Source organism: Mycena indigotica, assembly GCF_014461135.1.
Source record: "Mycena indigotica strain 171206Taipei chromosome Unknown Mind.scaff0008, whole genome shotgun sequence".
NCBI classification, from domain to species: domain Eukaryota; kingdom Fungi; phylum Basidiomycota; class Agaricomycetes; order Agaricales; family Mycenaceae; genus Mycena; species Mycena indigotica.
The window spans coordinates 4,948,204-5,020,292 of NW_023503007.1; the positions used below are offsets into that span (position 1 = coordinate 4,948,204).

At 50.5% G+C, this 72,089-nt stretch overlaps 1 protein-coding gene across 1 annotated transcript; it reads left to right on the top strand.

The window, feature by feature from the left end:
• Nucleotides 1-9,048: 9,048 nt before the first annotated feature.
• MIND_00988700 (SWIM-type domain-containing protein) lies at nt 9,049-11,266 on the top strand (the record flags this gene model as incomplete). Its single annotated transcript, XM_037366492.1, has 4 exons — nt 9,049-9,379; nt 9,426-9,613; nt 9,659-10,392; nt 10,441-11,266. The coding sequence occupies 4 exons, from the start codon at nt 9,049-9,051 to the stop codon at nt 11,264-11,266; spliced, it is 2,079 nt and encodes a 692-aa protein (XP_037217904.1).
• Nucleotides 11,267-72,089: the final 60,823 nt, after the last annotated feature.

Sequence of the window (72,089 nt, forward strand, 5' to 3'; positions counted from 1 at the left end):
CAGCAAAAAAGGCTTCTCATACGTGCTAATGGAGCTTGCAGAAGGGTTGGCCATCTCAAAACTCAAGCCAGGGTTCATGATCAAGGGACTGAAGGCACAAGTGGACAACCTAAAAGCGTGTCTCAAGAAGTCACAGCTTGTCCATGGTGATCTGCGCCCTCAGAATATCATCTGTAATCCCTCCACTGGGCTCATCAAGATCGTTGATTTTGATTGGGCAGGGATTCAAGGCACAGCCCGTTTCCCCCCGTCGGTCAACCACATAGTTTTTCAAAAACCAAAGCCTCGACCCATGGCTTTCATCACCACAGAGAATGATGATGCACAGTTGGACTGGTTGGTGAAATCCTACGGGGACGCGGACCACAAACGAAGGCTTGATCATGATCATGAGTCTGATGATATGGGCTCCCATGGCCATGGCCATGATGTGAAAGATCCAGAGAGTTCGGTTTCAAATGCAAAGCGAATTAGATTGACATAATCAATGTGCATGGACTACATAGCTAGCTATAACAACTACATTTTAACTTGTGAGGATGGGAGAGCATGTTTGCTATAGGCAATTATAAGATCAGCGCAGCAGCCTCAGAGCACAGATATCTTTGTGTCTTTGGGCAGTCAGCCCTTTGACTGCTTTTTGTTTGAGCTCGAAGGTAGCTATCTGTTCTGCTACACCAGATCTAGAGCTGCCATCGCACGGCCATGGAACACGCCATGGCAGGCAATGATATCAACGCTGTAATGAGCATATACATACTGTTACGCGCGGCAAAGGTCCGCTTCATGAGGCCGGTGGCGTTGGCGGCAAGATGAGCTATTAAATCAAGTTATAATTATAATTAGTCTACTGGGGAAAAAGAGTTTGAAGGCCATCACAGGATTTGTCAGAGTCCAACGATCAAGCTCTGACAAAGCATTTGATGGTATGTACATGTACATGGACGGCTAATGGACGAGGTAAGCGCACCACAGGGAGCACGCCATGGCCAGTAGCTATAGTAATCACAAAACACATTATGCTGCCTCCAGCCAAGAATTATAATTAATGACACGGCCAGCATCAGCGGGCACACGGAACTGCCCCAACCACCCTATTACTTCTCAAAGCGGACCAGTTCTGCTGAAGTGATCGACGCCCTACGCTGCGTAAGCAACAGACCGTTGGGCCCCCCTACAAAAGACGTCCGGTCCACGTCCACACTCTTGGACTTCAACAACCAAGCTCGGACAGGTGACACTTGTCCATTACGCGTCCTTAAGTGCGCGCCACACCTATTGTCTATCTTCCTTCCAACGACAGCCGACTTCTCAATGATGGCGAAGTGGGACATTGTCCGATGGGGTAGTTGTCAATGTTCCTGCAAGCCTGATATATTGTTGAAGAAATGCATTGATTCAGCGTCTTGCATGACCTATCGGCCAGCCAGAGTGAGTGTCGCATGGCAAGTCTCTACATGGCGCGTGTTCATGGAAAGGTCCATTCTCCCGTCCACGGCACGTCCACAACCTCGTCCACGTCACACCTTATTCGGGGACATGGACGACGTCCCACGATCGACGTCCAAATGGATGTCCATATGGACGTGGACATCAGTAACCCCGACGCTCTTGGACTGGAAGGTTTGGTATCGGCACATGCTGGAAGGGACCAGGTCAACGGGGGTGATGATCATGAAGAATATGTGCTACGGAAGATGAAATCAATTAGCATTTCCGCAGAGCCTAGCAGGGAAAACATACTGGGAGCGGGAGGGTAACGAGAGATGGATGGCGTCGAAGGATACATCGGAGTCTCCAACTTGTCGTCACATCAACACGGACCAGCGATGTTGGAGCCACACGGGAGGCATTTGGTGGAAGAAATGCTGCATTGGGAGATGTTAGTTGCTTTCTGGGACCAGAACTGCTTTATACCTCGACCTCCAACGGCTCGCGTTTCATGTATCGCCCCACATAGTATCAGAGGAATACACAAGGAATTCAGGTGGCGATGGCATCGATTGTGGTGGGAGCTAAATGGATGGCTGGCTGACACACAGGGAGTCCCACGGTGATCAGAGACCCATTGTCCGAAGACGCGGTGCCTAGCGTGTAGGAGACGCCTCGTTCGTTTAGATGTTGAGTGTGCAGGCTCCGGGGACACTTCGAATTCTCCACCTTTTCGACATGGCACGACGTGATTTGATTTGCGTTATTGGGTTTTTTTGTGAAGAGCTGCAAGTATGTTGGCCAAGGATATCTGGAGTGAGTTTGTCGCGATCGGGGAGTGCACGAGTCAGGCCTGGGAAAAAGACAACAGCGATTGCATGAAATTCATGAGGAATGGGCTGGCTAGGCTCTTCGATACAGCCTCAGATCGTTCACTCTTTCCACCTGATTGGGCATGTGGACCTTCACGCCAGTCAGTGGCAGAAAGCAGTGGTGATCAAGAGGAGAATCTCAAACCAACCATGTGACTCTCAAATCGGTCACTTCTGATCAACGACAATGACCACAACAGATCTAGCTATAGACGATGACTGGCCACACGATCCAATGCATTGTATATATGCCAACAGTTCAATACTCAATGATACTTATTTTAGATTTATAGCGGGACGAGAACTTCTACTAGAGACTGCTTCAGCTTTAAGCAGAACTCAATACACGGCGGACACGATGCTAATTTTCTCCGACATATTTGCCATTGCCTTTTTTCAGTCTGAACTTCCACAAGCTCATAAAATCTCTATGATGTCAACTCATCCACTTACACTTCAAGCTGAAGACAAAGTCGTCTTGCGAAAGGCCTTGAAGCTGCAAACCTGGCTGCCCAAACTTCGGCCACCTATGCCGATTATGAAGCCCAGCATCGCAAGCACGTCAGGTCTGTCAATGGAAGTATTCAAAAATACTTGGTTGGGACTCGAAGACGCGCAGAACTCGGAGTGTGGTGCGTGTAAACAAAGTCCCCCCACTAATAATACGACGGGGAATAGGTATTTCATGTCTTTTGGACTATTTAGGCACCAGACAAGTCTTGTGAAGATGAAATGGGTGTCCTTGGGGGAGCGCAGAGAACTTGGAATACGCGCTACAGCTTTTATTCCCAAGGGCACGATGCTTTTTGAAATCTCTGGCACCAAGTCGACCACTTCGCTCCTCAACCTGACATTTAACCACACCTCCACCTCGTTATCCGAAATGAACCACTGCACAGGAAAAAAGACAGAAAAGCGCATTCTTGATGGCTTGGTCCGGTTTGTCAACCACAGCTGTGTGAAGCATAATGTCGTGGTGAGCAACGGTAAACATGTCTAGCGTATCTTCTTATCCTTTATAGTACTGGGAAATGCCGGGTGCTCCTCTTGGTGTCACAGTACGCGCCCTTCATGATATTTGTGCCGGGGAAGAGATACTGGTTGACTATGGAGGGGACTACTTTGATGCGGAGGACTGTCTTTGCTGTCGCGGTTTGCCTTCTCCACCCCAATTTCAGCGAACAAAAAAGGAGCGTCAGCAGAGAGCTCAGATCATCCAGAGGTTGAAGAGGCTGCGAGGCCAAAAGGCGGGGTGGGATGGGAAGAAGAAGAGCGGAGATCAGAGCGACATTGAAAAATTGCAGGCTTGGTTGGAGCAAGATGATGAAAGATGGGGAGCCAAACGAAACAAAACCATAACATGAATTACTGCATATGACAAGTTTGATGAATCAATTGCCAAACTACTGTTTAGAGCGTTTACCGTTATTCGGTGTGTTCAGTCGTATACCAGTTTTGCCGAAGCGGTCAATGCTGTTGCCAAGCCGCATACGACTGGAGGAAAGACCGCCGGTCCCCGTCTGCGCCCATGGAAGACTGCACGTGAGCAGTCACTTCGTGACACGACGTGTTATCAACAAACCACCACCATCAGGTCAGTTAGTCGTTTCCTCCCCTGGCCACAGCGCCGTCAGCTGCCTTGAAGACTCAGCCATGGGACTCTGGCTAGTCTGGCAGTGTCGCTGTGGCCAAACGCCGTCTGTTCCCGCATTGCACAGCGCTAACCTAGCTCACAGAGCCATGCTGTGGACCGTTTCCTCACGCCGGGTACGATTCACCAAACTGCCCGCCATTTACTGACACAGCATAGACGCGCAGTGGTGCCACTTTCGCCTCCTTCTTCCAAGAGGCCAACTTCTCCATCGCGACCCCCCTCCTCGCCGCTCTCTCTGTGGAATCGGATGGCCAAAGGGATGAAGAAGAGGGCGACGACCAACGACCAACAAACCCCGACCCTTATTCACCAGACGTGGACGAGACGCCCCCTCCGCTGAAGAAACTGAGGTTGGACCCCGCTCAGCAGCAGCCAAAGCTGACTGGCTCCCACCAGCGCCGCCGCAGAAAACGGGAGACGGAGATTATTGAGAACGGACACCACCCGCGGTCGGCCACGGCAGCGAAATTCGTCCACCCTGCCCAACGTATTGAGGCCGATATCTCAGCAAGCTCCCTCCCTGCAGCCCACGGCGCCTATTCGGCCAAACGCGAAAGCTCAGACGAGCTATCCGGCAAGAAATCGAGGAAAACCAAGGAGCAACTGCTCCAGCAGGGATTCCAGCTCATCCCCTGGGACGGAATGTGCGTCTTTCTTGTTTTTTTTTGCCACTTCTAATACCTTATAGGGATCCGCGTCCCTTAGTTGACTCCGCTGGTCGAATCTTCGCCGTTCTGTCTGGTCAACCTAGAAGCAGCAGCTATGCCACCTCCGCCAACTCGGTGTATGAGGCTGTGGCTCGGGCAGCCCGGCGAGCAGCGATTTCCGTCCCCACCGCTGGCCACAGGCGAGGACTCTTCGCCGCGGTCACTGTCGGAATATCTTATGGCCAAGGCCAAACCGTTCCCGCCTGGTTGGACGACAAGCACCCCGAAATTTCAGAAGATTTACTGCACGATCCCCATGTGGCTAGGATGGTGGCCTTCGGCGACGGTATGTTTAGAGACGGGCTCATTCACATTCTGATGCCATTTTCAGCCGCGTTTTCTCTCTGGGCTCCTAGATTGTATGCATATTATCAAGATAATAGCAAGCTACTCCATGAACAACTGCCTTTCCCTACGAAAAGCCTTCCCGAAGTCGGTCTTCTCCAGCGTGGCCTTCAACCTGGGCACGAATGTCTGGACGTTTCGCCACCGAGATATTCTCAACCTGGCCTTTGGCTGGTGCGCCATATATACGCGCTGGGTCGCTTTGACCCGAAGAAGGGCGGACACCTCGTTCTCTGGGACCTCAAACTGATCATTGAATTTCCAGCAGGCTCGTTAATCCTCATTCCCTCGGCCACTGTCTCTCACTCTAATATCCCGGTACAAGAAGGAGATGTTCGAGCTTCCTTCACACAATTTACAGCTGGAGGCCTCTTTAGATTTGTCCAGAATGGCTTTCGAACCGAGAAGCAATTGTTGAAGCAAGACCCAGCAGCTTACTCCGCTATGCTTTCGGCCAAGGGAGCGAGATGGGAAATGGGCCTAGGACTATGGAGTAATGTAGACGAACTGTTAGTTGCTGTACCAGAGCCAGAGAGAGGATAGAATTTCGACAGGGTGAATTAATATCCTTAACGGCTAGAGTACTCCGACCTTTATATCCTTAACGGACGTGAGGCTATCTGCCACCGTTTTGCTTACTGTGCTAGAAGTCCATAGTAGAGAGAACTAGGCTTAGGTACACAGATGCTATAGCATGTAATGCATCCATCCCAAGCCATTTCTCTGCGGCGGCAGCCACCAGAGGTATCAAGAGTTCGGTTCTTGATCATTCATCCATTGAAGACATGGCACTTGGGTCTAAGATGTCATGGAGTGCTTGGTTGAGTTGGAAACTTGACAAAGTGAATCTAATGTACTTAGAGAGCTATAAAATCCAACTGGCAGACCTGTCCGAGTAGTTTCATCTTTTATGAACAAGCGATTTGGTTAGAAGTGGAATCGTTTGGACACATGGGTCCCACCGGGTTATCAAACCACATAACAGTAGTGTTAGCTTGTGGTTTTCACAAATTGTTCATAGACATGACCGGCGTACCTTTAGGCTGTTTATTGGCCTCCAAACGTGTTCTCTGCGAAGATCGACCGTGACGACATTGTGATGGCCATCCCGCTCATATCTCTACACCAAGTCATATATCGGGCTTAAAACTTGGCATGAATATGTATTGACCTGCCCCACACTTCCCGCCAAAGGCGCAGAGTAATCGGTCGTCGTGATCCAACAAATGAATGTCATCACCCAAAGAAGGAAGGTGGCGCGCAACAAGTCCTACTGTTTCGTCCGCAATCGGCGCCAGTACGGCTGCGATATCGGTGAATCGTATGAGCGCACAGCCGGTTACGGTCTGGATTTCTTCTCGAGACGCAGGACCTTCGACAGCTTTACCTTGCGAGTCCACAGCATGCGCGTCGGCAGTTCCAGATCGGCTCCAAACCATACCAAGTTGAGTCTCCACTTCCAGAACGAGGGCCATGCTTCAACTGCCTCTAGCTCTGGCACGCACTTATGTTGGGCAATGAGACCCATGAGCTCCCACACTATCGCATACTCTGTCTGTCGGGCGGCCCAGATGGCGTTCGGAATTTTCGAGTCAGCATCAAAGCCTGGTTCGTTTCTCTTCGAGCGGAGCGGTTGCTCGGGCATGTTTGAGGAGTTCAAGTAGGATTGAAACCATGGCCACACTGAAGTCCAGGGAGTCCCCGAAATTTTTTGGCGCCGAAGTTCTCAGTCGGCTGTATTCTGCATAGAATAAATGAAGGCGAGTATTGAACGGGGAATTCTAGGAAACAGCAGCTGAATTATGGCACTTCTATAGCTGTCCAATCGTATTTCTTACCCAGAGTGGCTCAGACATGAACGAAAAACTCAAGAAAGTCACTCGTCACACCATCAAATTACATAATTTGATTGGAAGACTCAACCACAAAAACTTTGAATCAGTAATTCATTGTCTGTAAGTCCATCGAATGCACCATCCACAACACCTTCATCCTCCTTGACACGCCAAACTTGAATGCTTTTGGTTATATAATTAAGGTGAGTTCGTGAACTTGCTCGAAGAATGGGATACCTTACCAAGATTTGAAGCTGCAGGCTGCAACCATGACGATTCCGGCCTGCTAAATGTACCAAATGCTTTTGGTAAAGGTGAGCTCATGCATCATGAACTTGCGCAACTGAAAAAATGGGATAGCTTACCAAGATTTGAAGCTGGCAACTGCACGCCTCTGCGGCAATAACTGCCCGAATTAGCCGACACAAATAAACAACGGCTAGCCCTACCGGAAGGTGAGGCACCTTGGATGGGGATGGGATCCTGGAGCCCGACATGGCTGGCGGTCAAGAAGAGAGTAAATGTGGTTGTGGCATCTTGGTGATTCTGACGCCATACTCATCGCTCGCAGGCCCATCTCGTCTCCGTCACTGCCCACCACACCCCGAGAAACCGCAACAGCATTGGTGAGGAAGAGCAGAAGACGCGGCATGGCATTTCCCAGAGGTTCCGCCTAGCCAGTCCGAACACAGACAAGGACGCCAGCTTTGCGACAACTAGCAGAAGCCTTGGCCACGACCCAGCATGTGCATGACAGGAGCCTAGGGCTGGTGGTTGGTGGGGAACTTGGGCGAGCAGATGACTGGCTTAGTCAGAGTCTTCCAGTTAGACTCTGACAAATCACTGATCATAATGACGCTGTGCCGTCACAGCGCCAGGACTTTCACCCCAACACAAGGCGGACGACAACCTAGGAAGAGAGGACGGCGGATGCGGCGGGGATCCGCGTGTCCGTACCACCGACTTCGATGTCCGGCAACTAAACAGCTCTACTCGCACTTGCGCTTAGAACCATTTGCTGGTTTGAACATCCAACTCGACGAGCCCTTCAATCAGCGCGTGGCTTGAAGTCTACAGCTCTCCCGCCTTCATGACGCCCCACGTGATGAGGTCGCGCGTTCGAACCTTACCTATTTTTTTTATTTATTTCATTTTCTTTGGCTTCCGGCGCACCGTGGGAGCTACCCTGACCACCAAACATCGTATTACTTTGTGTAGTGGTAGAGTTGTAGAGATGTGACCTCTGTTCTCGTGAAGCCCCGTGTTCGATTCCTGGCTTTTTATCTTTTTCAATTCTCCGACGCCATCACGTGCCCATCACAGCGCGACCTGTCACACTCCCGTTACGGTTGTTTATTCTACACGACATGGACTCCTCAGACACCGAGAACATTCCCCCAGCCCTGTCACGCTGTACAGGGACAAATTGCTCGTATGCTCCAGAGCCGGGCAGACAGAAATGTGCCCGGTGTCTAGAGCAAAACCGACAGGCATCAAAGAAGCGCCGGGAACTTGCGAAGAAGCAGAAGAAGGCCGACGGCCCGTCACCGCGGAAGAAGCAGAAGACCGACGGCCCGCAAGCTGGCACTGCCCACATCCACGTGCATGAATCTGACACCGAGTCAGAGCCCGAGGACATGGACTCAGCGACGGAAGGAGACCAGACAAGTTACGAGGTACTATGCTGACATTCTAACCTTAAACAAGACTGATGTGAAGATACAGGAGTTTGGAACTCTACAAGCCTTGTTCTCAGGTCTTCGGCAACGCGTCAAAGAAGTTCCCCGCGACCTTCATTTCAAGGCAAAGGTGTCACTCACTGAAGATGCCGAATCAGACCCCCCGCGAACGCGTCAAGGCAGCGGCAATGGATGCTTGGAAAGCATCAGGCTTCCGTTTTACGTGCGTCCCCACGTCTTGTTAAGATCTTCACTCACGGTCGGACAGTGTCCATCGACATAAGCAATTGAAAACTGGCCACTCAACAATCTACTGGTGTTCACAAGATCGAGGACGGAAGAAACAGTCGAAGCCAACAACCAAACCAGATGCCAAGCATCGCGAAACCCCTGGGATGAACAGATACCCTTGCAAAAGTCGGCTCGCAATTGCATGCCATCGGGGGCGGGAACGCGGACGGCCGGCTCAATCTATACATCAACTTCAAGCATGCCATCCGACACATGGCTTACCGTGATACTTCGATGCCAGCTGACGCCATCGAGTTCATTCACAACACCCAGGATGGTGTATCACCATCTGATCTCGCCGACACGGTGACTGAACTCTTCAAAAATGTGTCGCGCGCGCAAGCGCTGAACATCTGGCGCGAGAAGATGGAGAAGTACTACAAGAGAGACGAGAATCAACTCAAATCGGCGGCCATATTACTGCGAGAATTCGGCGACGACGTCGATATTTTTGAGCCAGTAGGAGTTCCAGCGGATGTCGAGGTTCTGGCGTGGGGAATGAAGAAGATTGCCGGGCCTCTGCGCGCGGAATCGTTGAGGAGACGGCGATGGATGCAACATGTATGTGTATCAATTCAACTGCACCAAATCCGACTATTGATAATTTGTAGATAACACAAATTCTCGAAATCTCGAGTTGTATGCCATTATGGGCGAGCTGGACAATGCCGGCTTTCCGTTGGCTTACTGTCTGATGTCAACGGCGACGTCAATCAGTCCAGACAAGCGCAAGAAAACGCTCACCGCCTTCCTGTCATGCGCAAAGGCCCGTTATGGCCTCCAACCGAAATTTGCTCACGTCGACAAGGACATGGGCGAAATAAGTGCACTGAGAGCAATTTAGCCACATGCCAAGATCTCCATCTGCTGGTGGCATGTCGACGATGCGGTCGGAAAGCGCCTGAAATCATCAAAGCTCTCGACGACACGGTATAAGCCCGCCAAAGCGCGTGAAGAGTTTAGCTTCATCGCCCTTGATTTCATTCCCACTAGCAAGGCTGACAAGGATGAGTATGAAGGCGGGAAACCAGACGATTTGTCTGACGATGAAGACGACACACCGCCTGACCTAACACACAACCCATCCCGACTCACCTTCAAGTTGCCAGCACCCCAGCCCTCTCTGCCGCGGCGTACAGATGCCCATGGCATTCCCATAATCCGCCTCCCTCCGGGTCCCTTTGTCGAGATATATGGCCAGAGCGACTCAGATAGCGATGACGACTTTGAAGACTCAGAAGACGAAGTTGCCGATGAGCTTGAGGTGGTCGGCCAGAAGCGGAAGAGAACGTCAAAGCGTCCGTTCTGCCCAATAGAGCTCCAGTCCCGAGTCCTTCAGATGATGAAGGAACATTCACATGTCCACGCGCTAATCCCTGGCTACTGCCATCCCAGCGCCGACGGCATACGCTACTGGGCTGTGAAGCAGATGTACGATCTTTGTGTCGCCAATGACTTGCGAGAGGTCTGGGCTTACCTCTGGGGGAACTGGTACAGGAAAGGGCGATGGGAGCTATGGGTCCGTTCCGCGCATCCCACCATTCCACGACTCCGAACGACTATGATCTGCGAGAGCCAGTCAGTGTATTTCTCGTCAAGTTCTGCATGATACTGACATTTCTATAGCTGGCGCAAACTTAAGCAAGATTATCTTCATGAATATCATTCTCCCCGACTGGATTTACTAGTATGGATCATCTTGACGAAGCTTTGCAAGACATACACCACAAAACTCACCAAATTCCTCACCCCTAGCTGCCGGACACGCATGTCCGAGCTTCCGTCATGGCGCGACACCTTCCGCAAGACATGGCGAAGCCTCGAGAAACGCGACATCTCTGACCGAGTCCATGACACCTACCGGCCCGACGTCAATCGCTGGGTGTGCTCGTGCCCAGCATTTCTCGTCAGCCGGTTCCTTCTCTGCAAACACCTTGTCCAACGCGTTCAAGTGGTCCCAGCCACATTTTTCCGCGAGGTGAAGCGGCGCCATACGGTACCATTCTGGCAACACCCGGCCTTGATTTCATTGCACGACGGCAACGATGGGCCTGCTCTCCAGGCTCTCGGCGCCGATCTTCCGCAAGATCTTGACGTTCCAGAAGACGAGGACGAGGATGATGATCAAGAGCCGGCGGTCTACATCGAGACAGCGGCCGATAGGGAGTTTGACGCGTCAGCGGCAACATTCGAGGCCGAGTTTGACAGAGAAATTCAGCGGGTGGAAGAGTTCTTGGCAGGCCTGAAGTACCAGAAGCAGTTCCGGGACCGCCGTATGCTAGATGCGCTGCAGAAGAAGGGCAGTGGCTTCTTCCGATTGGCGCAGGCTTGTCTTGTCAAAGAGAGAAAAGCCCAGAGCACATCTGGACAAGCAGCGCAGACATGGGACCCTCAGCTAGCAGATGCGATGTATTATCGGCCCCGACCACGCGTCGCAGAGCGTGAAACATAGTTCATTCACCAGAAATACATGTATTTGTCACGAAATAATATTTACTGCCGGCCGGGCTCGAACGGGGCCCCGGCCGGCGCATCACGTGGGGCGTCATGAAGGCGGGAGAGCTGACGGTGTCGCGTGGCTTCGCGTCGCTATGTGAAGCTTAGCGATGAATATTTTGAGCTCTGGTCCCCGAATGAGTCGGTGAAAGAGTTTCTAGCTGGGCTACCGCACCCTATAAACCGTCTCCGTATGGAAACTAACGACGATTCGACAGCTCCTGGGGACGCTTTGACTACATTCATCATCCACAGTATCTCGGTTCCAACCCTCCTTTCATCCCCTATATCCGTCGCGCTTATACTATCAAGAAAAACGACTACTTATAATTATACATCGTATATGCCCCACTCATGGATTTCTGGGAGAAGTCGACGAATCACCTAGGACGGCTTACCGCCAAGGGTATTCAACTTCTCCAGCAAGTCGTGAAAGCAATGCAAGGCACAATTCAAGCGTTGCTCCGAGTCAAGAAATCTACTACAACGAAGGAGGCTTTTTTCATGCGTTCTACCACCTACAACGGATATGTTGGAGAATTTGTCCCGTATTCGGTGGTGGGACGACGTCTTGGATGATTTTACGACTGTCCAAAGGCATTTACGACTTGCCAATGCTTGGATCAATTGGGTCAATAAGGAACTTTCAACCGAATCAAGTCATCAATTATTGGTTTTTCGAGCGCGATGGGTGAATGGAATGCCTGCTGAACGTATCCGCCGGCTGCTTCTAGCAGGAATCCCATGTTTTATCGTTGCCGCAGTCAATCAAGATGACTTGCCGGCGAAAGGGCCCATTTTAACTTCTTTCTTGAGCAACACCAAAGCGGAACGTCTCTTGGACCGTAACAACCCATACATGAAGTTTGCCAGGCAAGCAAAAGGCTTTCGGGTCGGGCGAACCAAGCTCTCGAGTGCTCTATGTACTGACGCCGCAGGCTTTCGATGGGGATAAAATGCATAGGGCTTGCTCGCTCTATCGCCCTCCCGGCCCTCCCCCGGTCAAACTTCCTAATTGTCCAAAAAAGATACAAGTCACGGATCAACCACTCATTCCAACCAGTTCGCTACTCATTCCAACCAGTCGGCCATCTCTTTCCCACCATGCTCCAGGTACCCATGGCCATGGCCAAACGGCTTCGATGATTATTGACCAACTCCAACAGAACATGAGTGCGGCCGAGAATTGGGATTAAACTCTGACCTACGTCATTATACAACTTGGCCTTACGAGCTCTCTCGATGCTGTTCCGAATAGCCGCCCCGTGCATCGTTAATGGCGATCGAAGTCTTGGATTGCTTCTGTCATTCGCTACAGTGCTCTAGGATCACGTCGATTACGTGATGGTGCTATCCAACGCATTCGTCCAGACGATTTTCTTCCCAACACTGCCCTCATGATCACTGTACATGTTCGGCGCCCTGGCATCTGCCAGTGCATGTCATGCCATCTAAGCCATGTTGCACTGATCGATGCGGTCAACGCAATTGTCACAACTCGAGCCAAACCACCATGAGGCATCTGCGTCCCCCTTCCCTCTTAAAGGTCTTGAACGCGATTCAGCTAGCCCTCGGTCCGTTGTTCTTGACTAGATCTTCCGATGAGCTACTGATTTTCATAATAGTCTTTGTCTGGCAATGGATCTTCTTTCAGGCGACAGCAACGTCCAACGTTTTGTGTGGGATCTTGCTCCAAGTTGAAGACGGCCGCGAAACCCCCGAAATCAAGACAATCTCTCCAGCCTTCAACGTTGCCCGCGACCTGGCTTGCGATGTTCTCGTAGGTTGCTTGACTTGCTTCAATCTCCGAGCAGCCATTGTGTCGGGCTCTCTTCTCGACCTCGTCCGCGGTCATAGGCAAATGGGAGTCATTACAAGGGACCATCATGAAATCATTCGCCTACTCGACAAGCGCATTCGTTTCCTCGCATTAGCTGCCGCACCCCCTTTTTGCCGAGTGGGAGTCCTATGATCCTCGTTCCATCGGTGTCCTTCGACTGGCTTTGTGCTATCAATACGCCGTTCTCGAGAAAGCCAGGCAAAATGTAAACTTAGTACTACGAAAGCTCTCTCCCGCTTCCACCTTGCCCAACGAAATCTGGCTCCAAATATTCCAAGCTCTATACACAAGGGAAAGGGGTGGTAGAACAAGCCTCGACATCTGGAATATCGAACAAGTTTCGTCTCATTTTAGGTCCCTCGCGCACGCCTAGTCTTCGTCGCTCCTTGTGTGTAACTGCACTGCCACATGACTGGGCTCAAGCCTTGCTACTTGATAGCATATCCTGCTTGGCGACCGAAATTCCAGTCTCTCTTGAGACATATGACGTGCGACATGGGTGCCGATACGTCTGGGGTCCCAATATCCAAAGTCCTCCAGCGCTATTATACGCTCTTCTTAAGGAATGCGTACCAATTCTGGGGCAATGTGTTTCTATCGATGGATTCAGCGATGCCGAGTTCGTCGATGTGAACGGCGGTTATACCACTATCCATTTACCACGCCTCAAACGTCTTGGTATCAGAGCCAGCCCCGGATCGTCGAGCATCACAATTGATGCACCGTTGCTCCAAACTGTCTCATTGTACAGTTGGTGGCCCGAGCGCTCTATCTGCAAGCTTTCCCTCCCTTTTGCTCAGCTAACAGATCTCTCCCTATACGGGGTGTCTTGAAAGAAACATATCAAGTCCTACAACTCATCGACGTTGGGAGGCTCACATCCCTTAAACTTCATATCTATAATCTCGGTGAAGAACACCCCATGGAATTCCCTCGTCTCCCTCCCTTATCGTCACTTACCGTATTCGAATGCAGAGGTCGGCGTTCCGCCGGCATGGAACATTCCTCTTCTGGAAGCGCTTCGTCTGCCGCAGGTGAAAGAAGTCAGCTTCACTTTCCGCCATGGCGTTGCAGCCTCCAATACGGAACAAACATGTGTGCGAGTCCTTGATTTGGTTCATCTGGCTCCATGGGACGCGGTGCAAATCCTTACTCTAACTTTGAACTTCGACGATCTTCAAGCATGGGGACTCATAGCAGTTTCCCAGCGTATGCATAACGTCCGCAGTTTAACAATCATCTGTGATAGGTGCTGGGATGAAGCTTTCATGCTGCTCTCTGACCCAGGTTGTTTTCCGAAACTAAGGGGACTGGTCTTTGACGCGGACAGCCTTTTATATGGGCGCAATATGATGCTCATTCATTCCGGAATTGCAGCACAACATTTCCAACCTGTAGTGGAGTTTTTTGCGATCACGGGCGCACCAAGATAGGGCGCTTGATGAATTCACCCTTCGTTATGGCTACCCTTGGGACTTTCCCAAGAGCCAGATAGAAGAAATCCTGCGATTGGCACTTAACTGCGCACGAGGGCGGTGCAGGGTTCTGCTGGAGGCATCTTCTTGGAGATTTGACTCCATGCCTCCGGCTCATATATGGGCCTACAATTGTCTTGAATGGAGTAAGGAGGATGAATTGTTGGAGGAATATTAATCTGTTGTCTCTATATAGTTCTAGGCCAAATAACATTTGAGTTATATATGTGTGTAGTCGAAGGAAATAGTGATATAATGGTTGAGCTGCGGTAGCTTACGGCGTTTGCGGCGCAACGCAACGCAACGCAACGCGCCATGAGCTCGAGGACATGGGTGCGAAAGGAGCTCTGAGGCGGCACGAGAGAGCTCGCGGCGGGGCAGACGGTTTGTTGGCGCAGAGGGCGCCCAACAGTGATGTGCTGGCCTTCTGCACCGACGCCCGACGGGTTCACTGGCGGGGCGGAAGACGCTGGCTGCTTGTCCCATCATACTGGGCACACCAGGTGCGTGGCAAGCGCTCATTTTCTCCGTTCTTGTGCTTATTATAGGACAGTTCCAGCTTATCCTTGGAGATTATTTCGCTGTCTATGACCTGGCAAACGAGACGGCCGAGGAAGCAGCGGCCCTTGTCAGCTGGCTCAATAACCATGGCAAGGTCCGCAAAATCTTCGACGCGTCGCAGGAGGAGACCAACGGCAAGGCTCTCGCTTACATCCCCGTAAACATGACGCGCTGGACGACACACTACCTCTCGATGGCCCGCACAGACTCGATCAAGCAACCTCTCCGGCTCGCATCGCTCAAGTCGCACGATAAGATCATTGAAGCGCAAGTCGGGCGGCGAAATCGACTGTGGCGGCCAACCTGCATGCAGGGAACGTCAAGAAGCTCCTCGAGGTACCACGCTATGCAGAGCTGCTTGCTGACCAAGATGATGAGGACGAGTCTGAGCAGGGTCGGATGCTTGTCGAGGGACGAGACTCACGAGAGGGCTGGCGGACCGACTTTGCTCGGTGGACGGGGTAGCGTCAGGCGGAGGATGCTGCGATTGCAGAGGCGGCGTCGGACGAGTCGGAGGATGAGTTGCCGCTGCCGCGTGTGCGGACTCGTCTGCCTGCTCCAAAACCGACTCGTTTGGGCCTCGAGACAAGAACGCCGAAGGAGCGTGTGGGGAGGACACAAGTGCGAGTAAGATACCGCACAGCAGTGTACATCAGCTCAACATATACTCGCTGTTCGCGACGGGCCAACTCTCCTTCGCTGCACTCAAGAGGCATATTTCTCGTCGACATTGTCGCAACAAGGAGGGAATAGTGGCACTGGTCGTGTACTCCTGTCGTCAATTCCGACCTCGGAGACGTTGTCCGTAACGCCGATGTCAATGAGTGGAATGAAGTATTTGTTTTACTGTGCACAGAAACGCTGAATTTGAGAGCTCTCAGCTTGGCGGAAGAACTGGGAGGTCAACCTTTTGTAGTTTTTCAGACTGGTCTGATGCATACAACTTGCTTCAGTTCTTTACTCACAGAATGTCAGGCGAGCGTCTTTTGCATGCCAGCGCTTTGCATGTCATCACTGCAGCCTACCACAAGTAACCTCTTTCCGTTGGCCGACCAAATTGCTTTCACCATTCTCTTCACTTGGAAACCCTATTCTACTCAGCACTCTCAATTGCATCCTGCCGTAGCTAGCTGGCCAAAGCGCAGTGGCCTCACGGCCTGAGTTGGAAACAACTTTGGCATGCGACATGGAGCACACAATCAAATGATTTGTCAGAGCTTGATTGTTGGACTCTGACAAATCCTGTGCTGATGTGATAACGTGTCACTATATATATATATATAATTATAACGTATACGTATACGTATACGTAGAACGAGTGAAAAACTAAAACGGCATTATTTCCTCATTCCCCGGATAAGCTAGCTCGTCGCGCCCGGCCGTCGGGGGTAGTACATGTCAGTAGGAAGTATACATAACCATATCAATTCCGCACCGTTGATCATGAATTCGAAGTTTCAGCTTCAGGAGGTAACACGTGACTGTCCTTGTGTGATGTGACATTGATCACAGATGATCAAGGCCTTGAACATCTACTATATCCGATCCGATCGCGACCATCTATATATGGGTTTACTTCTCTCAAAGGCGACTACCTTAGGGCACAGAAGGCTCAGAGGTAATTCTGTTGTGCTATACATCCTCGTGATTCATGGTCTCCTAGGTGCAGCTAACAACCGCTTCATCCAGGGTGTGCCTGAAGAAGTTTTGATGGAAATTTTTCACTCGTATACGACCAACGGGACTGTGGGACTTTCCTCCTCGCCGGTGTCTGTAAAGATTGGTACAACATCCTCACAACCAATCAGATCCTCTGGACCGTGTTCTGAGCACTCGAGCACTGTAACGATTTCGCGGAGAATATGCTCCGCTTGAGACACGCCCTCCAGCAGTCAAAGCCTCACCCAGGCCTAGGCGTCAATATAATTCTAGACGGCTATAGCATGGCACGAGCACTTCTAGAATGCAACAAACAGTTTGCTTACAAGTGGAAAGTGCTTGATAGCTGCCCCTTCTCCGTCTTTCTCAGTTCCCGAGCTTGAAGGCAATCCCAAGTCTTCGTACACTTAGTTGCCTAAAACTCATAGGACCTCTTGACCATCCGACGGAGCAGCACATTTTTGGGAATACTGTCGGACGTGTCACACAAGTTTTAACTTTCGCCAATCTTCCCCGTTTGCGACATGTTTCCCTTTCTCACCCTGGCATAACACCGGAGACAATCATGTTGCCTTGGAACCATCTCCAGAAGCTCGAACTCCGTGGATATGCTGCCGCCACAGCTCTTAGCATCCTCGAGCTAACACCTCAACTCGGTGATCTCGTTCTCTACCTGAACGAGGACACAGCTATACGACTTCCTCCACAAGATCTGTCTTTGCCGTGTCTCAAGAGCCTTGCTGTCTCCTCCGTCCTTTCCAATTTCTTCGAGATACTGCAACTGCCTGTATTGAACCAATTGGACATTGTCCAAGGACCAGTCGAGGACAGCGATCAGCTTAACTGCATCCTCGACATCTACCGGCAGAGTGTCTTCTCAACAATGCGTGTCAGTGATTTCGCCTATACCTCTCGCCTGTTGGATGTCTTCCGTCTTGTGCCATGTGTCACAAGCCTGTCGCTGGATATCCTGGAGTCGTTGGGCACTTATGGGCCGATGTGGAAAGCCCTTGAGGACTTGGACTTTCTCCCCTTCTTGGACGAATTGATCATCTTTGGACACTCCTTGCCAATGGTCGAGACCTGGCATTCCATCCTCTTATCTTCATCCCGCGGCGAAAGTTGTGGAAGTCATAAGATTTCATTTCCTTTTATACCCAGGCCACCGCTACATTGACGAAGATGAAGAGAACGCTGACGAGGAGCCGGACGGAGTTGATGCCAGTGAGGGCCATGAAAACATCAGTGTCGAGGATCCGAAGCGCACGTTTCAACGACTGTGGGCCCGGGGTCGCTTCGAACAGATGATCAACGATTACCACAATTTGCTCTCACCCAGTGTGGCTGACAAGGTCTTTGTGGAGCTGTCTTATATCAGCTTATGCGGTTAAAGTAAAAGGCAGTTTTTCTCATCACCTTCAAGCTTGCGCTTTGGCAAAGTCCCCATGGCTGAAATAACACTTATACTGTATGGTAGTTCCATCACAAATATACATCATTCCAAAAATACAGGTCAACTAATGCCTTCGTTTCCGCCTGCCAAATGCTAAAGCTGATCCCAAAGTCGACGCATCTTGATCCACGAGAACTTTCACCGATAAGGACCGATCGCGACTTGCAGGAGCTTTACTGAAGTACCCGCCAGCGGCGATATTCGCCGTAGCGCAAGGCGGGCTCTTCGGAGTTCCTGCAAACATATCATATGACATCATATCCTGGCTCTTCCCCTTCCCCGCCCTTTGTTACCACCTCCTTCTTCCTGTCTATCTTCACCTTTGTCCTATGCCATAGTTTTTCCCTTCTACTAGTATGATCTTTATTTATTCTCGCCTTTTCTTCTTCAAGTTCTCGTCAAGTTCTCGTGCCATTTCTTCGTCACTTCCATAAGCTTCGCCAGTCTTTCGTCCTCAATCTTGAGCATCGACGTATGGGTGGTAAACAAGCTTGTATCGAAACGCTCTCAGATCAAATTCGGTCTCTTCCTCAAGTTCTTGACAATGCCACATATGTGCTATGAATAGTGTTAACTTGCTGCCATGGGACAAAAGCAAGGTGGCAGGCGCCGCGCAGCTGGCGACCTCTAGTTTAATAATTATAAGTAGCTAAGATCGATCGATGCTTCTTCTTCTGTGCTTGTGCACTGCCACTATGATTTGTGATGGCTTGGCCTAGCCACGTGCGGACCACACCGCTTGAAACGAGCCACGCAGGCACAGCCCCAGGAAAATGTTGCCCATCTCTCCAGTTGAATGGGTGCGTCATCCAGCCCAAACGAACTACGCTCTTTGAGTAGACGCGTAGAACACATCGTTTAATGATGCTTTGGTGGACTTCCATACCGCGCTGAGCGGAAACCTGCATAGGGCCGCTAGCACAGGCAGTTGGTTAGAGTTTTGTTCCTTGGCATTTGGGCTGTTCCGACCTGACGGATCGCCGCTGAGCCTGGCTGCGCGAATGCCTCGACTATCCTGGCAGACTCACTGTGTCAAAATCTGGAATGTCTTCGTCGTGATGGCCTCGAACGACGCGCTGGCTGACAGGGAGGCGGAATGCACGAATTCTTTGGACGTTTTTGGGGTTGGCTGACAGTCTTCAAACGTTTCGCAGTGCAACTGGAGCTACCTGGAGTATCAACGCAAGACGATGTCGTGCTGGTCTGCGGTGCCGCATTGGCCTCCTTCGCACAATACCCTGTGTTATACCGTCCTATTTTGGAGAAAGAAAGTGCATGGCTGTTCTTGTTCCAGCAGTTAGACTGTCTGCACACGGGTGGAATTGGTAACTCAAGGGAAAGATACGTAATGGCAATCGGCTCGCTTCGAGTACTGTGCTTGGTGGACTTACCGCCCGTCGACTTGAACTGTTTGGAGCAATTAACCGTCCTCAAGTTAGCATCCATCTCGTTGGATGCACTGGAGATCCCTTTCCTATTGGCGCCTGCCGATCCTACACAATTTGCTCCTTTGCTAATTGCGGCTCTGCGTCTCATTCACGTTGTAATGCGGTCGACATCCGACAACTCCTTCCGGGACGCTAGTTGATAAAGGGGCGTATGGGGTGCTAAGCGTCACACTGGGGAGGCTCTGTGTATACAATGGCGCTGAGTGGCCGTTGAGAATACACGTGATGGATACATTGATGAAGCGTTGGTTGACCTGGCTGACGGGAGGTCTCATCAGGGAGTATGGGTCGCAGCCATCTCAAACAGCTTGGTGGATTCGTGTCTGCTGGCGTTGAGGAATGGAATACCGTCCCGATCAACAGATCGTATAGTGGACTTGCTCTTAAAGGGCATCGGTCCCGCGCTATGGCATGCTGATGTCGTGAAGGCCTTGGTCGACCACCCAGTCTCTTTGCACGAGACGCTGTCAATTGTCAGGCTGGATCCAGAACAGAAGAATAACCTACTGGGCTTTCAGTCAACAATGGACAGGCATATTCGCTTGTATCGGGCCATAGCGGCTGCTGTAAATGTGCCCAGCAGGAAGATGTGCGACGGGGTACGTGATTTGTTTACCAATCCCCTTGATATTGAGATTGCTGTGGTAGTGCGGATATATACGCCCTCGTGAAGAATTGCGCCGATGTACAGGGTGCTATACCGCCTATTTTTGCTCAAGGACGTGTCTCCAACTGGGCTGGTCAGTGCATCGTCGTACCTGCACGACCTTCGGGGTCACCTTTAGAAGTAAGGTTCGAGTAGCGGTTGCGCAGATGCTGATAAATTCTGTAGAGCTGCGAAGAGTAGCGATCACCCGTACTCAAAGGTCTTTTTGTTAAAGGCCATGACGCATTATTTCAGAGCAAAGTTTGGTCAACTGCGCGAGATGATGCTGAAGTTTTGGCAACGACATCCGACTGATGACCCTATGCTTGTCTACAGATTCGACAAGTGTCCGGTGATTGTGGAATGCGTTGATCTAGAAGAGTGTCGCGAAGATGGTGGAATTGATGACTGGGGGTCCTCGAATCCGTTCACGCTAATCAATACACGAGGTGGCCAGGTTACATTGGACCTTGCAGTGGTGAAGGTGGGGACTGGATGTGCGAGCTGGCTCGTGTCGCGTCGCTCAAGTGCCCCGATGAACAGGCAGTGGTGGAGAAACGGTGTTATAACGGACATCTTCCACACGTGATATGCACAGCCCATAATATAAGCACCCTAATAAGCTTTGTCTTTTAACTCGCAATGTAAATTACATCGCCTTCTCTCTTCAAATGGCAGGGGTCACCAAACGCTGCTGCTCTTCCTCTCCCACCACACAAAAATTCGCAGCATGCCTCGCACAAAAAGCAAACCACCTCAGGTAAAAATCCAAACTCGGTGGGATTCTTCCCCTTTAATCCTCTCTCTAGACCACCGATAACTCGAGCGGGACTCCCTCACTCCCACATGCGGGTGGGCTCACGCATGCAGAACGTGTCATATGTCGTCATCTTGCAGATGCTGAAACAGAGGAAAACCTTGCTGCAGCTCTTGGCTGTCCTCTTACAGCTGTACTCGAAGCTATCAACAATCTAGACACCACCAGAACGAACCAAAGAGCAATAGACAACCTCGCAAAGGACCCTGAAATTCTGCAAAATAATTTTGAGCGTTATAAAGAAGTACTCGTACGTGGTTTCATGACGGACTCGAATTTTCATGCAATTCAATTCCCTCCAGATACGACTGAATCAGCAGACTCTAGATCTGCCAATCACGAATACTCCTCCCGAGAGAAATATCGAAGAACAGGACAGACCGTTGAAATCCAGTAACATGGCCGTCGTCTTAGAACGGAGGCCTGGGACATCCAAGGCTTTGAAGCCTTCCATGTCACCACCTCCACACATGGTGGATTGCACAGAACAAACCAAAGAAAAGACGGTCTTGACAGCAGACCAACCCGAAGCAAAGCCCGTAGGCCAACCCGAAGAAAAACCTATGCCGACAGCAGAGACCCATGTCCGATGTGCACTTGCAGCTCGTTGTCTTGGGGGCCGAATGGCTGGCTTCCTATTGGGACGGAGTTTTGCCCTTATATCCCCAAACAAGGACTTGCACTATTTGACAAAACAGCTAACGAGCTTATAATCCTGGATGAAACCCCTGCATTCACATGTGACCGTTGCTACACTCGCATCAGGAAGCTCGAAGACAGGTTGTTGAAAAGCCGGATAAAGGTCCCCTAGGCCAGCTTATGTACATGTTTGGGCACATGTAAATAGAAGTGTAAATTCCGTTGTGCGTTACATGGACCTCTCTGAGTTCACCATTGCCTCGTCTACCGGCACCCCCAGCAGTCAGTATTGCTCAAAACATCATCCACAAACTTTTGCTGGTGCTCCGAGCGGATACAATACTTGAAGATTTGAAGCCGGTCCATTTTGGGGGGCCAGTTGATTTCGTCGAAGGGTGTCTAAGCGTTACCTCAGTCGTTCACTAACAATTATTACAAGGCATGTTCATAATTAATTAAATTAAGCTCGACAGAAGTATTCGATTGTCGGTGTCTTTTGGACATCTGCTCCTTGGTTATACGAATTTTTACTGGGGGTTCCTTATCGCCCCCCGTAGGAACTAGACGTTGTTGTCTTCTGTTTCAACTCGGGTCCACGGGACGAAGGGCTACTGAGCCAGGGTTGCGACCAGGAATCGAGTTGGGCGGAGTATTCGTGTGTGATGCCGCACCGACCAACCTTCCGGGGCCTTTCATCGCCATACTCGGGGGGAGAAAATGTGTTCGGCGTTCTGGGCCCGGTGTCCAGGCGTTGGACTTGTTGCTCCAGAGCTTTGATCTTTTCTCTCCAACTCGCTTGCTCCGCAACTAAACCCTGGTGCTCCTTCTCCCATCCGGAAATTTTCGCCTGGACTTCCAGAAATTTACTGGAGATTGTCCTGTGTTCAAGACGAAGTTGGTCGTTTATATCCAGGAGATGCTGGTTTTCCGTGCGTAAGAGTGCCTGAGCTTCATAGCAATCATTGTGATGGGTAAGTAGTTGCCCCTCTAAAGCGGTTATTTTTTCCGCCCAAGTTTTCTGCTCAGTAACCACGCCTATCCGTTGCTGCTCCCATACGGCAAGTCGTGTCTGGATTTCTCGGAGCTTTACACCCATTAGACTATAATCAAGATCAAATTGTTGCTGGATATCTTCCCATGGGGTAGCGGCCGTAGAGTGCGGGTCTGCTACAAACCCTAGTTGGGACTGGAGTTGATCACGAATGGCGTGCTCGAGCTGATCCCGGTCTTGCATTGACCTGCGAGCCTCGTCCGTTTTCTTTGTGAGTTCTGACTTGAGTTCCCCCCACTACTCGCGAATTCTCCTCCCGCAACTGAGCTAGCTTGCTTTCCCACATAGTTGTCGCATTGACAACTTCTTCACTCTTCTGGTTGAGTTGGTCGCTCAGTTGAGACTGCTCGCGTGCTAGCATGCGAGCCTCGTTCGTTTTCTTCGCGAGTCCTGCCTTGAGCTCCTGCAGTTCCCCCACTACTTGACAATTTGCTTCCTGCAAGGCCTTCAGCGCATTTTCCAACTTGGTCGTCGCACTGGCATGAACCTCTGCTTCAACGCCTACTTGAATCCGAAGCAGTTCGAGTTCGTGGTTGAGTTGAGCCCGGTCTTGCTTTAACACGTCAACCTCATCGAGGAGACTCTTCATTTCCACCATGTCCGACGCTACTGCTACTGGAGATTTTTCCTGTAAGTGCCGCAGATCCTGTTGTAATTGCGCTGTCGCCTTTAACGCCAGATCTGTTGTAATGACCGCTTTAGCATACCGCAGCTCGAGCTGGGTGCAATTGAGCGTCATTTAACTCGGAGCGAGGTTCATTTACCTGCCGGTATTCTTCATGCAGCGTCTTGCATTGCTCGCTGAGCCCCCTTTTCTCCACTTCTAGCCGATCGCCATTGGAAACATGAGCCGAGATCTCCTTCTGGGCTTGTGTCAACTTTTGTATGAGTTCTCTCTCCCCATCGAACCCCGTCTTCCACGCAAGCACGCTCTCCACCATTCGTCCTGCCTCAGGGCTCTGACTGAGATAAGTGTTGAGCAGAGTGTGTTGGATTTCCAGTCTGACAGTCAGACTTTCGTACTGTTTAGCACGGTCCAGGACTTGATCACGTCTTGTTGTCCATTGGTCCACACGAGTGGTGGAATGACCGTCGTCGCAGGTGAAGTTGAATTCATGAAGAACACCCTGTTTCTCAGCGGAATGGAGGCATGATTGGAAGGCCTTCTGGCAGAGAAGACGCAATACGGCGTCATAAATGGGATCTTGAGGACTAAAAATGGTTCTTCGGAACTTCACAAGAAGATTGCCTAGTTTGGTGACAATTGCTGGCAAGAGTGAGCCAAGGATTTCGTCCAGTATCGCCGTGAGAGCCTCTTGCTCAGCAAGTTCTTGTCGAAGGGTCATGAATTCTTCTGTATCCTTTTGCGACTGGGATTTTCGGAGTTTATTCAAACTTTCGACGACGGCTTGCCGAAAACGACGAACTTGACATTTAAGGTCCAGCTTCGCGGTCACTATAGCGTCAAGGTGCAGTTTCCTATACAAAAGTCATGAACAACAGCTATAGGCCGACCGAAAATCCAACCGTGAATTCGAGGATGTCGGCATGGTCAAAGCTTTGTCAGAGCCCAACGATCAGACCCTGACAAATCTTGTGTGGACACCTGTTTGGACCAGTGTGTCCATTGGTGACGTTGTCTTGATCATGAACCTAAACCCCATGTCGAATGCCCGCTCGGCTATTTTCGGGGGCCAGGTCCCCTCAAGTATTCGACTAACACTTGGAAGAGGCGAACTTATTCAGTTTCGAAGCCCTTCAACTCGCGCCTTCATTCGGACGGGATGGTTTCCTTCGCATGTTGCCAGCACTGCATCTGCATACCATATCATGTTAAATCGTTTCCTATTCTACTGCAACATCATCGCCGAGAATCCTCATGAAGACCTGCTTAGACACCTTACCAGCGAGTTGATTGACGGCGGGCTCGAAATACGCTAAACATGCGGGGGCAAAATTTGCATCACGCGATGCTGAATGCGCTCCTACTTGACGCAATCCTCGAATATGACTGTAACGGCGAAGACCAATGGCAACCTAAAGAATCTGACCTGTTGGGGTCCGACGGCACCGGAAACTCAGTCGTTATGATGCAGCGTATTCTCGGGGAGCCAATCCGTATTATGAAGGGCATAGCGAATGAGAGAGCTGGCCAAGTTTCTAAAGTCTCGACTTCCTTCGCAGTTTCAACTCGTCACTCACTTTTTTGGATAGATGTTGCATGGAACAACACTGGCCAGGATTGCAGACGAAGCTCTGGTGTCGTACGATCGTGTAAAGACAAATCGTCGGCGGAATGCACAGCTCACGGCCTCATCCCAAAGCGATAAGTCAAACGCCGACATCTTCCTGTTGCGTTTGAAGCCACACAGCACGGAGACCGGAAGCCGCCGTGACTTCCACTTGTATCATCTGGTTCTTGTTGGTCATTTGATTCTTGAGGTTTAATTTCTAAGCTGTCCCTGCAGCTCGCTTATATTCAAATCAGGGGATAGATCTAAGGAGCCACTCGGAAATCAAACAAACACTGAAAGCGTATGGTCAAAAAGTTGGGAAAATCTTTTCCGACAACGCGTTAGACGACATTGAAGAAATCGACAAATCTTTCACTGGGCCGTTGTCCTTAGCTCTCGGTACTACCATTCTGACCGTTCTCAACGATGCGAGAGACAGTATCCAAAGCTTCCTTGCTACGGACACCTGTCTTTACGACGTAAGTCTGGATTTTCAATTGCAGACGGTTTTTTTAATGATCCCCTTCTTGCAGCTTAGTCGCTCACATGAGTTTCGGAGCACAAAAGGCACGCTAGTCTGGATTTTGAGAGAGAGCTGATGAAACTCGTCCCACGTTCTATGAAAGCCGAGTTTCCTCCCACCGAAATCATGCCCCGGCTTGAAAAGACGGATTTCAGGCGCTTTAAGCAACTTATACGACACGCTGATGACGCCCCAGCGAGTATCATGGGAGGTTCGGGACGCATGGTATGGCACACAATTAGGCATATACCAAGAATCTCAAATCGGGCACAGTGAGTGGCCTATGTGTGATACTCAGTTTTGAAACTTATATTACTGCAGAAAAATTAAAGCGGGCCTGGGAAACCAATGCTAATGCTATGGTCGGGGGCTCAAGAAAAAGGCAAAGCCTTGATCCATCTCAATCTACGAACTTGGATTTATTTCCGGGACTGCTTAGTTTTCATGATCACGATAGCGATCCAAATGCACAGCAAGATGAAGCGGACGATCACACGCAGTCTATGACTTCGATGCCCAATCATGATCAAGAACAAGGTCGGCTTGAGCGAGGGAACGAAATCACGATGGGTCCTATCCCCGGATCCGGAGCAGGTTCAATTGCGGGCACCCGAACCAGAGCCGATGGATCAAGATCCACCTGAGTCAGATGGAGCGGTCGAAGGACATGGAGCAAGGTCGCCCGAGCAAGAGAACGAAATCGCGATGGGTCCTATACCGGATCCGGAGCAGATTCAACCTGAGCCAGAGCCTATGAATCAAGATCCGCCTGATCATGAGTCAGATGGAGCGAATTCAAAGGACATGGAGCAAGGTCGCCCCGAGCAAGAGAACGAAATCGCGATGGGTCCTATTCTACAACGACCCCCGCCAGCGCCGGTGGTCGCTATGGTGGTAGATCAACCCGAGCGGGATAGAGAGGAGACAGCGCGAGAAAGGAGCGACAGGAAGAAGAGGGGCCGACAGCGGGAGAAAGAGCATACGCTGCCGCCAGAAAGTGAAAGCGAAACGGAGCTTCGCCGGTCCACTCGTAACAAAGACCAAAACCCCCCAGCAGCCCCGCCGCCAGCCGCAAACTCGAACCACAAACCCAAGTCAAACTCAAAGAAAAAGACACGGGACGTCAACAAGTTGCTGGAGAGCCAGTTCTGAATTACGAGCTACCTGGCTCAAACCAGATCTTTGCGGTCTATCAATATTCACCGTTAACTGAGGAAGACCTATTCAACGAGGCCACGATAAAACACTGGAACCGCGAACTCAAGTCAAAAGAACGTCAGGCACTCATGAATTATACCCAGTCAGAGCTCGATGAGTGGGATAGCCACCGCACAGAACTTCGAAAACTGGGGGTAAATATTGCAACGAAAATCTCTGAACTGGACAAGTTGAAGAATCAGACAACTTCAGCTCTCAGGCAGTCGCAAAAACCAGGCATAACAGAGGTGCAACTGAAGGCCCTGGCAGATAGGCAGAAGAAGTTGACGACTGACATCGCTGAGCTAACAGAATTTATCACCAGGGAGGAGCATTCGGAATCCCAGGAACGAAAACGACTGAAGCTCAAAGGTCTCGAATTCAAACCGGTAAGGGTGCGAGCTTGCCTTGAATAAGAAACTGACACCATGGACAGTGGAAAATGGTTTCACCTGGTGTTGCCATAGCGCTGTATGAACCGAATATCACTGGATCACTGGATGAAACGACTCTGCTCGAGTACGAGTGGTGTGGGCGGACCCAAGAAGTAGGTTTTAATGGCCAAGTTCAAATTTCGTCTGTATAGACTGATGACGTGCAGGAGGCGGATGTAGTGAAGTACCTTGTCGAGCATACGCCTTATGCTCTAGATGAGGACGGGGTGTCTAAGCCCCTTCATCTGCTGGCTTCTTCTCGAAATCCGATATTCGATCCACGTGGGACCCAGTCTGAAGCCTTTGTCATCTTGCACAAGGATTTTCTGGAGATGAAGATCGAGGACCTCCAGGCTATCATAGCGGACAGGTCCATTCTCATTGTAGAATGTCCGCGCAAACCCACTCCTGAGTCTTTAAAGGAAGTGATGCGCCGTATACGACGACTAGACGCAGTCGTCGACTTTCAAGGTACATACAAGTTGTTACTTGATTTGAAGATATTCAGACTAACAAGTCTAGATGCATCGTTACCTTACAACGGGGAGTCAACTCTCATACAAGACTGTTTTGGCCGCATGGTGCCTGACGATCCCTCATTCCGCCTTGGGAACCCGCTTGTCAACGCTCTTGACCACAAGATGCCGGACCATGTTGGGGTTGCTCTGCCCAAATACGCGTGCGTGGAATCTGTTGACGTATTTTGTTTCTTGACATTGATGTATTCACAGTGATCTGGGGACTGCATCCTACGCTCTGAAGGAGACACAAGACATTCCAGGCCTCTCACAAGTGACGCTCCGGAGGCACATGTTTTGGGCTGTGTGCGGGAGTGCGGGCGTCAAAACGGATCATCACGTAGATTCCATGGGCATCACCTTTATCAACGTCGAGCACGGGAAAAAAATTTGGATGGTTCAAAACTCTCGATTCCCGCTGCACGATCCAGACAATGTAAGACCTCCCATGGACCGGGAATGGCACTCTCGCACAAACTTCCGCGCATGGGACCCCACCAAGAAAAATGCCGATCGTTATGTGATGGAGTGCTTTGTGTTGCGTCAAGGTACAATGTTGTAAGTGTCTAAATCACGGGGTATAATATGTAGCTGACGGGATGACAGTATTCAGAGACCAGTTATCGCCCACAGCGTGATAGGGCTTGAACCTTCCGTGTTGACGGGATTTCACGAGCTACCAATACAGACCATCGACCGCTGTGTAGCAGCCGAGTTGCACCAGGTGTTCTCGGGAAGCCTTACCACAAATATCGACCACTCCGAGGCCAACTGGCTGCTAGGCCGGGTATTGGTAGCCCAATTGCAAAACATTGAGACCGGAGAGCAGGATGGGCATACCCTCGATATCAGAGTTAGCTCGCAGCTCGACAAGCTGATTTTGCTCATTGCCTTCAACATCATTCGGCCTGCCCTACACAGAGCCATGTATAAGAAGGAGGTAGCCTCCAAGGATGCACCTCTACCCATCTCCGTGCACCAGTATGTCGAAATCGCACACATCTGGCGTCGGATAGCCATGTTCGAACAATTCGTTCAGCCCGTGTACGATCCCAAGGCGTCGGGAATGAAGACCTTTTCCTCTGTGATCGATGTAAGGTTCAGATATTCCATTGGCGCTTTTCTGACGATCTATGGCTAGGACGCCGTGGTTAACTTGGCTGGCTTTTTGCGTTCGGTACCGACAGAATCCGCCACCTGGGCAGACAACGGAAAAAGAATTCTCAGTAACACGATTGAAGCGACATATTGCTGATATGCTGGGGGCTTTTGAGTACGTCAGAAGTGGGGGGGGATTTGGCTCACTATACTCGAAGCCTGCCGTCGATTCTTCGAGTTGAATTTGATCGAAAAATTAGGGAACAAGAGGAGTTCCTGACGATTCTACCTTGGACTCGACTTGTAACAGAAGACGATGAAGTCATCACCGTAGAGCTGCCCTTTGGGTTCTCTCGGCTGCCGGCACCTAGACGTTTGTCACCGTCTGCTCCGATGATGGAGGCTGGGCCGGCTACTATGTCCTCTCGAGCGTCTTCTCCACTTAGCACTCCTCCTCAATCTCCCCAAATGAGGTCCACCACAGCTCAGCAGCAGCAGCAGCAGATGAGTTCTAATGACAAAGATTGGGATCGGAACAATAAAACTCCCAAGCAACCACTGAAAATTCGTATAACCAAGGACCAGATATCAACGATTTACGACCAGTAGTGTGTAGGCTCCGTACTGCACAAATAATATATAAACCGTTTCACAAAGAAGAGATAATGTGAATGGGTATGCCTCGATACACCGTAGTTTCCATACATAGTAATTTGACTGCTTGCTTTTCGCGTCCATCTGTGTCCGTGTCCGTGTCTGAGTCGAGCCGACATATCGGTCTCTCCGCGTTCCCCTCCTTCCTCCTTTCACAGATAATACATGCAAAAGCACGATTCAGTGAATGTACAGGTGTTTGGCGCAGCCAGAGGTAGATGGTGGGAATGTGTGCTTGCCACCTGTTGAACTACATGTACCTAGAATGCCATCTGATGCTATCACAGGATTTGTCAGAGTCCAACGATCAAGGTCTGACCAAGCATTTGATCCAGCAACTCTACTCGGACCGAAGCTGTACATGCCCGGGCTCTTGTTTGTCTGCGCCAGGGTGGATTCTCCCTACCCGCCATTGGTTAGACATATGTACAGTGCTGGTATATATATGTCGTGCAGGAGTAGTTATTATTATTATTATTTACTTTTCAAAGAAAAACTGATTACCCGTGACTACCGGTAGTCACGTGTATGTCGTTGGCGTACTTTCAATTCGAAAATTTAAAAGACCAGCACTCGAAGCTATTATATATTGAAACTGGGAGCACATCAAAATCTGGCCGGCGTTTCTTTACAGCTGCCTTCCATAGCGAGATGCATTGAATGAGCAGGGAATGTTCGCACATAACCACAGATCAAGCAATGACAGACTGCGGTCGACAAGAATCGCCAAGTGTCCCGTGGCAACCCCAGACGGGAATTGAACTCTGACCAGGCAACACCAAGTGAACTCTGCTCAGCATTTTCTATGGCAAGGCTCGCAGAGTCCCAGCCTCCTCCAAGGAAGGTTTTTGGGGTGCTACCTTTATGCGGCGTGACTACATCAAATTTAATATCGAGCACGGTACGAGCAGAGAGAAGGCGCTCACCTCGGTGGAGATTGGGATGGTTGGTGCACCGACCATCTATGACGTGCTCTCCATAACCTGGCGGGGAGAACATCGTATCGCATCCATCACAGCGAACGGCAGACCCCACAATAAGAGAGAGATCATCAGGCAAAATCCGGTCGTCGTATTGAGACGGCGGATGGTCTGTCCATAGTCGAGATAAAAATGTTCGTCGTGCCGAGCGGCCCGAGCAACCACACCTGGATAGATTCTGTTGTCGTAAGGTTGGAGGAGAGGGTGAGGTTTGAGCTCGAAGACCCAAAAAGGGTGTGTCGCAGGTTTGACTACAGACTGCTGAGCCACGACAAGGACAAGGTTCAAAGGTCACCTAGCAAAATGCCAGCTTCCAATAGCTGATCATCTCCGGTGTTGGCGCGAGCATCAGCCACTTCGCGAGAGTAGATTGCTTGTATGTCAGTGGGTGGAGGCAGACCACGTGGACGTGGACGTGGACGTGGACGTGGATGTGGATGTGGATGTGGACGTGGACACAAGCCAGGGCTCAGATGGACTGGGTTGGGGTCGAGAGTCGCCTGGAGGTTGGGGTCGAGAGTCGCCCGGGGATGAGGGTGAAGGAAAAACCGGGAGGTTCTAGACCTAAAAATGGCTCAAGAGTGGGGTACAGCAATGACATGCATAGTACCGTGGGGTACGACGAGTTCAAGCTTTCCCCAAGCAACTTGAAGCTTTAGGTCTCGACGCAAGGGGAGGTTTTAAATGCTGCCTTGGGCCTGAAACAGCTCAAGAAACGATGTACAATCGAGAGAGGGATAAGTACCTGGATATGGTACCCCAAATCCTAGTCATCGAAGGTAGGGACACTTTTGTGCGTTTGGATCGTCCTGAGTAAGGCACGATGGGGAGTCGATGGACAGGCTAAACTTTCGCGAGCAGACATAGCGATACACGTTAACTGGGGGAAAGTTCAGACTTATAACCAGATTTGCCGAGCAGGTCATCGAAGAAATGGGATCGCCACGACCTGCACACATGTACATGTGGACGTAAGACCACGATGCTGCATCAATCACGTCGGAAGCCAAGGGTTGACTGCGAGGTACAGGCCATCGCGATCGTGGTGTTTATTTGGTAAAGATATCTCCAAATCGTTAGAAAAAGGGTGCATGCACACCATCAGTCATGAACATTCCGCCCTCCACTTGTGCACAGTAATATTCCAGATCGGCAGGCATATTCCCATGATCAGGAGTGACACAGACACGTTTGTGTGAGCGAGATCTGGGAGCATGTTGTGCCTTTCGCTTCAGGGCGAAGAACTCAGTGTCCACATCTTCGATACCGTACATGTCTGCCATGGAAAATCAGTGCGCAAATAGATCTGAGGGTGAAAACCACAGACCGAACTCGCTTGACGCCGCTTCAACCAGATTATAATTATCAGTGTTGGGAGTGCCAGAGACGCCATAATTATGCGGAGGCACGAAGACAGTCCCTTCATTAACCGCCGCTGGCTTAGCACAGTTGTCAGTGTAAATCACAGCCGTCTTGGACCAATTCAAGTGGGACCAAAATCCAGTATGCTCCCAATGCTGGCTATACGTTGGCTGAGAGCAGGCGATAGGTGGAAAGCTAGGCGCCGCTGATGCCGACATGTGCTGAGACCTCGACTGAGCACTGGCAGCTGAGTCTCTGGATTTTCTGCCTTGCGCTTTAAGCTGAGACCATGTCACCGATACATTTCGAGGATCCTCTGTTCGAATCATTGTAATTTTGAGCCACGCAATGTTGAGCCGCAGCCTTGACTCACTGAAAAAGGTGTCCAACTCGGAACTGACTTGTTTAAACTCCCCCGTGGACAAGAAGCTTTGGACCTCATTTAAAATGGTTCGAATCGATGACTTGAATCGTTCGGGTGCTAGTTCTTCCCCAAGCAAGGAGACTATTTCACGATGAAAGAGGTATTCCAAGCGTAACAGGACTTGGGGTTTAGAACCGAGGCCGATTTTGAGCTGAATACAATGAGATTTCGGAGCCCATTGAGTACCAAAACTGACCCAGTGCCAGGAGGCCACATTGAACGCTGATTTGAATCATGTAACTTCCGAGGAAGAAGTACAAGCAGCGGGCTAATGAGGTAAAGGAGGGTCGGCGAGAGAGCTTGATCGCGATTGTTGAAACTTTCTGGGGGAATGCCGCATCTAGACACCATGAATTACTCAAAAAAAACCTCCCAGAGTTGGACATACTTGGAGAGCCACGTCAATACTTCCTCTGGATCAATCTTGGATTCATATGTATCCTGTTTCTATATATTGGGTTAGGAATTGAGTGAAAAAGTACCCATGTAAGGGAGCATACACGAGAGATCCAATCGAGACCAAACAAGACGAGGGCAAAATTGATGTAGATCTTGGGGCGATGGAATTTGCGGTTGGAATTCTCTTGGAGGAATCCCTCCAATGCCTGTTGCGTTACCCTTCGCCAGTTTCGGCGACAAAGACGGTTGAAAACTTCAGTGAGTTTATGAGTGATGCCAGAAGTAGGAATCAAACGACGCTCTCGGAAAGTAGTTTCCGAGTCGGCCCAAGGCGGCTGGGGGAGTTTGGAAAGTATAAAAACTTCCATAGTACTCCGCAAGAGAATCCATTCTCGAGGTGGTTGAGGACGGGAGAACAATTCACAATCTTCGGATAGACTGTAGTACTGTCCACGGAATCCGGACGAGTCCTCATCAGCAAGGCAGAGGGCAAGAAGGAGTCGCTAGCGGAATGCTTTGGAAGATCGGCGGACGAGAGAGAACCTTACCTCGAATTTTTTCTGGATGTTCCCGTCATCAAAAACAGAGGAATTGTGTAAGAGGTCCGTTGGAACGACCCAAGGAACCAAGAGAGCCAAAGCAGAGCAATTGAGCGCATTCATAGTGGTCAGTATACGTAGTTAGACTGATCGTTTCGGATGTCTGGCGTCGCTTATACCTCCGGAGTTTCGAGTCTGGAAGAAAACCACATTATGATGGTTGATAATTATAAGGAGGATGCCGATCATGTGACAAGTGACACCTACCTGTCAACAACTTCGAACTTGATCTTTCTGGCTCGTGGCGCAACATGTGTACTTATTCATGACGTGCCAACTCATCCGGATCCTCATGACTGTTCAACAATCTCGGTTCTCCAGATGCAGGCCCGTGACAAAAAAGAGTTACCTATTCTGCCTCGTGTGATCAGCCCGAGTTCTCAACCCTTCTTTCATCAGCTTTCTTTCTTGGCACTTCAGCCCTCTACCAGCACCATGGCCCCATTCCTCAACTTCATCTTCAATCGACCTCAATCTATTGGGGGTCGCCCGCCACATTCCTCGCCGGCAGATCTAGAAGTCACGTCTCTTTTGGAGCGGCTACGCCTCAATGTGAATGAGTATCCCCTTATCACTTTGCGATCAACTAAGCGAGGTTTCCAGCCTCGAACGACGGAATTCCGTGGGCACGACCTTTTGGAGGAACTAGGCATTAAAACTGAGGCAAAGGTCCAGTTGGAGGAAGAGGAGTGGGTGGTAAACCTTTCGATATGCAGCACTGAAAAACTTCATCAGCGAAAAGAAGCTCCTCGACCTTCTGCATGGCTACTGGCCCCCCTCGAGTAAGCAGAGCGAGAAGGATCAGGTAGTCACTCGGCTGCTTGCGTTATTGAAAAGATAGAACTGTCTCAGCGTGGCACGTTAAGGAGTGCACTGCGGACTTGCGACTCCCTAACGACGTCTCGAAGGAGATACTTTCAACGTTGGGAGGCTCTGAGTGCGTTATCTCATTCTCTTTGGTACAGAGGCTCACGGTAACACCTTAGAAGTGAAGCTGGGCCTCCAACCCCTCCAGCAACGAAACGCAATCTTTATCCACGGACGAGCCTTCCTGAACCCTCTAATCCGGTCAACTTTGGGCACGGAAGAGCCTCTACCTCTGAGCCCGAGAGCGAGCCTGAGCCTGGGCAGCCGCGAACCGCGGGCCCGAAGCCGGCCTGGAATGAATCAATCTCGACTGCCCCCATAAACCCGGCTTACAAGCAACCTGAGAACCAGCACCAACCCGCAGCACCCACAAAGTTTGCTACCGCTCGAATCTCTTCGGGTCCTGCCAGTGCTATCACGCCTACCCATGTCATCGTGGAAGGCAAGAAAATCACTGATGGTGTACGGTTCCACCACTACCAATCATCTGGCGGGCTCAAGCTTGATCGACCTTTCACTACCCAACCTGAGCCGCAGCCAGGCGACCTTTACTCGCACCAGGTCGACAGCGCGGAATGGCAAATCTGGCTGTATCATGATAAGAGTGGCTGGGTGAACATCGCGACGGAATATAGCCGCTACCATCGGGAGAAAATTAGTCACCCCTCAAAGCCAGGATTTGTTCTCCTGCAGCTCAACGAGCCCCTACAGGGATCTAACTTACGCTGGAGACAGTACACCTGGTATCAGAACAATCCCAAGCATTGGGGGTCTTTTGAGAAGGCCTACATTCGACCTTCGTGGATGTCCCCCCCCCACGGAGCGAAATTCAAGACCTGATCAAACTAGTTGGTGAAATGTTATATGCCTCAACTTTGTTTTACGTATGCTTTTCGGAAATCCATGCCATTATGATCATCAGGGTTTTGAGTTCAACATCTCGACACCATCATAGCTACGAGCTTTAAATTCGAATGGCCAACGAAGTACACCAGCTGTATACAACATGTACAGTGCCAAGAGTTCCATGTTGTTCCCTTTGTAGTTCAGCAATGGCAACATGCTTAAGGCCGACAATACTTTTTTCCTGCCGCTCCAAGACCGGGTACAAAGAATCAACTTACTTCAAACATGCGAGCCTCCACGATTGACTGCAGCTTCGCATCCCAATGGTTTCAAATGGTCATTCTGGGCAACTTGTTTCAACCCGCCCTGCATCCCATGCCGCCACTCGTCATCCCTTCACGTTCGAGACAGCTGCAGCAATTGGGAAGTGATTATAATCATCAACACGTCTTTGAACAGTCTGAGGTTAGCCATGCCTATCGCACTTGTCGTTCGAATTAAAATATCTTCAGCTCTCTCTATTGAAAAAACATGAAGAGGAGCTGTTGCAGCACCTGCAGCAGCGCCAGGATCAAGTGGACACCGTTCGACAAGCAATGCTGCAACGCCGGACCGCGATGGCGAAACTTGATGCTTCGAAAAGCCTCGAGCAGAACTTGCGTGAGCAAATGCCATTGGTGATACTTTCCATGATATTGCATTGAAGTTGTCGCTAACGGCGTTCAAAGTCGCTACCTAATGGTGAGTATGAGCCGCCATCGGGATTTATGGTGGCGGAGCGATTTCGCTTTGGGAGTTTATGGCGGTGGGGAGGCTCAGGTTGCGGGTGCCAGCGCCTGCCAGCTGTATCGGTTGTCGTCAGTGTTTAAGTGTTGCCAGGCATGCGCACAGGCGTGGATCGATATCTCTTCAATACATGTACCCTAATTCACCATCTCGAGCGTGGCTGCTCTCTATCATCCGGCGGAATATGCGTTTGGCGGCTAAGCGGCTGAAGTAGATCAAATGCTTGGTCAGAGCTTGATCGTTGGACTCTGACAAATCCTATGATGGCATTCTAGGTACCCCATGGTTTGGAGAAAGGGGAATTAAGGTGGCTTGGCCATGGGCATGTACAAAGGGTATGTTGAGTCTTTCATCCTCTTTTTGTCTTTGGGTATCTCTGTACTCCTGTTTCTCTCTCGAATTCAGGCTAGGCATGTACATCAACACTCGCGCAGAGTCCGGGTTGTCCCAAGACGAGAAGAACACCTTTGATGATGCTGTCTGTTTGTTCACAACACGCGACGACGTTGAAGATCTCAACTTGACACAGCTAGAAGCGCTGAATGTTCCATGTGCAAGGGTTGACGCCAAGCATGAGGGCGGCACTGGTGGCCATAGAATCAAGGCAGATCAAGCTGGCGGCTTGGAAAACCACGTATATCTTGCCAAAGGTGCGAAAGTCATGATCACTCGGAATCTGTGGTCCGAGAAAGGTCTGCCCACTATTTGCACTACGAGTAATTGCTTACCAATTCAGGCCTTGTGAATGCTACAGTGGGTATAATTCAAGATGTTATCTGGCATCATGGCGCTCAACGCTCAGATGTGCCGCTCGACGCTCAGATGTGCCTTTGGCTGTCCTGGTTACACTGGCCCAACGCGCTGGTACACTCAAGCAGGCGTACCCATCATTCCGATTCCACCAGTCAAGACAGTGTTCGAACACGGTGGGAAGACCATGTCATGTACCCAAATTCCGTTACGCTTAGCCTGGGCAGTTACAATCCACAAATCACAAGGCTTAACACTGAGGAAGGTTCGCTTAGGACTTGGCAAGAAAGAGTTTGCCAGTGGCCTCACATTTGTTGCACTCTCACGCGTCAAAACCATCGACTCTCTTGCCATTGTTGGTCACTTGGATTATACATGGGTGAAGCGGCTGGCAGGGACTAACTATGATGCCCGATTACAAGACTTGTTTCGTAGATATCCAACTGTGAATTAATGCTGCGCGAGCTACCCCGTTGCAACGGATTCCTAGTAAGTTTCAGTTCCACCGCACACCGACAAGCAGAGGACGGTAGAGATCGCCTGGTCGCCGGATCACCAAGACATCCCAGGAAACGAGAGAGCCGACGAGCTCCGACAACAAATCAACGACACGGCCAGCACTACCTGGCGCACGGAACTTCCCCGACACATCCACATTACCCCCCAAAGCACACCAGCTCTGCCAACTGGATAGACACCCAACGCTGGCTGCTCAAGCGAGCACCGCGCCTTAGTAGCTGTAGCGTACTTGCCCATGGAATATAAATGTGATTCAAAAAAAAAAAAAAAAGGATCGTGGCGTATGGCATGCACGTGACTACCGGCATTCACGTGACTACCGGTAGTCAGGCTAGCGTGACAGACACGTGCCACTCCGACGCAGATGCACAGTGCTGCTAATACCTCGTAAGTGGTTTAGCAGCACTCTACCGGAAATCAACACTAACCAAGAAGTAGTCGAGTACCCATCGCTCTTTCGGCTGCACCTCTTAAGCAAGAAGAATACCAACGAGCCGAAGTTCAGGCCAAATTGCGTCAAGCCGAAAAGTCCAAAAAAATCTCGGATAACGAACGACAGCAGCTCATCTCCGACAAACTCAACAAAGTGGACAGCAAACGCATTTCTCTCGAGGGTCAGATACGAGACTGGCGGAAGAAGAATAACGAGAAGGACAAACTATTGAAGAAGACCATCAAAGAGAAGGAGGAACTACTCGAGAGGTTGCAGAGGGAGAAGAGGACGGAAGATCAATCTGTCGGGCGTGTGGCCATGCCCAACTCCTGGCGGATAAAAATGCGGCTGAGACGATCTCGCTCGAATGCAGGTTCAGTATGTCAAGTGCGACATGGAGCGTCGGGACAAAGATCGGCGTCTGGATCAGCAACTCCTAATAACGCAGTCCCTCAATCAGCAAGTTCAGGAATTAACAGCCTCCTTCTCGGAACTGAAAAAACAGCTGGAAGAGGTAGGAACTACCGACCTACCACTGGTCAGCTCATATAGCTTCAGATTCACCGACGACAACACAAACGTCTCGAAGATGGCAGCCATGCCCTTCAGGAGCAAGCAAATCTGGTCGCCACGCAGGCAAAGAAAATAACTGGGTTGGATGTTGCTTTGCAAAACGCACTCTCGCAGTCGGAAGCAGATGCTCAGCTTCTCGCGGACAAAAACGTGTCTCTGGAGACTCAGGAGAAGAAGCTTGCTGATTTGGAAGCCGCCTTGGAAGAGGTGATCTCCCAGTCGCAAACTCAAGCCAAAGTTCTTGTGGAAAAGGACGCGTTATTGAACATGCAGGTGAAGACGATTGCTAAGCTAGAAGCAACATTGCAAGGCTTGTGGGTGGAAGCAATACAGCAACAAGACCAGCAAACGCTCGAGAGGACTTCTCCGGATTGCGCTCACAAGCAGAAGGATGGTTCTGGCGGTCCTGATAATCTGGTTGGTCTCTCCTCTCCCCTGACCACGTCAGGGGAGCCAGAGGAGAGGCCTCGCAAAGCTTCTCGTCAGTCTCCCCAGCACCAATATGCAAGTCAACTACAGAGGCAGTTGCAAGTACCCAAACCGCCGCCAAAGCACAAGTACTGGAGCGATTTTTATGAGTCGGAGCAGCTGCAGAAATTTGCCAGATTGCAGGAGAGAAATCGTGTGAGTAACGATTTTCCAGCTCGAAAAGAATGCCCTTCACTCTGAATCCAGAGTCTCTTGAGACCCCCCATTGCAATGTCTCCGACAGACAGCCGAGCGTGGGCTTGTGTTCGGTGTATACAGGCGGGACAACCATGTCTCAAGCTTCTCGACAATAAAAAGACTCGTTGCATTCTTTGTCAATATGGGGAGGATGGGACAATTGCAAACCGTACGGACCGGAAATGCACAGTCATCTACACGAGCACATCTCCTCATCAGTCGGAGATTCAGAGTTATCAGTTTTTTGGTATGGGCTTTCATGCTAGTATTGTATTCACTCACGAAACTACCTAGACAGAGCCGTTGTTCAGGCAGTCGTCGACTTCAACAATTTCACCGTCAGAAATTTCAGTCACTTCATCGAAGAGCGTTTCCGCGAGCCAGGCGCCGGGGTCAGAATTTGTGAACCTTTGCCAAGTTGATTGGTGAAACACCAATACTATCAGCCAGCCATATGCTTGTAATTCTCAGAACTATACTATCTCTTTTACAGACCCAATATTGTGGCGGTCGTAAGCTCCCTAGCATCTCAAAAGCTGTGCCGCACGCATGAGTCAGTTTATGTGCGCAGTCAAAGCGTTTATAGGTCCGCTGCGGTCTAGGCGGGAAAAATGGAAGTAGCGAGGATACAGATGATGTGCTGACTAAGCTACGCGGTGGATGCTGCCCCAGCAGCTCCACCACCGCCATGTCGAATTATATTATTCAGCCCCTTCCTGGTTTTCTTGGACTTGGTCAGAAGGATAGCCACGATGGAGTTGGTGATACTTGGAGTCTACATTCAGTGCCAGAAACGATTTAAATGTTAAGACCCACCCGAGTCATCAGTTTAACATGGATACAGTCTTCTTCCAGTGGAGTCACAGCCAGATGCCCACAGATATGGCGCGGTTCAATCACGATTTCCCGTGGCTCGAACTTAGTCCTACGTAGCCATCCGGTGACATGGGCGTCAAACAGAGGATTGTGTTTCGCCCAGCTTCGATAGGGATCCTTGTAGCCATCCTCGAGGGGTGGGAGAACGGCCACAAATAGATAGGTTGCCCAGCTGCCTGCGTGTTGCACACGAACTATCTTCCTGATAAGGGCTGCCTTCTCGACTTTGTTGTCCAACCGTAACAGCACGTATCCGTCCTGATCATTGGGACTAGCCCCCGCTCGTGCGTAGCGGAAATGTGCAACGTAGATTGCGTCAACTTCATATACATGCCACTTTGGGGGAAGATCAACATCCATGGCATTGGGTTGGGAGGCATGGTAAGCATTGAGCGAACTGCTATGTTCCGAGTCCAGCCACGTTAGATGTGGCTTATCCCGGGTGACGATTTCCTGTTCATGATCATCCTGATCAATTCCGAACAACTCTGAAGTGGTCATCCCCAGCCCTTTCTTAGGTCGCTGGTCCTTGGCCTCAAGAACACGAATCGCTTTCGAGACGCTGGAGCGCACGGTGTCATCAGATTGAATCAAAGTGACGAGATTGGCCATTTGTGAAGCACTTCGCAGGAATGTCTGCTCTACTTCACCTGAAGCGCAGTCAATCACATGTACCCTTGGACTTAAAATGCAAACCTGGCTTGTTGTTCGTTTTGATTTGGTGTAGGATATAGATGAATCTTTTCGTAGAAATGAGCGCCTCTGGAATGAGAAGGCCCTAGTCGCCGAAGATTATCGCCAACGTGCCCCGCCTCGTGGATTCTTGTTGTAATATTGTTCTCCGGAAACAATCGCAGCAGGCCCTCGAACCAGAGCTGATATATTTTTTCATACCTTTGCGCATCAAGCTCTGCTATTTCCTTTAGACCCGTTATCTGAATCATCGAAACCAAAAGCAGAAGATTTGAAAGCAGCTCTCTCCATCGACTGGTGCGCTCTTTCCAAAGCCAGATGAGAGCAGTGGGAAGATGCACGGTGAAAAGTATGTTCCATTGAGCAGCACTAAGTTTCCCATGGCGCTTTGTCCCCCAATCTTTGGGTACACTCTGCACCCAGCTGGGAACGATTGTTGTGTGTTCTCTCATAAAGATCATGATGTCGAGTCCTAGCACAGGACCTTTGGAAATATCCGGTCAGGGAGCATATTCAAGTCGTCCACAATCTGGAGAGGCGCAATTAGTATGTGTCCGAAGAAGATGCTGTAATAACTAACCTGCGGACTCTCAATCAGGGATTTATATAAGTCGCTCACTTTTCCCGTGTCGGAGAGTTCAAACACCCGGCAAAGATGTTTTAAGGCCTCTTTACCTGACCTAGGAGGTACATGCCTTTTGTATATCCCTTGCAGAATCTTTACACTGAGAGCAAGTATCGTTCAGCAGTATTGGGATGCACCCTCTGGCTGCGAGCCATGAAACGAGTCTTAGCCGTCTCCCAGACCCTATCGAAAGTGGCCAAAGGCTCGTCAGGATGGAGCAGAGGGACAACATGGCTATCTATGTCGTCAAGGGTTTCCATCTGTGAACAAGCATGGCCATAAGCTCGGAGAAAATGCAAAGATTTGGAGAGGACGAACCCAGGCTGCAATACGCCGAAGATACCATTCAAGTGCGATAGGTTTGTTGTAGCCAGCAGTTCGGAGCCCGTGAGCATAACAGAAATAGAACAGAGTGCGGTAATCCGGGTGATAATGCCGCTCCTGTTCATTGTGCTGATCTTGGTTTGGAGCCTCCTCTTCGAGAGACGACTCGTTGTCCTCTTCATCTTCGTCTCTCTCTGAGCCGCCTTCTGACGAAGTATCTCCATCATCCTCAGCCCCCAACTCGTTGAAATCTTCCAAGTCTGTTGTTGCTTCTTTGGTTTTTTCGCTGAGGTTCCTAGGAACTTCTTAACCCACTCCGACTGATCAAGACGCCCAAAATCAGGGGTATCCTCTTTGAACTTCTTAAGCTCCTCCCACAGTTCTACGAGATCATTTTGCAATGCATCCACATTACCCAGCGGGGGATACTGCATACGGTGGGCAGACCCATCTCCTCCGCTCTTATCCTCGTCAATTTGCAAAAATTTCCGACTGTAATCCTGGATTAGGCCCAAGTGCTGATTATGCATCGGCTCGATGCTGCCACGGGTAATATGGTTGAAACAGGGAAGGTCTAGTAGCGGACTGTAGCGGACATGGTACTTGGTGAAGATTTTGTCCCGAGTACGACGATCAGGCGCGTCCTTCCATTCCATCGCATGCTTCTTGTGAGAGTCGATATCGCGCCTCTTCCAGCTCTGGATGTTGTAGTTTTCGATGGCTCCCATTGACATAGGACATGGGATACATGGGTCGATGGAGTGGGGGAGCTGTGTCCAACTAGGGCGCGAAGACCAAGCATATCACCGATTGGGTATGCAACAACGGCACGAATTCGACACCCTTCTGCACAGTCGTGGGTCCGCGTGAGAAAGATGCCAGGATCATAGAACGTTGCAAGTTGTTGGCAGAAGCGCTCCAGCATGGACCCTATGGTCTCGACAGTGAGGCCTGGAGGATGGGCACCCAGAAAGAAGATATTCTCGAATCGATGCCGCAGATGAGGAGGGAAGTTGAGGATAGTAATCCAAAAGCCTGTGGAGCTTGTATTGATTTTGGCAGTTGAGTTTCCGTAAGGATTGAAGCCGTCTTCTGCAATTGCAAGGAGCAAACGGATTTCACCTTCCTGTTCCACCCCAAAGAAAGGCTGGCCCTGGTGATCCTTGAACTCAGAGATCACAGGAGAGCCCCAAATGTCCGTCATGACTTCCTTCTCTCGCAAGTCACTCAAGACACGACCGGGATATTCCTTGAGGAGGGTCTCAACACCAGGCCGAGAAAAGAGTCGTCCAATCCAAGGGGCAAAATCCTGAAGCAGAACAGGAACGAGGGTTTGCAAACGGGATTTGTTGCCTTGGTCTCGAATTCTAGTGGTCAAAGGAGCTCCGCAGGTTTGTTTGAATAGCACATTGGCGCATGTAGAGATTTCTTGGGTAGAAAGCTCAGCCACCGGGGTAAGGTGCCCACATGTCTGGCAAGAAGCGTATTTTGTCACGATGGGGTCGAGATGTAGAACTCTAGTTATCGTTCGAGGGTCGCGAGGGGCAAGGGTCGCATACAGGGGATCTTGCGTAACCTGAGAAAGAATATCCTGGAAGGCACCGAGCAGGACGCCGGCATCCGCACGCGGAACATGAGATATATGGTGCAAGATCGCTGTAGTCAGCATCGAGGCAAAGACGGGAGGGCGGTACCATCGATGCCGAGATGCACGGAAGAACCAAATGTCTGGCAAAGTTTCAAACACGTTCAAACAAGGGCTCGAAGAGATCTACCTGTCCGAACCACAAGCTGCGGTAAAGTTCGCTCCAGCCGCTGATAGTCCCAATGGGTTTGCTTTTCTCGATATGAATCCTGCAATTGCTCATCGATGCGATTTAGGAGTGCTTGCTGCCGGTTGGAACGTGGAAGATTTGCCACCAGCGTTTGCAGCTCACGAAGGTGAGTGAGGTCAGCAAGGAAGTATCTATTATGCTTGTGTTGATTCAGCAAAGCATGGGGACCTGTATTGAAAGGTTGATCCATGGTTTCGTGGGAAAGTTTGAAGTCTCCACCCTCCTGAGGATTGACCCGAAACTGAAGAGGCTCGGAGAGCGGTGTTACACATCTGAGCATGCTCGAGTCTAGCTCAGCCTCTACACTGAGGAGGACAGCGTCGGAGTCAGCCGAACGAGTCGGGCTAAAAGGTGATCGATGAGAGTCAGCACCTGTTTCTGGGGGCAGGGAATTCGGAAGGAGGAGTAAGCTGTGCCAAGCGAGCAGGGCCTGTTTTGGTTCGGGGCAAGTTAGCATCTAGGTCCGTGGCATTACGACGGAATTCCGATGGAGGGTACGGATGATTTGATGACCTAGAAGTTGATGCTGAAGCACGATGGCCGCCCCCACTTATCCGCTCATCTCGTTGATGATTCCTGGCGGTGCCGCGGGTCATTTCAGGGGTTTTTGTGCCGACAGTGAATGCCGCAGGTACAGTTGGTCGTGCCAGGAAACTGCTTAGGAAATACCGGATAATCTACAGGCAAAATTATTTGAGGTCAAAGTGGTTTCTGCGAAAATATACCTTGTTTCATACCTCCCAAAAGAAATACCCTCACATGCAATGTAGACATTTGCCCGACGAATACCTCGGCAAGAGTCTCTGCCGGTCTGAGGGGGCGCCGGTGGAAGTTCGGGTGAATGACACTGTACATGTGCTGATTATGAACACGTGTCCAGCCAGGAATGAGGTGACGCCTTTGCAGCTCGCTCAGGATGGCGTCTGCAGTAGCAGTCAGGCGCACTGCTGGAAATATGGTCAGATTAGCACTGATCCTTCAGCCTCCCAGCTACGCACTCATCAGCTGTGGTTTGGCGAATGGCCCGTGGACATTGATTTGAACACTTCGGGTGTCTCGCGCAGCAGACTTTGCAACACTTTTCATCCGTTGTTGAGGAGCAGCGGAGACAATCCGCATGCATTGCGGATAGATGGCTGCGATAATTATGGGTGAGCAAAGGGACGAAAAATGTTGTTGTGATCTAGTAGCTCACCGAATATCTCGGCAATAAAGAGCAGCAGGAGGCAACAGGGAATGGTGCTACGTGGATACGCCGAAAGAGACATCAGCGTAGCGAGGAACTCATGTCCGGGAGAGTACAGATCCATAGCGAGTCGGAAAGAGCTGGCGTAGAGAAGAACACTGCAGATAAATAAGGCGGTTAATAAACTGCAGAGCGTCTGGTGCTGATAGAATAGTCGACAGTGTCGTCTCCAGCCGGAGCGTCGCTGGTGCCAGCCTGAGTGGGCCAGCAGACGACGGCCAGCCAAGCTGCTCACCGCCGGTCGCATCCGGTGTAAGAGATCTATGCACTCGTCACGGTCACGAGGGGGTATTGATTGTCGACGTCGTACCGAGTGATCCGCGGCAGCTAATCTCTGAAATTCTACTCAGGAACGTATACACAGACTCCTCATGATCAGCTGGCAGACACTGGGCAACTCTGCGAGCATCCTCTCGTTTAGTCCAACCCTTCTCTGAGCTTCGTTAGAGCTGCGTGCACACTTGTCAAAGGTAAATCGACGTCCATACGTGTACATGGTGCGACGAGACGACTTAAGGGTACGGCAGACGCCGGACTCTCCCTTCCGCCAAAGCTTTCATATAAAACCTGAAGCATCCTCAAAGCTGGAGCAGCCCTTCCATCTCGATATCCCTGCGGTGTCGAGAAGAGGTCCGACATTCATCGCGCAAGCGATCCACGAATTATAGGGACCAGGGGCGTAACCTTCCACTACTGCATACCATGGATAGTTCCCAGATCCCAATCCGTGGTATCCACGAACTGGATACCAGCCAGGAATGTCAGGACGAGGGCACTGTGCGGCCGAGAAGGCAAGCAAATTGTGACCCGTCAATCCGTCTTCGCGAGCATGCTGCATAGACCTGGCTGCATTTGCGAGGCCTTTCACCGTATAAAAGATCGAGGGGGCCGTTGTCATTCTTTCTTCCAGTGGCGTTGGGCGCTTCGGTGCCCTTCACGAATGAAAATCCCGATTTGCTTGCCGAAGACCTGGAGGAAGAAAACCCGTCGATCCTCAACCCCTGGGTTCAGGTTTAGCTCAAATCGATCCAATATTCCGTCAATCGGGCCTTGATAGCTGCTTAGATCTTCAGGAGGGATGACTATGGTCGGGTCGTCCGATGGGAGCTGGTTGAATACCGTCGAAATGGCCATGATTGCCATGGGGCTGGGGGCCTGCTGGTGGGAGGGAGATCTTCCCCCAGGTGAAGAGTACCGCGGTCCCCTGCTCGGGTTTTGCCTTGAGCCTGATGCCTGTTGACTTTGTGACTGCGCAGGCGGGCTCTCAGGTGCGACTGCGTGTCTCGGCGCTAAATCCTTTCCATCAGTGCCTGAAGTTCGCTATCCGCTTATACTGCTTACCAGAGGCACCCAACGCAAGCCTGATCAACTTTCGCATGAAGCTATGGATGTCTTCAGGCGAACCACGGCCCCATCCGGTGGGCAAGATCGATTCGCTGTTCTAGGTCGAGGGAGAAGATCGCAAAGGCAAGGGCCTGCAAAGAGATGCCTCGATGGAAAGTGGTAACAATTGTCGGGACAGCGTCTGAAGGTTCATGATCAGCGTTGGATGCAGGCATGACGGATGGGGAAGTCAACAGCCGATCATAGGAGGAGCGAGCGGCGTCTATAAAAGGCTTGGACCAGTTTCCCATGGGGGCGTGCGCACGATCTTATCAAAGATGGTGGCGTACTTGTGGTGACGTGTACATGTTCTAATTGCGACGCATTAAAAAGTTTCCGACGGAGGTTGGTGTTATTTCCCATCCAATGATCAATCACCTTGTGGTTTGTAGAAGTGGTGCGACCGAATCGTTCCAGTTTGGCCACTCTCCGCATTTGACCAGACCTTCCATTCGGAGACTGTGAATCTCGTATGACAAGATAGCAACATATATATATGAGAGACGGCAGCGCAGATAGGGCATGCCCTTTGCTGTCCGTGTTCTCTGCGGGGTCAGAATAATCCCGATCGGCGGCAGCTCTAGAGGATTCGGCACAGTCGCACGATCAGCACCGTCTACACCGAACCACATGCAACAGACGTCGTGTAACCTACTGGTCGTGATGCTGTTTTCGGTGCTACTGCCGAACATCCTCTCGAGGGTAAAGAAGTCGATATGGTGATTGGATTGGTTGTTGCTGGCGCAGCATGCTTCGAATGCTGTACTCGGATTTCTGCTGTCGTGTTGATGGAGGGGGCGACTGATTCTACCCCTCGACTCGAAAAACACCCGCACCATTACCGAGATTGGTGGTTGGAGCGAGTGGTGGGCGATTAACGGGCATCTGGCTTTGCGGAGGAAGACGCCAGGCATGCTGGGGGTTATTAGATGCGGAAGCAGCTGAGTGAAGAGTCGGGGTAGACTGCGTCAACGGGGGTGATAAAGAATCCATGCTACGGAAGATGAAATCAATTAGCATTTTAGCAGGGAAAACATACTGGGAGCGGGAGGGTAACGAGAGAGGGACGGCGTCGAAGGATACATCGGAGTCTCCTACTTGTCGTCACATCTCCACGGACCAGCGATGTTGGAGCCACACGGGAGGCATTTGGGGGAAGAAATGCTGCATTGGGAGATGTTAGTTGCTTTCTAGGACCAGAACTGCTTTATACCTCGACCTCCAACGGCTCCGCGTTTCATGTATCGCCCCACATAGTATCAGAGGAATACACAAGGAATTCAGGTGGCGATGGCATCGATTGTGGTGGGAGCTAAATGGATGGCTGGCTGACACACAGGGAGTCCCACGGTGATCAGAGACCCATTGTCCGAAGACGCGGTGCCTAGCGTGTAGGAGACGCCTCGTTCGTTTAGATGTTGAGTGTGCAGGCTCCGGGGACACTTCGAATTCTCCACCTTTTCGACATGGCACGACGTGATTTGATTTGCGTTATTGGGTTTTTGTGAAGAGCTGCAAGTATGTTGGCCAAGGATATCTGGAGTGAGTTTGTCGCGATCGGGAGTGCAGGAGTCAGGCCTGGGAAAAAGACAACAGCGATTGCATGAAATTCATGAGGAATGGGCTGGCTAGGCTCTTCGATACAGCCTCAGATCGTTCACTCTTTCCACCTGATTGGGCATGTGGACCTTCACGCCAGTCAGTGGCAGAAAGCAGTGGTGATCAAGAGGAGAATCTCAAACCAACCATGTGACTCTCAAATCGGTCACTTCTGATCAACGACAATGACCACAACAGATCTAGCTATAGACGATGACTGGCCACACGATCCAATGCATTGTATATATGCCAACAGTTCAATACTCAATGATACTTATTTTAGATTTATAGCGGGACGAGAACTTCTACTAGAGACTGCTTCAGCTTTAAGCAGAACTCAATACACGGCGGACACGATGCTAATTTTCTCCGACATATTTGCCATTGCCTTTTTTCAGTCTGAACTTCCACAAGCTCATAAAATCTCTATGATGTCAACTCATCCACTTACACTTCAAGCTGAAGACAAAGTCGTCTTGCGAAAGGCCTTGAAGCTGCAAACCTGGCTGCCCAAACTTCGGCCACCTATGCCGATTATGAAGCCCAGCATCGCAAGCACGTCAGGTCTGTCAATGGAAGTATTCAAAAATACTTGGTTGGGACTCGAAGACGCAGAACTTCGGAGTGTGGTGCGTGTAAACAAAGTCCCCCCACTAATAATCTGACGGGGAATAGGTATTTCATGTCTTTTGGACTATTTAGGCACCAGACAAGTCTTGTGACGATGAAATGGGTGTCCTTGGGGGAGCGCAGAGAACTTGGAATACGCGCTACGGCTTTTATTCCCAAGGGCACGATGCTTTTTGAAATCTCTGGCACCAAGTCGACCACTTCGCTCCTCAACCTGACATTTAACCACACCTCCACCTCGTTATCCGAAATGAACCACTGCACAGGAAAAAAAGACAGAAAAGCGCATTCTTGATGGCTTGGTCCGGTTTGTCAACCACAGCTGTGTGAAGCATAATGTCGTGGTGAGCAACGGTAGACATGTCTAGCGTATCTTCTTATCCTTTTTATAGTACTGGGAAATGCCAGGTGCTCCTCTTGGTGTCACAGTACGCGCCCTTCATGATATTTGTGCCGGGAAGAGATACTGGTTGACTATGGAGGGGACTACTTTGATGCGGAGGACTGTCTTTGCTGTCGCGGTTTGCCTTCTCCACCCCAACTTCAGCGAACAAAAAGGAGCGTCAGCAGAGAGCTCAGATCATCCAGAGGTTGAAGAGGCTACGAGGCCAAAAGGCGGGGTGGGATGGGAAGAAGAAGAGCGGAGATCAGAGCGACATTGAAAAATTGCAGGCTTGGTTGGAGCAAGATGATGAAAGATGGGGAGCCAAACGAAACAAAACCATAACATGAATTACTGTATATGACAAGTTTGATGAATCAATATTCGGTGTGTTCAGTCGTGTACCAGTTATTACCATGATGTCGTCACGATGGGCATTAGATGATGTGTTTTCTGATTCTTCCTGGCCATGGCGTGTTACCTGGGGTGCGCCAGATGCCGTTTCAATTCCTGGGCTGCCTGTCTCAATGGGATCAAATGCTTTGTCAGAGCTTGATCGTTGGACTCTGACAAATCCTGTGATGGCATTCGAGCGTGACTCTTTAATTTGCAACTGATCAATCATGGTTGGAATGCCGTCTGCACAAAACGCCTGCAACGCAAGTGTATGTACATGTCAAGAAGCTTCCAGAACACTAATTCAAGTACCCCACAGGTTTTGCCCACTCCACCTTTCCCGACTTCTCGTCGGATGCCTCCAGAGCTGCTGACGCGCATTTTCCTTCACTATATATCGCATGGGACTCGAGATCCATATGGTCTTGTTCCGGTTTGCCGACTCTGGGCTGAGACAATCAAGTATAACCCAACACTCTGGGCGCAATTTTGCGCAGATGACAGTCGCTCGTCTTTGGAAATAAAAAAACATCTCCGTCGTTGTCTGGCGTATTGAAGCCTTTCCCTAGCCTTGGGACCTATCTGGACTTCAATCATCACCCACAGACAAGGTCCTTCCTGAACCTTGCGATTGACCATGCTGAAAAATGGGCGGGACTTGCTGGCTGCGACTTTGGGTATTTCGTCACGTCCGAAACTTACCAAGCCATTGGAGGCCGGCTACATTCTCTGTCGACTTTGACACTATACTGGGATCACAATTATCGCCTGAATCGCACCCATCCGTGTTTGCCTCTCACCGCGTTCACTGACATGCCACAACTCCGCTCTGTTGTGTTAGGGTCCCATCTTTCCAATCCTGCGGTGGTTAACCTCCCGTGGAGTCAGATCCATCGCTTGATGCTAACAGGAACAACTCCACAAGTTCTCGCCATTCTTGCCATAACCCCACAATTGACTAACCTGACATTCTATCTCGAAGAGGATGCGGATGATGATGCTGAACCCACTGAACGTCACATAATACTTCTTTCCCACTTGGCCAAACTTGTAACCTGTGATGCGGAAGCTCGTTTCTTCAGCTGTCTGACAGCTCCAGTTCTGTCCGCTTTGGAAGTCGATACGAAGACAGACCCGACTACTCCTTCCACGTGCATGCTGAGATCTTCCGTATCCAGTCACAATGCACACTGCAATCGCTTAAACTCATGACCTCTGAATGGAGCGACCATTTACACGACGTTTTCAAGAACAATCCACAAATTATCGACCTTCGCCTAGAAATAAGCTCTGAATTGGACAATTACCTAGTGCTTTGGACGGCCTTAGGAGATTATGAGCTGCTTCCCAATCTTCAGCAACTTGTGGTCATCAGCCACTCGCCAACGACAGAAGCAACTCTTCTTGTAATCCTGACGCTCATCTATCGAAGGGCCGCAACTGTCGTTCACCAACTTGTATTTTGCATGTCCCTACTTTCTTTGGTCAGTCATTGAGTAGCTTCCTCCCCCTCAAATGATCATGAACAATCATAGAAAATGTCGGAAAGCTCTATGATGAACCTTCGGGAGACCATCCAAACACTCAGTGACCTGGGAGCCGCTATGAACAACAAGTTTACCATCAAGGTCCGGACTTTGAGAAGCCGGTTGAACACCCAATCTACACTGTTGGATGCTCTATTCATAACTAGATCGTAAGTGGAGTTGCTCCAATACGAGCAACTGATGAATTTCGGCCTTGTTTACAGGCAGGAAAGTTGGCCATGGCCAAAACCTATTTAATTCTCTCGGGAATTCGTCCAGTATCCTTTTCTTCCTGCATGCCTCCAATTCATGTACCTATTCTCATATATTCTAATAGTTGACACCCTTGTACATTGGCTCTACACTAGTAATCGTACAGTACGTGGTACAAGGCCAACACATACTTTTATTAATTATTTCTTACGCGTTCTACCGGTGCTGCCAGGTCTCAAACCACGACCATCAGGTCAGTTAGTCGTTTCCTCCCCTGGCCACAGCGCTGTCAGCTGCCTTGAAGACTCAGCCATGGGACTCTGGCTAGTCTGACAGTGTCGCTGTGGCCAAACGCCATCTGTTCCCGCATTGCACAGCGCTAACCTAGCTCACAGAGCCATGCTGTGGACCGTTTCCTCACGCCAGGTGCGATTCACTAAACCGCCCGCCATTTACTGACACAGCATAGACGCGCAGTGGTGCCACTTTCGCCTCCTTCTTCCAAGAGGCCAACTTCTCCATCGCGACCCCCCCCTCCTCGCCGCTCTCTCTGTGGAATCGGATGGCCAAAGGGATGAAGAAGAGGCGACGACCAACGACCAACAAACCCCGACCCTTATTCACCAGACGTGGGACGAGACGCCCCCTCCGCTGAAGAAACTGAGGTTGGACCCCGCTCAGCAGCAGCCAAAGCTGACTGGCTCCCACCAGCGCCGCCGCAGAAAACGGGAGACGGAGATTATTGAGAACGGACACCACCCCGGTCGGCCACGGCAGCGAAATTCGTCCACCCTGCCCAACGTGATTGAGGCCGATATCTCAGCAAGCTCCCTCCCTGCAGCCCACGGCGCCTATTCGGCCAAACGCGAAAGCTCAGACGAGCTATCCGGCAAGAAATCGAGGAAAACCAAGGAGCAACTGCTCCAGCAGGGATTCCAGCTCATCCCCTGGGACGGAATGTGCGTCTTTCTTGTTTTTTTTGCCACTTCTAATACCTTATAGGGATCCGCGTCCCTTAGTTGACTCCGCTGGTCGAATCTTCGCCGTTCTGGCTGGTCAACCTAGAAGCAGCAGCTATGCCACCTCCGCCAACTCGGTGTATGAGGCTGTGGCTCGGGCAGCCCGGCGAGCAGCGATTTCCGTCCCCACCGCTGGCCACAGGCGAGGACTCTTCGCCGCGGTCACTGTCGGAATATCTTATGGCCAAGGCCAAACCGTTCCCGCCTGGTTGGACGACAAGCACCCGAAATTTCAGAAGATTTACTGCAGGATCCCCATGTGGCTAGGATGGTGGCCTTCGGCGACGGTATGTTTAGAGACAGGCTCATTCACATTCTGATGCCATTTTCAGCCGCGTTTTCTCTCTGGGCTCCTAGATTGTATGCATATTATCAAGATAATAGCAAGCTACTCCATGAACAACTGCCTTTCCCTACGAAAAGCCTTCCCGAAGTCGGTCTTCTCCAGCGTGGCCTTCAACCTGGGCACGAATGTCTGGACGTTTCGCCACCGAGATATTCTCAACCTGGCCTTTGGCTGGTGCGCCATATATACGCACTGGGTCGCTTTGACCCGAAGAAGGGCGGACACCTCGTTCTCTGGGACCTCAAACTGATCATTGAATTTCCAGCAGGCTCGTTAATCCTCATTCCCTCGGCCACTGTCTCTCACTCTAATATCCCGGTACAAGAAGGAGATGTTCGAGCTTCCTTCACACAATTTACAGCTGGAGGCCTCTTTAGATTTGTCCAGAATGGCTTTCGAACCGAGAAGCAATTGTTGAAGCAAGACCCAGCAGCTTACTCCGCTATGCTTTCGGCCAAGGGAGCGAGATGGGAAGCTACATAGAATTTTGACGGTTGGGTAATATCCTAAGGAAATCTCAAGTTGAAATTAATATCCTTAACGGATGGAGTGCTCGGATTTTATATCCTCAATGGACATCCCATGGCCATGTGCCATCGTTTTTGCTCACTGTGCTGGAAGTCCATTGCTGTTAGCTTGTGGCTTCCACAAACTGTTCATAGACAAGAACCGCGTACCTTGAGGTCCTTTATTTGCCTCCAAACATCTTCTCCGCGAAAATTGACACTCACGACATGGTGATGGCCATCCCCCTTATATTGCTACACCCAGTTATATATCGGGCTTGAAATTTGGCACAAATATGAGCGGCCCGATCTCACACTCTTCCCCAAGGCCACAGAGTAATCGCTCATCTTGATCCAAAAAACAAGCGTTATCACCCGAAGAAGGAAGGTGCGAGAAACAAGTTCTGGAGATCGTTTGTTCTGATTAGACCAAAAACTGCTTCGATAGTACTTGAAAAGCCCGCATAGCGATGAGATCAAGGGCCGGGTCGGAATAGTATGAAGAGATCGAGACTTCCATGGAAATAGACGGCCCCCAATCCTTCCCTCAAGGCCCTACCGAGCCTGAACATCCACCCATAGAATGCCTCCTACGACTTCGACGACGAAAAACGAGTCTTCGGATGGCGAACCCGTAATGGATATCCCCTTATTTTTGGACGAGCCTCTAAGCAGGCTTGGAATTCGAACGAAGGAGGAGCCCCATGCCGCCTTGAAACTCCACCGCGATGCAAGCGATACATCCCAGCTGTACCTACAGCTCCGTATTGATCTGGTCTTGCCCTCGAAAATTCTTATCCTTAACATCGTCGGACACACTTTTTTTTTTGAATCCGGTTTATTTGGCCTTCGCCCTGAGGCATGGTAGCCAGCATCGTACTCTATCTATTTACTTGTCTTCGCCATCGCAATTCGAGTTGCTTCGTCGGTATCATGCCCTCGGCCCAACATTTGGTCTGTCGGGGGCGCTCCAGAGCGCGAGTAGATGTGTCGTGGGTATGTAAGGTAGAGGCTCTGCGTTCGCGTGATTTCTGTTCTTGTCAGTGTCTCCGAGGTCGGCGATGGTGCCGTGGACTGGTCGAAACCTGCCCGTGGCCGTGATGGTAGTACCTAAAGAGGTGGGGGAAGAGCCTGGGAGTTCCCAGCAGCTTTCTTATTTCCCTCGCGAGTGGTCCCTGCTCATTGTAGGCGGCTGCGTGCTTCGTCGTGTGCGCTGCAGTGGAGGAGGAAGCGGGCCACGCTCTCGTCTGCTTGCCAGCAGCATGGGCATATTGGTGAGTCAGCTCGGTTGATGCGGTGAAGGTGTTGGGCCAGCGTGCAGTGACCAGTTTGTAACTGGAGTAGTATCGTCGCGTGGCTCCGCAGGATGCTTGTGGTGGTGTTTTTTTATCAACGCTCCGCGACTGAGCTTGTGGTCGTATTGCATCGTTCGCTGGTATCGTGTAGATGCCTTCCGCAGCTTGTCCGCTTTCTCGCGCAGTTCCTTGTTGATGTCTTGGCGCACCGCCGATTTGCTGATTGTGAGTGGGTTTCTGAGCTCTTCCGGCAGTTGGTCTCGGGGTGATGTGGACATTGTTGACGCTCGTTTCGCCTCTTGGTTTGGCGCGCCAAATCGGAGCATTCAACCACTTTTTGCGACTACCAAGACTGGAGCGTTCTGTTTGCATTTTGAATCCGACCGCTGATTCCAAGCGTCGGTGAATACGCACCACATCAGCGCCCGAGAAACTTGTTTTGTCTCCAAATCCCATCCCTTCGTGACCATTTACCCGCCGTCTTATGCGCCTTCTGATTCCATGCTGCAGTGAGTCGGCGAGTACCGCCCGTGCCTTCAAGCGCACGCAAAGACGATTTATCTGGGCCCGGGTGTTGATTAGCCGTTGGGAGCGGCAAGACCGGAAGACCTCCGCAGCGTAGGACGCCTGATGAAGGAGAAGAAGAGGTTTGATAGTACATGTCGGACCCACTGGCGACGCGACTTTGAGCTCAAGTTCGGGGCTGGATGCAATCTGAGGCGATGGATAGGTAGACATATGCAGCCCGGTATATGCCGCCCAGTCTCCACGCCAAAGACGCGTCGGGCAATCAGTAAGAGCGACAACCCGCCGACATAAGTACTCGAGTTTTAGCACTGGGTCTAGCGGTTCTTGAGTTCGACAAGCAGCCATCGAGTCGGCATAGAAAAGTCTGGTTTGAGGTTTGAATAGCAAGTTAAAATGGACGGAAGGCCAAAAAAACCGGTTGTGGTGTCTGCGCTCGTTGCTTACGTGATTGGCTACAACGCCTCCAATCATGTAATCCACTGTCTGTCGATACTTGAAATCGTTGATCAGATAGCCGACCGCGGTGATGAGCTGGTGGGTCCTTAAGCCTTAGGCTGGACCGCTGTATGCAGCTGGCACCATCACCGTATGCGAGATCGAAGGCCTAGGAGAAGGACGTGTGCTGAGGGGTCACGAGATCGGGTGTCACACGACCGTCATCATTTCTCTCCCGCCCCGCCCGCCATCAACCACATGAGGTCAGGCGCATACGCCGAGCCCTCTCACCGACCGCAACAGCCCCAATAAGCCTCTCCTCGGTGCATACCCGGCCTGAGCTCGGGCTTCTCCTGCGCCAGCAGTTGAGTCGCTAGTCCAGTCCATCTCCGTCGTCTGACCAATAATGCTGTAGGAATATCCTCTATCTCTCCCCTTGGTAAATTCCACCACGACGACAATCTGGACGAAAGACTTCGCTGTCATCTTCCCCGCTCTCAAACCAAGGATCGACAACGCTTTTCTACCTGGCGAACTTCTCTTGCGTCATGTTTGGCGGCGCTTCAGTAGACAACCCCACAACCCTCTACATTCCAATCACAAATGCGGGAAGACCAGATTTCCCGATTAGAAGAGGCGCCTGGCTGGAAGTCAGGCCATGAGGCCATTGCCATTGAATTCTTCTATCACGACCCCAACATCCCCGACCCTAGGGACGCCCCGCACTGCAGACAAACGCAGCCGCTAGCTTTTGCTTCACCGCCTACCGATCATTGAGAAGTCAGACTCAGCTAACGGCAAAGATATCAAGTGCGTTTTTTTGCCTGTCGTTGTCACACTCACAGGGCCTCAGAGATCATTCAAGAATGGCTAAAGGCAAAGCAATGGCCAAAGACGATGTCAGAATCCGTCAGGACTTCGCAGCATTACACATAGCCCCCAACCCAGGCACACCTCGCGAAAAGGGCCTCCATTATTGGCCTATGCGACGACTATCCTGTCCCCCCGAAATAGCCGCCCGTAATGGAATCACTATGCTGGATTGCGCTATTCTCTCCCTAGTGATTCGAGAATATTCGGAGACGTTTGCATATCTGGACCACATGTGCATGTGGTTTGCCACAACATTTTTCCTTGCTATAGAGCGCATCTCCCGTTGCCACAATGTCAACAGCAGCCTCAAGCTGGTCAAAGAGAGGGATTGCTCTCATAAACTGGGTCGCTTTCAAGCCATCCAGCTGGTTGACCCTAACAGTGGGAAAATGCTGGCCAGCCTCACCAACAGTGCCAACTTTACGACGCTGTGCACCAATGCTCGGCGCGCAATGACACACGCTGGCGAAACTGAGAAGGACATTGTGAACTACATGCACCGCCTTCAACAAATTTCCAAAGAATCATGGGCCGGCGACGTTATCGACATGCTCGTCAGCACTTTTGAGGTAAAGAGGGAGGATGTCCGGGACCAAATTATCAAGGCCGTCAAAGATGCGAAGGACATGGGGGTTATCCAGCCACTCGTAGCGGAGCAACAGCGGGCAAGGGAGCAAGCAGACCGCCGGGCAGTGGAGGCTGAGCGCAGAGTTGCGCAGTTGGAGCTTTTGTTGCTCCGACAGAAAGAAGAGGCGGACCGTCGCCACGAGGACCTTGCCCAACAAGTCCAACGTCTCGTAGACTCGCTTATGCCAGCACTCAACCAAGGGGCAAGCACGATGGGGGCTGGAACATAATCACTGGTAGTTTGGACAACAGCGTTTCGGTGGTCAAGTTTCCGGTACATATGAACTGATTTTGGATTTTTTTTCTGGATAGCTTGTGATGCTTTTATTTTTTTTTCATGAATGTAAAAATTGCGTGCACTACAGACGAAAGAGTTCCCATTCGGCCGATCAGTCCCGACGCCTAAGACTTTGTTACATGGGGACTTTTGCTCTCGCAGATGAAAACAGTGTCGAAGTCTTGCAAGCTGATATTTTGCTAGTAATCGCAGACCCCTTCGACTTCTATGTAGCTTGTGGCAATGGGGCAAAAGAAGGGATTGATTTTTGCACGGAGTGTTACAGAGGTCGCAAGAGGTTTCCGGCGCTCGGTTCTTTGGACGGCGTCTACATCCAGGCGAGTATTTCACAATGCCAGACATCCCGGTGGACTCGCCGCCCGTACGAGACTCAGAGTGGGCTGGTTGCATTCGATCGACTTGCTAGCATCATGCCCTGGACTCCTTTGTCAATCAAGACGGGGTCACAAGAATCATTGTTGGGAGGAGTATTTGGATTGGCTAGAGTGGAAGGTTCTGGAGCCCGATTAGAGCTGAATGGACTACTGGAAATGAGCGAATGTGGAGGAGGAACAGGCCAGCGCCTTGGTACCAGAAGGTTACGACGATTGGGCGGTGGTCACGGAAAAGCTGGGTTTTTTGATGTCATAGAATCATATACTATAACTTGAGCTTGGATCTCTCTTTGAATTTCGTAGCTTTCTTGAGGGAAGGCTTTATTACCGTGTAACAACAACAACAGGACCAGTTTAAACAAGATATATAACTCCTTTGACTGCGTGTGTATATATGCCGTCTTTTATTTCGAATTCTGATCACGCTCACAGTCGGGTTGAGAGACGCCGGTTTATTGAGCGTTGAAATGAACATGTACAGATCTAGAAGGGTCAACTAGATTCTTTTATTGTGTCGATTCGGGACCACTGCGGTAACTTGAATTCTATCCTATTCTCAGGATTCGACCTCTGGTTCAAGTCTTCATGATTGTGCTCAAAATGATCAGGGCGTCGGAGATGAATGAGGCCCACGGATATCGCAATCGGAGACACGCGATAACCGCCTGACAAGACTTGCAGTCAGCTATATTGTAAGAGTTAATAAAAACGTGACCTACTGACGAAGATGCTGCAAGTCCCTTATGATTCTGTCTAGATTCTCCAATTCTTCCAAATGTGCACAGCTAAGGCATAGTGAGAGGGGGTTCCCAAGGGGAAGACCGATATTCACGAACTTTGTTTCAGCGGAACCCGGATTTTGGGGGGCACGACAGCGGTTCCCGGGGACGATGTTGACTCTTCTTCTAATTTTCTCTCATTCCCGCTAGTGCCGGGAGTTAGAGCTTGCTCCATAGGAAGCTCTGTCGCTTTTAAAGTCTCCCTCGTTGAGGCGTTAATGGAGCGTCGTGTCTTCTTTGGCAATGTGCGTGCCATGGTGAACGATGAGAACCAAGGTGATCAAATGATTTGTCAGAGCTTGATCTTTGGACTCTGACAAATCCTGTGATGGCACTCTCCGGTGCACAATTTAAATTTATCGTTCACACTCAATTTTAAATTTACTAGAGGTCGCCTGCCACCTTGCTTTACCTGCAACGCCGTAGTTCTGATGAATGACTTTCAGATTTCGTCCTCCAACACACTATGTATAGAATACCCCTGAAGGCCCTTCACCCATCCACCAAGCTGCATCCATGGCAAGATTGCACCGCCGTAGTACCACCCACGCGATTGACTTGCGGCGGTCACTGGTAGGACCACCATGTCCACGCCAACTCTGTTTTCCCTTCTTTCCACCACATTCGCTGGGTTTACCAGTCCCCACACCGGCGTCAAACCCTCTCTGGCCACTGCTGACATAGCAGAAACGCAATCCACCGTGGCGGGCACCGTATCGAACCGCTGAACCACGATGAAGTCTTCCCCTCTTCCTATATGTGTCAATGCCTTTTGTCTGATCTCCGCGAAGTTAGCGGGCAGCGTGAAGTAGTGCTCCAACGACTTCCTGATGAAGGTCGCGCTGTGGGCCACTTATCCCTGCCCTTTTGACCTCTGGCTCCAACGTTAGCGACTTCTAAATCAAGTTAGAGCGGACAACTCACTTGCAATAGACCTCCTCAACAGTGAGCAACATTGGCGATGCCGCTCCCAGTGATTTGCCTGACACGTCGTGTTGCAATAATATATTTGAATGCAACCGATACAACGCTTTGATGCTCTTCGCTCGAGAATCCTGCCACACTAAGCAAGCGAGAGATCAGAAAATCATAGCTGGGAAACTGAAAACCACGTACAGAGTCGCACATTTTCCGGTAAATCGGCTGGGCAACGTCTATCGCGCGGAGTAGCCTGACCTGTCTGTGCATAGCCGCCGCGACCTCACCCATCGACCATCTATTCGTGATGCCCATTTCCCTCCCATCCAGTGTGGGGAAAAGCGTAGAAGGGCATCGTTCCCTCCCTCAACGCCCTCACCACGCCCACATTCCTCAACAGGTCGCAAAGATGCTCTTCAAATCTCCTCGAATACTGTCGTTGCAAGGCCAAGACCATACTCTCCAACCCAAACTCCTCCAGCCAAGGTATCCATTCCAACGAACTTCGGCGCTGACTGGCTAACGTCACCATCACGCTGACACAGCCCTCCATAGTTGCCGCAAGGCCTTGCGGGTCACCTTCTGTCGCGCCCAAGACGGTCGCCATAACCTTTCCTATCGAGCGGTAAATTCCGCCCGCGACGAGGGTATCGTGGAATCCGCTATCGCGCGTGCTTCCGTGGAAGGCCAGTACCAAGCGCAATAATGTCAGCGCTAATCCAGGCATGTCCCTCGGCGGCGTCCTCGTCGTCAAATCAAAAACCACTTCAATCCCCGCTATTAGCGCGCCCGCCACTGCAAGAATATGCATAGGCGTGAAGATACGGGCCTCGACCAATTGCTCCTCGCTGAACAGCGACAAGCCCCGAATGGCCCCGATGGCCATCAGCATCGGGCCCATCGTATCGGCGGCATCTTCGAAGACACGAACACCAAGTCATTGAGAAGGACGGGGATAGCCGCAGAGTTGTTGTGCAGCAAGCGTCGCACAGAGTTGTGTTCAGTTAGCCTGGAGACAGCTACCCCGACGCATAAGCCGAATTTCCTCAATGTCTGGCGCCCCTGGTAGTTGTAGCCCTACGCCACTCTGGAGCAGCAAAAGCCTCCACTCCCAGAAAGTTGGCCATGCTTGTCCTGCCTCAGCACCCAGACGATACAGCGTATCGTATTCGGCCATGACGCGGATTACCTTCCAGGTTATGACGCATTCCGTCTCCCAATCCCGTCTTGAAAGGACTAAAACCGCGCTTGGCGACCGACTTGGATCAAAAAACGTGGATATCCACCTCCAGCCAATCGCCCAGGATTGTCGGTTGCCTCGGGCAGCGTCTACGACCCTCGCCAATTGCCAGTCGAAAGACGCCAGACGATGATTGGGTCCTTGATTCTGGGCTACGATTAGGTCTCCCCTCGCAAGGTAGAGCACTCACCCAGGTCGGAGTCGACATGAGTGGATGAGACAAGGGAGACTATGTATTGGCTTGTAATAAGAATAATAATAATAATAAGCCCATATAAAGATTACCTCGGAGTGGTGGCCATGGATGAAAAGAAGTTAATTGATTGGTGGCCAAGAAGACTGATCGTCATGCGATAGAAGGTACTTGCAATTGGGGGCTGGCTGTACATGTTCACAACGGTGGAGATTAGTTAAATACGTAGCAGACTACAAGACGCCTTTAAGTATGTAACCGCTACTATCCGTGCTATCTCTATACCCACGTGACGTGTGACTCGTCTTAAACGCAACTTGAATGGCGCCGACCGTCTCAGAACTCTTCAAGCATTCATCGGGCGACTGGTCAACACTCATTTACTTTGCACAGGTGTGCGGTCGCTCAAAGACGGAGCAGCCAGAGCCTTGCTCCACTCCGTGAGCGAAAAGGATTATGCTATGTCCGAACGTGGACTGGAGGATCTTGCTATCCTTGCCATAGAGCTTCTCTACGAGGCAATTAATATGCAGTATGTCGTCTAAGATCTGTTGTGCTGCGATCCACCAACTTTCCGTGGTAGTTCACCATCATTCGCACTTCCACAAGTCTCTGCCTTATCTCGTAAAGGCCTGCGCCTTTTTCTTCTACTCGTGGCGGAGCCTAGAACCGCTCCGGTGGTATACGCACCCCCCCCGCTGAAGCTGCGCACAAGTTCGGACCTCAGCAGCCTTTTATCTTTGGCGGCCCTCCCCTGGTTGCATTTGACCGGGCAAACCCCGCAACTGGGTGATGCTTTATCCGCAGAATTAAAGCCTCTCAAAATATGCACTCTTCCCCACTCAGAGCAACCAATTCCCCATCTCGAGATACCACCACGAGGACTATTCACGTGAGGAATTTCCTTCCCTCTCATTTCAAGCTCATGGACGCAGCACACATCCAGTGAAGAATCTTTCGTTGATTACCTTTTCCCCCTCCTTCTTCGCTACTGTGCACGACTGAAGCAACAGATCTCGGAGATTGAAAAGCTCGAGCAAGAGGAAAAACATACCGGCATCGCTTCCTTCCCGTGAACGACTCGGATATTCTTCGAAATACAAATACAGTCATCTGGGACTCGGAGGCGCAAAAAGAAGTGCATCAAGTGCTAGAGAACCTACGAGGCTCATTAGATCGAGTCACACGAGACAACAACAGCGCGGCTGCGAAAATCATAAATCTAGAAGAAGACCTACACGCTGCTCTCAATGAGCTTGAGGAGAAAAAGCGCGAAATAAAACAGCTGGAAAACCAGATCAAGAAGGAGCAAAAGAATCGCAAATCCAGCAGGAACAGGCAGAGCAGCAGTTGAATAAGGTATGAGTAACCACGTTCACCATTAACCAACTAAGCCCTCTAGGAAAAAGAAGCCAAGCTAGCCGCAGAGGAGCGTTACTCCCTCACACAGGTGGAGGATAGACTTCATGATCAGGTTGATCTGACTGGCTTCCTAGCGAGAAAAACAAAAAATCAAGACGGAGAATGAGCAGGCGTGGGCTAAGCTGAAGGCCGAAGAGGTATGCATCTGCAATTCTCTGGCTTTGTTGTGCGTTAACCACAATGACTTGCTGAACAGGAAACCGCCACACAACTCAAGCTAGAATCCTATCAGCGTAATGTCAGGCGGCTCGAGGCATGTATACTTACCCACCCAATCAGCCGAGCATGAGTCTCATGCTTCAGACTAGACGCAATCGCAGCAGCGAGAACAGTCCAGGTACCAAAGTGACTTGTGATATCTTGAACTGATCAAGGGCAGAATGAAGCAAAAAGGCAAATGAATCAGCTCCAGGAAGATTTGAAGCGGGCAACGGAAAGTATGGCAGAGGAGCTGGAGAATCATCGGGCATACTATGCTAACCAGTTGCTGGCGACGCAAGAGGAGACGGCTTTGTTGCAGGTAAGGTATTTCGAAGTCTATTTCACGCTTGCTTATTTGAGGATAGCAACAGATCGCATTCCTTGAGTGGCAGATCACTCTCTCGGGGCATCGGCTGCAGGATGAGAGAAAAATAGCAGAGGCTCGTCGATTCTCAGGGCACTTGACAGCCCATCCAATCTCTACAGGCACATCTCTCGTTCTTTCAGTGGCGACACTCTCAATCAGAGCATGAATTCGAAGTACGATGGAAGGAAGAGGCAGAGAGAGTGAAAGAGGACAAAGCTCAAGCAACCGTAAGTGACCATTTTTCCCCGTCTTTGTCAGTGTGGTTTAGCATCCGCTCAGCAACAGGTAGCACAACTAGAAATTCAGCTCAGCAGACAAGCCCAGACCTCAGCGCAGCAGCTTCGGCAAGAACGTCAAAAAGCAGCTGAAATCGAAGCAAAAGCTGCTGTATGCATCTCTGCTCAGTTTTACTCATCCTCCCGCTGACAAGTCCAGTCCGTGACTGCCTTTCTCCTCTGGCATTATTCCGAGAATGAGGGGCAGTGGCAAGATAAGAATGCCATTATGGAAGTGGGGGTATAATCGTAATCCCTTGGAGGTTTGCTCACCCTTTCAACTAGGAGAACCTAGAGACCAAGGTACGAACTTGGCGTCATGAACTCCAGTTTCTGACTTCTCCCAGGATGCTGCACTGGCGCTGCACTGAGCAGCTGGAGAATGCCCTTCAGTATGACAGAGAGATGGCTGATCATGAAGAACAGCTTGTCCAACTCAAGGCTTCGTGCTCGAAGGAGTTCGAGGGGCTGCAAGCGACAATCAGCTTTCTAAAGGGACATCTCGGCGTGGGTCTAACCTTGCCAGTCCGAGCAAAGCCTGATTATGGATAGAATCATACGGCTTTCTTCCAATGGCGAATCTCGAAATGGAATATCTGCACCAAAGTGGACGGAAAACCCTAGAAGTGAAGCACTCTGGCTTGCTGACGTTGTCGTCCCTCACAAGAACAGTTGGCGCAATTAGAAAAGCAGCAAAAAGAAATCTCGGACCTCGAAAGCCAGCCCAAAGTGCACACGAAACACCTCAAGGAGCTCCAAGGAGAAGTTCACGAAGTGCAGCAAATCAAACCACACCTGCAGGTGAGCAATATCAGTTTTTCGTAGTGGGCATCCGCTCCTTGCTTCTAGGCGCTTGTCCCGAAATTAAGTGCCCAGATTCCCGACTTTGAGAGGAAGTTGAGCGAGATAGAGGATCAGGAGGTACAATGCAAACATGCCCACGAATGACGGTTGAGCCCCAATCCAGGTTCTTGTTGCGTTCGCTCAGTGGCGGATCCAAGCGTTGGAACATCAGGCAAAGGAATTTGAGGCCCAGCAGCACTCCCTTGCGACTCAAGGGCAAGCACCGGCCCCACTTATCGCACAAGAATCTCAAGATGCCACTCTACGCCAAGAACTTCGATAATCACCGAAAGAAAGTTAAGGAATATAGAGAATATGTCCACCGTTTGAAGGTATTCAATAATCCGTCACCACTGCCCTAGCAACTCCATAAGGCGCACCTCCAGACTGAAAAAGAAGAAGTACAGGAACGGCTCAAGGTACAAACAGAATCTCAAGAGGCTGCTCTACACCAGGAACTCGAGCAGCATAGCGCATCTATAGACCACTTGAAGGTGAGCCTAATCTGCGTTAATTATAAACGCTTTATCGTATCATTCAATATCACTTAGGTAAAATTCCGGAAGCAACTGCGAGAGCTCGCCGCGGATCACTCTCTCCAAATCAAGTCCGTGAAGGAGGAGGCATATCGAGCTGGTGAGCGGGCAGCGTCTGCAAAAGGCGGAGTGATGTGTCCAGATTGCCACAGAAGAGATCTTGCTTGGAGCTTCAGTAAAAAAACATGAATTTATGTAGATTCTGATTCTGGTCTTTCATGATCAAGCTAAGCCGTAATAGTACTACTACATATATATCAGCAGTTATAACGAGAGTAATTTTGCTACTCTGGAGTCCAGATATACGTATATGATGTACCTGGATTATACGCGTGAGTGCTCCAAGATGTGCCTGAAAGAGGTTTATTAATAAGTCTAGACCTCTCACATGCATGCGATGAACAAAGACGCACTTTTCCACCTCAGGGTCGATGCTGAAGTCGTAGACGGCACGGGGAGCAGCAATTCACGTCGAACAGGATTGGCTTCAAGCCATTCTGCATTATAAGCATTGATTGGGAGACCTTGGACATGCGTAGGACGGGCCGAAGGACGCTGAGACCGCTGTCTGAGGCGCTCGTAATTGCCCCTCGAGGGCCCTATGATCCGCCGCCCGACTTTACGAAGGCGATCTATCTTGCTCTTCCAAATCTGTACCTCGGTGGACAAATAGGTTTGTCGATGGATAGAGAATTGTTTGTCGTCTTGTTCTCCTTCAGACTCGTCACTGGAGGTGCCCTCGTAGCCAAAATCACACAAAACACCAGCATGGCGCTGCAAAGAGCCATAGGCACGGACGGTTTCCAACCGGGCGAGGAATAACTAGATAAAAGCATAAAGCAGGACCGGGGCCAAAGATAAAGTCCCACATTGTGCCGGCGTGTTCTACGTCGTTCCCTTTGCTTGTGTGCTGCCTGTTCTGCTGCGGACCGCCCCTCTTTCTTGAGCCGTTTACGAATCGTTTCGCAAGTATTCTTGGAAGCTTTCGAGAACAAGGTCTCTGTTGAGAACGGATTTGGGAATGTCATATGTTTCGGCAAAAGTCAAGAAAAAAAATCGCCCGGCAGAGGCGTTCCAGACTTGGGAAGGATTCGGCCGCATGTCAACTCGAAAACTCTGTGAAGAAGTGACCGCCTCTGCATCGTGGGATTGTTTCCTTGTGGCCTCGTAAGCTTGGATGTCCTCCAATGGAATAAAGGAGCTCTGCTTCTCATACGGAAGTAGCTCGTTGAATAATTCCCCTTTTCGTCGCTGATTCAGTTAGTTGAGTAAATTTACGCACATGTGCAGAAGGACGGACCTCAAGCGCCAGTTCTTCTGCCGGTTTTGCGCTTTGGTAAGCCTCGTCGCCATTCAGATGGAACTGCGGGAGTGTGAGGCGGCGTCGCTGGGGGACCATGAGTTGGCTGGGCAAGCTCGTCGTCACAATATCGTGGACGTCTTGGAGCTGAGAGCTGAGGGCCTCAAACTAACAAAATTAACGCTGGGAGTTAAATCTTGTGAGGTGTTGCGTACCAGGCCTCGCGGCTGACCGTGGCCAGAAGTCGTTGGATGAGGAGAGTCTGCCCTGCGGCCAGAAGTCGTTGGACGAGGAGAGTCTGCCCTATGACTAGTTGGACGCAGGGATTCTGCCCTGCGGCTGGAACTCGTCTCATGGGGACTGCTTGCCCGACTGGCGGGAGTGCTGTCGAGGCTTGGTCGGAAGAACCCATAGTCAACTGTGCTAATTATAAGGACGCAATGGAGCGTTCAACGAAACCGTAGCGCACTGAATTCGTTATCGGACTCTGTGTTGGGCGAGGAGAGTCCAGAAAGTCCGGCGACTGCTCTGTCCAGTCCCCAGAGAACATCTCGAACGCCGAAGGACGGAGTATATACTAGCGGTTGGGGCTCCGGAGGAACATACAATTTATCTGACAAGGACAAAATCAGCCACGTGCAATACAGATCACTCCCGAAGACTTTGACAATACTCGGCCCAGAAGTATAATGATGCCCTCGCGCTCGGTCGGGACTTGCTCGGATTGAAGGGCCTGCCACGTTCCTATTATTTGATTCGACCGACCACGACTTTGGACTACCCTGACATTATTTGATTCGACCTACCATGATGCAACCCTTCTTTCGAGCGATGCAGCCTTGCTTCTTTCGAGCTCCACGATATCGATATCGCTGCAGCGTAATTTCAGGCAATCCTCGTGTTTGACCTGCCGTGAGGTCGCATTACGACCAAGGTTTGAACTTAAAGTATGTTCGATTGGTCTGACGCTCCAAACTAGCCATTGTCATGCCCGATCATGCCTACTCCTACACATCCGCACCCCACCCAAACTTCCGGCGTCCTGCTGCCATCATCGGCGCCCGGCGATGGTGAGGTCACGATGTGTGTCTCCGTTGGGCCCGACACACGAATCGCCTCCGGAGGAGATAATGGGTCACTGAAGATATGGGAGGTACCTTCTTCCGGTCTGCCTGTTATCGTTCGCCATTATAACTTCAACCAATCAATACGGGCCATTTCTTGGAGCGTCTCCCGGGCGTCTTTTGGTGGGCGTCAAGTCAGGCGAGATATGGGATCTTAGCATCTCCTATTTTAATTGGGTGCATGGACCCCAGCGGCCCGTGAAAAGCCTTCACTCGCCTATTTCAGCATTGGCGTTCTGGCCCGGGCTAAATGGGTCCCCGACTACGTGGCTGTCGTCTACAAAGGCCAAGGTCTGGTGGCTCAACGCTCTGGCAACTCTAAGCGTACACATTTACTCCTTTCAAGCTGGCAGAACTGACGGTGCTTAGTCTGGATTGGCGATATTCGCTTTGGACGGGCAACGGGGGAGTGATCGGGACCTCGCACTTGGCGTCAAGTTCACTGCGGAGAACGAGATTGCGGTGCTGTGGATGCAGAAAGGCCTCTCCCTGTATGCCATCGACGAAAGAAATGGAGTGGTCACTGAGAAGTGGTCGGTTCATCTTCCCATCAATTCAAAGGGAGTCCAATACGTTGGCCCAAACTCTTCCGCATCTAATTTCTGGCTCATATAAAGTTCTGCAATGGCCATCGACAGCTCTGGCACATCAATTGCGATCAGGACCATGTTTGAGGCCCACGGCCTTATTTGGACAGATCTTGGAAGCGAAGGGACCGACCGCAGGCCATCAAATGCTCTTGCTCATCCTGACACTGGTTCCCTCCTACCTCTAGCTTCCATTGGAGACACAGGCCTCGTCGCAGGTCCGAACGCGGACCAGTCTATGATCGAGTTTTTCTCCGAAGCGATGCTACCCCTAAGCGCAAGTTGGAAGTGAAGTCTCAAGGTACGATACTCAGCCTATCATATGTGAGTCGCGGAGCTGGTTGCAATTGAATAATAAGCGGTACTTATTCTCGTAGGGCCAGAGTTTCAATCAGTCGGTCTTGGTTGCCAGCGACATGGGGGGACGACTTCACTTTTGGGTGGAGAACTATGGGACTCGTAGCTCTGTTCAGGTGTGTAAACACGGTCATCCTTTGGTATTCTCTTATCTCCGCTGTGATCAGATCAATGACATCATCTGGTGGACAATCCTGGTTGGTCTTATTATAGCTCTGGCGATCGCGATCCTCTATCGCCCTTGAGTCCAAGGCAAATCTTAACTTTCGCCCCCCCAGCGGAGCCAGTGGTTGCCAGTGTCGCTCAACCGACACACCTTTTTAGACCATGTACATCTAGTCAGCCCTTGCAATTGCATTCCATGATCATGAATTTTGAAGATTTTGGCTTTTGATTAGGATTCTGCTACTGTCTGACCCGTGGAAAGTTCTGCCGGGGCCATGGCTTGCCCCATACACCTATAGCTAGCTATGTTGACTACCCTCCTACTGGACTGCATACGGGTGCTGATGCGCATGCCCATATTTGCAATTGACTCCGTTTCTCGCACATCAGCACAGGATTTGTCAGAGTCCAACAATCAAGCTCTGACAAATCATTTGATGGTGTGTCTCAAGGTTCATTGCATTTTGAACAGTGGGCAGTGAGAAGTGGACGAAGTGAGTCAAGGGATGAATAATGGGCACGGTTTGAGATACGTAGACGCAGCTATGGCATTGATCAAATCATGAATCGAGGGCAAGCAAGCTAGCTATTTCACGACGCAAAACGGCTTCTATCTCTGAAAGTGAATCTATATCCTTGACCAGCTCTGTTAAACGCTCGTCTGGCTGAGGTGGAAGTTTATTCTTCACGGTGTAGATGGAATAAGGAACAGCCGGAGCTGCGGTCCATGACAAGTCCCGGGCATGGTCTTCCCATCTTCACGTTCGGCGATGTCCAGTAAAGGATCAGGAAAGCGTCTCGACTGGATCTGAGAGGCCTTCTAGGTCAGAGAAGGGTGACTATGATATATGATCATGAAGAAATAAACTTGATCACCCACCGTGCGAGCACTCGCAGTTGTGTTCCTGACAGAGCCTACCGCGGGTTTCATACATATGAGCCTGGCCCCAGGCTTCATTCTTCGCAGGCTGTCCTCAAGAAATTGCGGCACTTGTGATGCATCAGAGGAAACACATTTGGAGAATTGAGCGGCGCACACTCATCATCGTGGGCAAAAGCCGTATTTGTCATCAAGACGCAGTCTGCCAGGGATAAAAGCTGCAGTACATCTCTGTTCTGCTTCATGTCCGCACATATAAGCTCCACAATCCCGTACTGCAGGCCCCAAACGTACGCCCTGGTCCTGAGGTCCGCATCTAACTTGAGCGCAAGTTGCGAGCGAAATTGATCGATTTCGACACCAAAGCTGCGGCAACCATAATGTAAGCTGACCAGCCGTGTTACATTTCCAGTCCCACTCCCCAGGTCCAAGAAAAGAGAGCCAGATTCTAGTCTAGCTTTGCCACAAAGTTCAAAGAGTAGCCTTGGTTGGAGTTCTCCGTATGCCTTGCTACCCTTGCCTTTGAGTTGGTTGCTAACAATAGGCAGATAACGATATTGAGTCTCCTCAAGAACTCTTGTCGTCACCTCCTCCGGGGGAGTGGCGCTGTTCCACTGGGGAGAGAGCCCTCCTTGACTGCGTTTGATGGCGCGGATAATGTCGTTGACTTGGCGAAAGAGGTCACAGAATGGAGCTTGTTGGCTTTCAGCCAGAGCTTCCCAGAGCTTCTCTAAGAGACCGTAACCGCCACGAATACTTTGCGAGGACTTCGACTTCCTCAATTCTGCAGGGGGCGGGATAGGGCCGAGAAGGTTTTGTTGCTCGGGAGTCATATAGTCTTCAACAGATGCTTTTAGAGTGTGAAGAGCACAATATAACTCACGAATAAGAAGGACTCTCAGAGTAGCCAAGATGTCAACTATGGGGTTGTAAATCATTGGGTCTGGATACCAAACAAGTTCGCAGCTTATGAAAGATTATTGGACTCTGCGCCGTTTCTTGATAAGACATACCTCTCGGCATATTCAGCCACGGGATACTCTAGCACTACGAAGGGAGCAGGTCGAGTGCCATTGAAGTCTAGTCCGCAGGTTGTTATTGCTAAAGGATCATCGCCTGGAAGTGACGCACAAGCTTCATATATATCGACCACTATTCTCTATTTGTTGTATTACCTCCTTCAGGCTTCCCAGAGTAAAGGACGAACAGGTGCTGGCCGGGGCAGTCATTCCAGTTTTTCGTGACAAATGTCACAACAGCCTTGACCTTGACCATCACGTCGCAGTCGATCACCTAAATGTAGTAATTTTTTCCCACTACGTATTCTTTGCTTCTGCTTTTACTGCAAATTGCTTCTCGCCTCTCGCAACGCCATGGGCGCCGATGGCCCGCATTGGGAGAGCTTCTATAAGTTCATGGTGGATACTGAGAACCTCAGAACGCGTGAAGTCGATGAAATAAGAACGACGCGTCACATAGGGCATGCTGTCGAGTGTGTGTTGGAAAGATGGTCGCAGATGAGATTGCGGAGGAGGCAGTGGCTCGAAATCGTGGGGAGATTCTAGGGCCTCCAATGAGTGATTCAGCACGACGTGAAGCTGGTGCGTTGTTACAGCTATTCCACAATGCGAGACCTCTAATTTCTTTAGCTATGCGACGAACCATTGACACCAAGCATATGATATGCGGCAAGGTTGAACTCTTGACCAAGCGCCTGAAGACCTGCGAGCAAACTAACTCAATTCCGGCTCTCTCACAGCACTCACTGTAATACAGCAGCGCGCTGTTCCGACACGCTCGCATTCCGCCTCCAGAATGTCTCCCACTTATGTTCACCACTTCCACCTCCTTCTCCGCTGTTTAATCGCTTCCTCCGCCACTTTCTCATCCATACACCACTCCCAGCCCCCAAACACCTTTCTTTCAGCCGGGCCCCTCATTCTCTCGCGATTCCTCTGTACCACCATCACCGTTGGACTCTCCGACATCTCCAACCACTGAATCCACAAGAAATGAGCTCCACACCGCCCAGTATCTTCACACCGGCATCAAAACGACGAAAAACCTCTGTCGCGATCGACGGCTCGTATGTTACTACCACGGCTCGTATGTTACTACCACGCCGTTTAGTGTTGACCAGCAGGCTGCCTCTAATGCAGTGTGATATGTGGGCCGTGTGTAATTTCCCTTGGTATGCGGTCAACCGGCCCATCGTCCAAGACTTTTTCGCCAAGTACATACCTGGCGCGTCACTTCCGGACCGACGGGACAGATATTGATTCAACGAGCAGACGACGCAATTGGACGCGTTAGGAGGGATGTTTGGGGGATGTCAGCAACGGACTCAAGCGACGGCTGGAAGAATGTGGCCAGAACCATTCTAATGTACCACAACTTAATCACCCTCCCGGGCAGTCTTTCCGGCAGCGATGGGTTCATTGTATTAGCGATTCGCTTGCTAAGCATCGTACCGAACTCTGCCGGGCCCGAACGCATCTTCAGCGACTTTGGAATCATTCACTCAAAGAGACGCAACCGCCTGAATGTCGACAAGGTCCACAAGACCACAATGGTGCGGCAAGATCGAAATCGTGCTTGCGCTGCTGCTGGCCGACTGCCCAAATGAAAAGCACGACAGTTGATGGTGACTTTTGTTGAGGCCTTCATGCTCTTTTGGCCTTTGGGTATCTCTATTGGTAGATAGATAATGGTTCCTGTATACCTTTGTACATGTATCGGTTCTTTCAAGAAATGGATATAAATTCCATCAACCCAAACTTCGAACGACCCCTTATCAACCTCCCACTGGCAGCTCCCTCAATAGCCGAGTTATGAAGCAAGAGAAGGTGATTTTGGATACCAGTGAGGCCATTCTTGTTGATGCCTTTTCAGTCTTTGATGCCCGACTACTCCCCCCGACCCCTTATCTGTTCCATACATGCCACACCAACACAAAGAGCCAAAGCTGAAATATTATGCTTACCCTGGAAGAAAAGGGCGTTAAAGGTTATTAAAAAACAGAAGGAAAAGCTTGCACTGTCCACAACACTTGCTGGCTTTGATTTCGATGAAGAAGGAGAGATGAAGCCAATAATGCCAGAGGCACTCGGGGTACGCATTTCGCAAAATTCGCTGCCAGACTGTGAACTGATGTGATTTCAGGGACCTATGGAAGAGTTTCATACATACGACGACCTCATCACGAGCGGCTGCTGTTGTGCCCGTGCCATATTGTAGATTGCATACTACGGTACCAACTTCAAGATTACGATGGAGGGTCTGGAGATGAGATGAATCGACGCGGATCTAGAATCAGAATGTTTTAAGAGGACGAGAGCACGTCAGAGCCGGGAAACAAACGAGGTTCTTGCAGATGTGGGTTGGATGCTGGAGGGCTGGCCATGCACTACGAGGAGTTCATGATCAAGAAGAGACAGTGCTGATATATTTGGTTAATTCTTTTTGTCATGATTAATACAATCAGTCGCTCGTGCAATTCACGTGAGCGCGATGATGTAACGCATTGTGACCCTCATAATTCATTCATCGACGATTCGAAGACCTTCCAATGCAGGTTTTAACTCGCAATACAAGCCACAGCCACGAGCTGCGCACCGCGGTTCCTTCTTCTCTTCCACCACCGCGTTCACTGCAGCTATGGCTCGGACGAGTAAAGGATCCCAGGTATGGGTTTCATACTTGTATTTATATTATAATTACACGACACTCAAGCGACCTACTAGGCTGTCGGACCCAAGTACACCATCCAGCTCACCGTCGCCCTGACTTATTTCCGCCTAGAACCAAAACCAAGGGTTTGACGTACCCGCGAACGGGTCATTTGTCGACATCTTCATTCCCTTCACCAATTCACTCAACAAGAGATTGCGACGGCGATAGGCAGGTCCCGCATCACAGTGCGGAGAGCTTTCAAGAATCGGAGCGACCTTCGTCCCAAAGCTACGTATAAGAAGGCAGTCGACAATCTTTGTCTCGACCACCGTATTCTGCACGGCAATATTGCTATGTACGAAGAGATACTCGTGCGTCCTTTTACCCTCAGTCTTTTGCATGACTCACGATCAAATCACAGAAGAAAGCCGAGAAAATCC